The 62,854-nt window shown below is 33.7% G+C and overlaps 2 protein-coding genes across 7 annotated transcripts; both read right to left on the minus strand.

Annotated features, from left to right (window-relative positions):
• Positions 1-15,011: 15,011 nt before the first annotated feature.
• Positions 15,012-35,763, minus strand: LOC115006196 (lysophosphatidic acid receptor 2-like). 6 transcript variants are annotated; one of them, XM_029428308.1, is made up of 6 exons: positions 35,624-35,763; positions 28,226-28,665; positions 25,870-26,364; positions 20,476-20,735; positions 18,104-18,256; positions 15,012-15,234 (listed from the first exon to the last, which is right to left on the minus strand). In XM_029428308.1, the coding sequence occupies exons 2-5, from the start codon at positions 28,479-28,481 to the stop codon at positions 18,158-18,160; spliced, it is 1,110 nt and encodes a 369-aa protein (XP_029284168.1). In that variant the 5' UTR covers positions 28,482-28,665; positions 35,624-35,763; the 3' UTR covers positions 15,012-15,234; positions 18,104-18,157. The 6 variants fall into 6 exon arrangements, with proteins under 6 accessions (XP_029284168.1, XP_029284166.1, XP_029284167.1 ...); XM_029428306.1 differs by having other exon boundaries at positions 15,012-15,237; XM_029428307.1 differs by having other exon boundaries at positions 15,012-15,237; positions 18,088-18,256.
• Positions 35,764-37,065: 1,302 nt separating this feature from the next.
• On the minus strand, positions 37,066-53,247 carry LOC115006173 (lysophosphatidic acid receptor 2-like). Its single transcript, XM_029428253.1, has 5 exons — positions 52,846-53,247; positions 45,427-45,866; positions 43,071-43,565; positions 40,100-40,184; positions 37,066-37,309 (listed from the first exon to the last, which is right to left on the minus strand). The coding sequence occupies exons 2-5, from the start codon at positions 45,680-45,682 to the stop codon at positions 37,066-37,068; spliced, it is 1,080 nt and encodes a 359-aa protein (XP_029284113.1). The 5' UTR covers positions 45,683-45,866; positions 52,846-53,247.
• Between the last annotated feature and the right edge of the window lie 9,607 nt (positions 53,248-62,854).

Raw genomic sequence — 62,854 nt, forward strand, 5'->3', positions numbered from 1 at the left:
ACAGCTGTTGCAATCTGTGAAATCAGCTGGTCGACTTTTACATTGTGTGATCATAAACAGTCATAACTTAATATCTCGTGCACTCATCACGGTACAGACACTTTCTGGTTGTAGCGCGGGCTCTCAGCGTTAGATTGACACTTCATTTGAGCCAATCGGAGCTTCGATGGGTCTTTTACAACTTTCATGATCCAATGAGTGTCAACTTGATAAGAAAGTGCCCACCCACTTCTTTTGTTACAAACTGACCCTGGAACAGCTCAGCGTCCTGGTGGCGCGCGCATCGTAAAGGAAATGTGCGTCTCTTTCGTTAGATACGTCACTTCCTATGGTTTGCTTTTTCAAAATAAAATTTATTTCAAAAATAATATTTATTATTTATTGTACAAAAAAAATACAAAAAAACATACAAATATTAGAAAAAAATGTCTTTATACTTCACTTACTCTGTGTGATTACCACTAACAGGTAATATGGGTATATAATAGTTATTTATAAATAAAAAGAATAAAAAAAAATAAAAAATATTATGTATTATTATTATTATATATATTATGTACATGTACATATTGCACAGTTGGTGTACGCCTGGTGTTACTCTTGGACTCTTTATCCCTTTTTATCTGAAATTGGGTGGTGAACATGATAACACTTGGTTCTATGTTTCTATTGTGTATTTCAGCTCTGGACTACCACCTACCCATCTTCAGACATCTTTTTCAACAACAAACTTCAGACGGAGTGTATTTTCTTCAAATTCAGTATATTCAGACAACTATTACTCAGTGCCAGAAGCACTTGGAGTGATTCTTCACTGTTTTGCAAGAACAATAAGAGAGTTATCTTTTGAATGAGACCAAAATCATGCAGCTGGTGCAAAAGGTTGAAGAGCAGCTTTCAATTTACTTTGGGTGTCGTTTGTAAGTATTTTCGAAAAAAATTGCCCACTTCCTAACTCTAAATGTCTTTATACGACTCTAAATGTCTCTAAAAGTCTTTAGGGTCTTTAAATGTCTTTAAACGTCTTTAAACGTCTTTAAACATATTTAAAAGTCTTTAAATGTCTTTAAATGTCTTTAAACGTCTTTAAACGTCTTTAAATGTCTTTAAATGTCTTTAAACGTCTTTAAATGTCTTTAAACGTCTTTAAAAGAATTTAAACATATTTAAAAGTCTTTAAACGTCTTTAAACGTCTTTAAATGTCTTTAAATGTCTTTAAAAATCTCTAAATGTCTTTAAATGTCTTTAAACGTCTTTAAATGTTTTTAAATGTCTTTAAACGTCTTTAAAATTCTTTAAGGTCTTTAAATGTCTTTAAACGTCTTTAAATGTCTTTAAATGTTTTTAAATGTCTTTAAACGTCTTTAATATCTTTAAATGTCTTTAATATCTTTAAACGTCTTTAAACGTCTTTAAATGTCTTTAATATCTTTAAACGTCTTTAAACGTCTTTAAATGTCTTTAAATGTCTTTAAATGTCTTTAAACGTCTTTAATATCTTTAAACGTCTTTAAATGTCTTTAAATGTCTTTAAATGTCTTTAAACGTCTTTAATATCTTTAAACGTCTTTAAACGTCTTTAAACGTCTTTAAACGTCTTTAAATGTCTTTAAATGTCTTTAAACGTCTTTAAATGTCTTTAAACGTCTTTAAACGTCTTTAATATCTTTAAACGTCTTTAAAAGTCTTTAATATCTTTAAACGTCTTTAAACGTCTTTAATATCTTTAAACGTCTTTAAATGTCTTTAATATCTTTAAACGTCTTTAAACGTCTTTAATATCTTTAAACGTCTTTAAATGTCTTTAATATCTTTAAATGTCTTTAAACGTCTTTAAATGTCTTTAATATCTTTAAACGTCTTTAAACGTCTTTAAACGTCTTTAATATCTTTAAACATCTTTAAACGTCTTTAAATGTCTTTAAATGTCTTTTAAATGTCTTTAAACGTCTTTAAATGTCTTTAATATCTTTAAACGTCTTTAATATCTTTAAACGTCTTTAAATGTCTTTAATATCTTTAAACGTCTTTAAACGTCTTTAAATGTCTTTAATATCTTTAAACGTCTTTAAACGTCTTTAAACGTCTTTAAATGTCTTTAATATCTTTAAACGTCTTTAAACGTCTTTAATATCTTTAAACGTCTTTAAATGTCTTTAATATCTTTAAACGTCTTTAAACGTCTTTAAACGTCTTTAAATGTCTTTAATATCTTTAAACGTCTTTAAATGTCTTTAAACGTCTTTAAATGTCTTTGATATCTTTAAACGTCTTTAAATGTCTTTAAATGTCTTTAAATGTCTTTAAATGTTTTTAAACGTCTTTAAATGTCTTTAAATGTCTTTAATATCTTTAAACGTCTCTAAAGGTCTTTAAACGTCTTTAATATCTTTAAACGTCTTTAAATGTCTTTAATATCTTTAAATGTCTTTAAATGTCTTTAATATCTTTAAATGTCTTTAAATGTCTTTAATATCTTTAAATATCTTTAATATCTTTAAATGTCTTTAAATGTCTTTAATATCTTTAAATATCTTTAATATCTTTAAATGTCTTTAAACGTCTTTAAATGTCTTTAAATGTCTTTAAATGTCTTTAAACGTCTTTAAATGTCTTTAATATCTTTAAATGTCTTTAAATGTCTTTAAATGTCTTTAAACGTCTTTAATATCTTTAAACGTCTTTAAACGTCTTTAAATGTCTTTAAACGTCTTTAAACGTCTTTAAACGTCTTTAATATCTTTAAACGTCTTTAAACGTCTTTAAACTTCTTTAATATCTTTAAACGTCTTTAAATGTCTTTAATATCTTCAAATATCTTTAAACGTCTTTAAACGTCTTTAAACGTCTTTAATATCTTTAAACGTCTTTAAATGTCTTTAATATCTTTAAACGTCTTTAAACGTCTTTAAATGTCTTTAAATGTTTTTAAATGTCTTTAAACGTCTTTAAATGTTTTTAAATGTCTTTAAACGTCTTTAAAATTCTTTAAGGTCTTTAAACGTCTTTAAACGTCTTTAAATGTCTTTAAATGTCTTTAAATGTCTTTAAATGTCTTTAAACGTCTTTAAATGTCTTTAATATCTTTAAATATCTTTAAACGTCTTTAAACGTCTTTAAACGTCTTTAATATCTTTAAACGTCTTTAAACGTCTTTAAATGTCTTTAATATCTTTAAACGTCTTTAAACGTCTTTAATATCTTTAAACGTCTTTAAACGTCTTTAAATGTCTTTAAACGTCTTTAAATGTCTTTAATATCTTTAAACGTCTTTAAACGTCTTTAAATGTCTTTAAACGTCTTTAAACGTCTTTAAATGTCTTTAAATGTCTTTAAATGTCTTTAAACGTCTTTAAATGTTTTTAAATGTCTTTAAAAGTCTTTAAACGTCTTTAAATGTCTTTAATATCTTTAAACGTCTTTAAACGTCTTTAAACGTCTTTAATATCTTTAAACGTCTTTAAATGTCTTTAATATCTTTAAACGTCTTTAAACGTCTTTAAATGTCTTTAAACGTCTTTAAACGTCTTTAAATGTCTTTAATATCTTTAAACGTCTTTAAACGTCTTTAAACGTCTTTAAATGTCTTTAATATCTTTAAACGTCTTTAAACGTCTTTAATATCTTTAAACGTCTTTAAATGTCTTTAATATCTTTAAACGTCTTTAAACGTCTTTAAACGTCTTTAAACGTCTTTAAATGTCTTTAATATCTTTAAACGTCTTTAAATGTCTTTAAACGTCTTTAAATGTCTTTGATATCTTTAAACGTCTTTAAATGTCTTTAAATGTCTTTAAATGTCTTTAAATGTCTTTAAACGTCTTTAATATCTTTAAACGTCTTTAAACGTCTTTAAATGTCTTTAAACGTCTTTAAACGTCTTTAAATGTCTTTAATATCTTTAAACGTCTTTAAACGTCTTTAAACGTCTTTAAATGTCTTTAATATCTTTAAACGTCTTTAAACGTCTTTAATATCTTTAAACGTCTTTAAATGTCTTTAATATCTTTAAACGTCTTTAAACGTCTTTAAACGTCTTTAAATGTCTTTAAACGTCTTTAAATGTCTTTGATATCTTTAAACGTCTTTAAATGTCTTTAAATGTCTTTAAATGTCTTTAAATGTCTTTAAACGTCTTTAAATGTCTTTAATATCTTTAAATATCTTTAAACGTCTTTAAACGTCTTTAATATTTTTAAACGTCTTTAAACGTCTTTAAATGTCTTTAATATCTTTAAACGTCTTTAAACGTATTTAATATCTTTAAACGTCTTTAAACGTCTTTAAATGTCTTTAAATGTCTTTAAATGTCTTTAAACGTCTTTAAATGTTTTTAAATGTCTTTAAACGTCTTTAAACGTCTTTAAATGTCTTTAATATCTTTAAACGTCTTTAAACGTCTTTAAATGTCTTTAATATCTTTAAACGTCATTAAACGTCTTTAATATCTTTAAATGTCTTTAAATGTCTTTAATATCTTTAAACGTCTTTAAACGTCTTTAAACGTCTTTAATATCTTTAAACGTCTTTAAACGTCTTTAATATCTTTAAACGTCTTTAAACGTCTTTAAATGTCTTTAATATCTTTAAACGTCATTAAACGTCTTTAATATCTTTAAACGTCTTTAAATGTCTTTAAATGTCTTTAAATGTCTTTAATATCTTTAAACGTCTTTAAACGTCTTTAATATCTTTAAACGTCTTTAAACGTCTTTAATATCTTTAAACGTCTTTAAACGTCTTTAAACGTCTTTAATATCTTTAAACGTCTTTAAACGTCTTTAAACGTCTTTAATATCTTTAAACGTCTTTAAACGTCTTTAAATGTCTTTAAATGTCTTTAAATGTCTTTAAACGTCTTTAAATGTTTTTAAATGTCTTTAAACGTCTTTAAAATTCTTTAAGGTCTTTAAACGTCTTTAAACGTCTTTAAATGTCTTTAATATCTTTAAACGTCTTTAAACGTCTTTAAATGTCTTTAAATGTCTTTAAAAATCTCTAAATGTCTTTAAATGTCTTTAAACATCTTTAAATGTTTTTAAATGTCTTTAAACGTCTTTAAATGTCTTTAAATGTCTTTAAATGTCTTTAAATGTCTTTAAATGTCTTTAAACGTCTTTAAACGTCTTTAAATGTCTTTAAACGTCTTTAAACGTCTTTAAATGTCTTTACTATCTTTAAACGTCTTTAAACGTCTTTAAACGTCTTTAAATGTCTTTAATATCTTTAAACGTCTTTAAACGTCTTTAAACGTCTTTAATATCTTTAAACGTCTTTAAATGTCTTTAATATCTTTAAACGTCTTTAAACGTCTTTAAATGTCTTTAAACGTCTTTAAACGTCTTTAAATGTCTTTAATATCTTTAAACGTCTTTAAACGTCTTTAAACGTCTTTAAATGTCTTTAATATCTTTAAACGTCTTTAAACGTCTTTAATATCTTTAAACGTCTTTAAATGTCTTTAATATCTTTAAACGTCTTTAAACGTCTTTAAACCTCTTTAAATGTCTTTAATATCTTTAAACGTCTTTAAATGTCTTTAAACGTCTTTAAATGTCTTTGATATCTTTAAACGTCTTTAAATGTCTTTAAATGTCTTTAAATGTCTTTAAATGTCTTTAAACGTCTTTAAATGTCTTTAATATCTTTAAATATCTTTAAACGTCTTTAAACGTCTTTAAACGTCTTTAATATCTTTAAACGTCTTTAAACGTCTTTAAATGTCTTTAATATCTTTAAACGTCTTTAAACGTCTTTAATATCTTTAAACGTCTTTAAACGTCTTTAAACGTCTTTAAACGTCTTTAAATGTCTTTAATATCTTTAAACGTCTTTAAACGTCTTTAATATCTTTAAACGTCTTTAAACGTCTTTAAATGTCTTTAAACGTCTTTAAACGTCTTTAAATGTCTTTAATATCTTTAAACGTCTTTAAACGTCTTTAAACGTCTTTAAATGTCTTTAATATCTTTAAACGTCTTTAAACGTCTTTAAACGTCTTTAAACGTCTTTAAATGTCTTTAATATCTTTAAACGTCTTTAAACGTCTTTAATATCTTTAAACGTCTTTAAACGTCTTTAAATGTCTTTAAACGTCTTTAAACGTCTTTAAATGTCTTTAATATCTTTAAACGTCTTTAAACGTCTTTAAACGTCTTTAAATGTCTTTAATATCTTTAAACGTCTTTAAACGTCTTTAAACGTCTTTAATATCTTTAAACGTCTTTAAATGTCTTTAATATCTTTAAACGTCTTTAAACGTCTTTAAATGTCTTTAAACGTCTTTAAACGTCTTTAAATGTCTTTAAATGTCTTTAAACGTCTTTAAACGTCTTTAAATGTCTTTAATATCTTTAAACGTCTTTAAACGTCTTTAAATGTCTTTAAACGTCTTTAAACGTCTTTAAACGTCTTTAAATGTCTTTAATATCTTTAAACGTCTTTAAATGTCTTTAAACGTCTTTAAATGTCTTTAATATCTTAAATATCTTTAAACGTCTTTAAACGTCTTTAAACGTCTTTAATATCTTTAAACGTCTTTAAACGTCTTTAAATGTCTTTAATATCTTTAAACGTCTTTAAATGTCTTTAATATCTTTAAACGTCTTTAAATGTCTTTAAATGTCTTTAAATGTCTTTAATATCTTTAAACGTCTTTAAATGTCTTTAAATGTCTTTAAATGTCTTTAATATCTTTAAACGTCTTTAAACGTCTTTAATATCTTTAAACGTCTTTAAACGTCTTTAAACGTCTTTAATATCTTTAAACGTCTTTAAACGGCTTTAAACGTCTTTAATATCTTTAAACGTCTTTAAACGTCTTTAAATGTCTTTAAATGTCTTTAAACGTCTTTAAATGTTTTTAAATGTCTTTAAACGTCTTTAAAATTCTTTAAGGTCTTTAAACGTCTTTAAACGTCTTTAAATGTCTTTAATATCTTTAAACGTCTTTAAACGTCTTTAAATGTCTTTAAACGTCTTTAAATGTTTTTAAATGTCTTTAAACGTCTTTAAATGTCTTTAAATGTCTTTAAATGTCTTTAAATGTCTTTAATATCTTTAAACATCTTTAAACGTCTTTAAATGTCTTTAAACGTCTTTAAACGTCTTTAAATGTCTTTAAACGTCTTTAAAATTCTTTAAGGTCTTTAAATGTCTTTAATATCTTTAAACGTCTTTAAACGTCTTTAAATGTCTTTAATATCTTTAAACGTCTTTAAACGTCTTTAAACGTCTTTAATATCTTTAAACGTCTTTAAACGTCTTTAAACGTCTTTAAATGTCTTTAATATCTTTAAACGTCTTTAAACGTCTTTAAATGTCTTTAATATCTTTAAACGTCTTTAAATGTCTTTAAATGTCTTTAATAGTCTTTAATATCTTTAAACGTCTTTAAACGTCTTTAAACGTCTTTAATATCTTTAAACGTCTTTAAACGTCTTTAAACGTCTTTAATATCTTTAAACGTCTTTAAACGGCTTTAAACGTCTTTAATATCTTTAAACGTCTTTAAACGTCTTTAAATGTCTTTAAATGTCTTTAAACGTCTTTAAATGTCTTTAATATCTTTAAACGTCTTTAAACGTCTTTAAACGTCTTTAATATCTTTAAACGTCTTTAAACGTCTTTAAACGTCTTTAATATCTTTAAACGTCTTTAAACGGCTTTAAACGTCTTTAATATCTTTAAACGTCTTTAAACGTCTTTAAATGTTTTTAAATGTCTTTAAACGTCTTTAAAATTCTTTAAGGTCTTTAAACGTCTTTAAACGTCTTTAAATGTCTTTAAATGTCTTTAAACGTCTTTAAATGTTTTTAAATGTCTTTAAACGTCTTTAAAATTCTTTAAGGTCTTTAAACGTCTTTAAACGTCTTTAATATCTTTAAACGTCTTTAAACGTCTTTAAATGTCTTTAAACGTCTTTAAATGTCTTTAAATGTCTTTAAAAATCTCTAAATGTCTTTAAATGTCTTTAAACATCTTTAAATGTTTTTAAATGTCTTTAAACGTCTTTAAATGTCTTTAAATGTCTTTAAACGTCTTTAAATGTCTTTGATATCTTTAAACGTCTTTAAATGTCTTTAAATGTCTTTAAATGTCTTTAAATGTCTTTAAACGTCTTTAAATGTCTTTAATATCTTTAAATATCTTTAAACGTCTTTAAACGTCTTTAAACGTCTTTAATATCTTTAAACGTCTTTAAACGTCTTTAAATGTCTTTAATATCTTTAAACGTCTTTAAACGTCTTTAATATCTTTAAACGTCTTTAAACGTCTTTAAACGTCTTTAAACGTCTTTAAATGTCTTTAATATCTTTAAACGTCTTTAAACGTCTTTTAATGTCTTTAAACGTCTTTAAATGTCTTTAAATGTCTTTAAAAATCTCTAAATGTCTTTAAATGTCTTTAAACATCTTTAAATGTTTTTAAATGTCTTTAAACGTCTTTAAATGTCTTTAAATGTCTTTAAATGTCTTTAAATGTCTTTAATATCTTTAAACGTCTTTAAACGTCTTTAAATGTCTTTAAACGTCTTTAAACGTCTTTAAATGTCTTTAATATCTTTAAACGTCTTTAAACGTCTTTAAACGTCTTTAAATGTCTTTAATATCTTTAAACGTCTTTAAACGTCTTTAAACGTCTTTAATATCTTTAAACGTCTTTAAATGTCTTTAATATCTTTAAACGTCTTTAAACGTCTTTAAATGTCTTTAAACGTCTTTAAACGTCTTTAAATGTCTTTAAATGTCTTTAAACGTCTTTAAACGTCTTTAAATGTCTTTAATATCTTTAAACGTCTTTAAACGTCTTTAAATGTCTTTAAACGTCTTTAAACGTCTTTAAACGTCTTTAAATGTCTTTAATATCTTTAAACGTCTTTAAATGTCTTTAAACGTCTTTAAATGTCTTTGATATCTTTAAACGTCTTTAAATGTCTTTAAATGTCTTTAAATGTCTTTAAATGTCTTTAAACGTCTTTAAATGTCTTTAATATCTTTAAATATCTTTAAACGTCTTTAAACGTCTTTAAACGTCTTTAATATCTTTAAACGTCTTTAAACGTCTTTAAATGTCTTTAATATCTTTAAACGTCTTTAAACGTCTTTAATATCTTTAAACGTCTTTAAACGTCTTTAAATGTCTTTAAATGTCTTTAAATGTCTTTAAACGTCTTTAAATGTTTTTGAATGTCTTTAAACGTCTTTAAACGTCTTTAAATGTCTTTAATATCTTTAAACGTCTTTAAACGTCTTTAAACGTCTTTAATATCTTTAATATCTTTAAACGTCTTTAAACGTCTTTAAACGTCTTTAATATCTTTAAACGTCTTTAAATGTCTTTAATATCTTTAAACGTCTTTAAACGTCTTTAAACGTCTTTAAACGTCTTTAAATGTCTTTAATATCTTTAAACGTCATTAAACGTCTTTAATATCTTTAAACGTCTTTAAATGTCTTTAAATGTCTTTAAATGTCTTTAATATCTTTAAACGTCTTTAAATGTCTTTAATATCTTTAAACGTCTTTAAACGTCTTTAAACGTCTTTAATATCTTTAAACGTCTTTAAACGGCTTTAAACGTCTTTAATATCTTTAAACGTCTTTAAACGTCTTTAAATGTCTTTAAATGTCTTTAAACGTCTTTAAATGTTTTTAAATGTCTTTAAACGTCTTTAAAATTCTTTAAGGTCTTTAAACGTCTTTAAACGTCTTTAAATGTCTTTAATATCTTTAAACGTCTTTAAACGTCTTTAAATGTCTTTAAACGTCTTTAAATGTTTTTAAATGTCTTTAAACGTCTTTAAATGTCTTTAAATGTCTTTAAATGTCTTTAAATGTCTTTAATATCTTTAAACATCTTTAAACGTCTTTAAATGTCTTTAAACGTCTTTAAACGTCTTTAAATGTCTTTAAACGTCTTTAAAATTCTTTAAGGTCTTTAAATGTCTTTAATATCTTTAAACGTCTTTAAACGTCTTTAAATGTCTTTAATATCTTTAAACGTCTTTAAACGTCTTTAAACGTCTTTAATATCTTTAAACGTCTTTAAACGTCTTTAAATGTCTTTAATATCTTTAAACGTCTTTAAACGTCTTTAAATGTCTTTAATATCTTTAAACGTCTTTAAATGTCTTTAAATGTCTTTAATAGTCTTTAATATCTTTAAACGTCTTTAAACGTCTTTAAACGTCTTTAATATCTTTAAACGTCTTTAAACGTCTTTAAACGTCTTTAATATCTTTAAACGTCTTTAAACGGCTTTAAACGTCTTTAATATCTTTAAACGTCTTTAAACGTCTTTAAATGTCTTTAAATGTCTTTAAACGTCTTTAAATGTCTTTAATATCTTTAAACGTCTTTAAACGTCTTTAAACGTCTTTAATATCTTTAAACGTCTTTAAACGTCTTTAAACGTCTTTAATATCTTTAAACGTCTTTAAACGGCTTTAAACGTCTTTAATATCTTTAAACGTCTTTAAACGTCTTTAAATGTTTTTAAATGTCTTTAAACGTCTTTAAAATTCTTTAAGGTCTTTAAACGTCTTTAAACGTCTTTAAATGTCTTTAAATGTCTTTAAACGTCTTTAAATGTTTTTAAATGTCTTTAAACGTCTTTAAAATTCTTTAAGGTCTTTAAACGTCTTTAAACGTCTTTAATATCTTTAAACGTCTTTAAACGTCTTTAAATGTCTTTAAACGTCTTTAAATGTCTTTAAATGTCTTTAAAAATCTCTAAATGTCTTTAAATGTCTTTAAACATCTTTAAATGTTTTTAAATGTCTTTAAACGTCTTTAAATGTCTTTAAATGTCTTTAAATGTCTTTAAATGTCTTTAATATCTTTAAACGTCTTTAAACGTCTTTAAATGTCTTTAAACGTCTTTAAACGTCTTTAAATGTCTTTAAACGTCTTTAAAATTCTTTAAGGTCTTTAAATGTCTTTAATATCTTTAAACGTCTTTAAACGTCTTTAAATGTCTTTAATATCTTTAAACGTCTTTAAACGTCTTTAAACGTCTTTAATATCTTTAAACGTCTTTAAACGTCTTTAAACGTCTTTAAATGTCTTTAATATCTTTAAACGTCTTTAAACGTCTTTAAATGTCTTTAATATCTTTAAACGTCTTTAAATGTCTTTAAATGTCTTTAATATCTTTAAACGTCTTTAAACGTCTTTAAACGTCTTTAATATCTTTAAACGTCTTTAAACGTCTTTAAATGTCTTTAATATCTTTAATATCTTTAAACGTCTTTAAACGTATTTAAACGTCTTTAATATCTTTAAACGTCTTTAAATGTCTTTAAATGTCTTTAAATGTCTTTAATATCTTTAAACGTCTTTAAACGTCTTTAAACGTCTTTAAACGTCTTTAATATCTTTAAACGTCTTTAATATCTTTAAACGTCTTTAAATGTCTTTAAATGTTTTTAAATGTCTTTAAACGTCTTTAAAATTCTTTAAGGTCTTTAAATGTCTTTAATATCTTTAAACGTCTTTAAACGTCTTTAAATGTCTTTAATATCTTTAAACGTCTTTAAACGTCTTTAAATGTCTTTAATATCTTTAAACGTCTTTAAACGTCTTTAATATCTTTAAACGTCTTTAAACGTCTTTAAATGTCTTTAAATGTCTTTAAACGTCTTTAAATGTTTTTAAATGTCTTTAAACGTCTTTAAAATTCTTTAAGGTCTTTAAATGTCCTTAATATCTTTAAACGTCTTTAAACGTCTTTAAATGTCTGTAATATCTTTAAACGTCTTTAAACGTCTTTAAATGTCTTTAAACGTCTTTAATGTCTTTAAACGTCTTTAAACGTCTTTAAATGTCTTTAAATGTCTTTAAACGTCTTTAATATCTTTAAACGTCTTTAAATGTCTTTAATATCTTTAAACGTCTTTAAACGTCTTTAAATGTCTTTAAATGTCTTTAAACGTCTTTAATATCTTTAAACGTCTTTAAATGTCTTTAATATCTTTAAACGTCTTTAAATGTCTTTAATATCTTTAAACGTCTTTAAACGTCTTTAAATGTCTTTAATATCTTTAAACGTCTTTAAACGTCTTTAATATCTTTAAATGTCTTTAAATGTCTTTAAATGTCTTTAAACGTCTTTAAATGTCTTTAATATCTTTAAACGTCTTAAAACGTCTTTAAATGTCTTTAAACGTCTTTAATGTCTTTAAACGTCTTTAAACGTCTTTAAATGTCTTTAATATCTTTAAACGTCTTTAAACGTCTTTAATATCTTTAAACGTCTTTAATATCTTTAAATGTCTTTAAACGTCTTTAAACGTCTTTAATATCTTTAAACGTCTTTAAATGTCTTTAAACGTCTTTAAACGTCTTTAAACGTCTTTAAATGTCTTTAATATCTTTAAACGTCTTTAAACGTCTTTAAATGTCTTTAATATCTTTAAACGTCTTTAAATGTCTTTAATATCTTTAAACGTCTTTAAACGTCTTTAAACGTCTTTAATATCTTTAAACGTCTTTAAACGTCTTTAATATCTTTAAACGTCTTTAAACGTCTTTAATATCTTTAAACGTCTTTAAACGTCTTTAATATCTTTAAAACGTCTTTAAACGTCTTTAAATGTTTTTAAATGTCTTTAAACGTCTTTAATATCTTTAAACGTCTTTAAATGTCTTTAAATGTCTTTAAATGTCTTTAATATCTTTAAACGTCTTTAAACGTCTTTAAACGTCTTTAATATCTTTAAACGTCTTTAAACGTCTTTAATATCTTTAAACGTCTTTAAATGTCTTTAAATGTTTTTAAATGTCTTTAAACGTCTTTAAAATTCTTTAAGGTCTTTAAATGTCTTTAAACGTCTTTAAATGTTTTTAAATGTCTTTAAACGTCTTTAAAATTCTTTAAGGTCTTTAAATGTCTTTAATATCTTTAAACGTCTTTAAACGTCTTTAAATGTCTTTAAATGTCTTTAATATCTTTAAACGTCTTTAAAAGTCTTTAAATGTCTTTAATATCTTTAAACGTCTTTAAACGTCTTTAAACGTCTTTAAACGTCTTTAAACGTCTTTAATATCTTTAAACGTCTTTAAACGTCTTTAATATCTTTAAACGTCTTTAAATGTCTTTAATATCTTTAAACGTCTTTAAACGTCTTTAAATGTCTTTAATATCTTTAAACGTCTTTAAATGTCTTTAAATGTCTTTAATATCTTTAAACGTCCTTAAACGTCTTTAAACGTCTTTAATATCTTTAAACGTCTTTAAATGTCTTTAATATCTTTAAACGTCTTTAAACGTATTTAAACGTCTTTAATATCTTTAAAACGTCTTTAAACGTCTTTAAATGTTTTTAAATGTCTTTAAACGTCTTTAATATCTTTAAACGTCTTTAAATGTCTTTAAATGTCTTTAATATCTTTAAACGTCTTTAAACGTCTTTAAACGTCTTTAATATCTTTAAACGTCTTTAAACGTCTTTAATATCTTTAAACGTCTTTAAATGTCTTTAAAAGTCTTTAAATGTCTTTAAACGTCTTTAAACGTCTTTAATATCTTTAAACGTCTTTAAACGTCTTTAATATCTTTAAACGTCTTTAAATGTCTTTAAAAGTCTTTAAATGTCTTTAAACGTCTTTAAACGTCTTTAATATCTTTAAACGTCTTTAAATGTCTTTAAAAGTCTTTAAATGTCTTTAAACGTCTTTAAACGTCTTTAATGTCTTTAATATCTTTAAACGTCTTTAATATCTTTAAAACGTCTTTAAAAGTCTTTAAATGTCTTTAAATGTCTTTAAACGTCTTTAATATCTTTAAACGTCTTTAATATCTTTAATATCTTTAATATCTTTAAATGTCTTTAATATCTTTAAATGTCTTTAATATCTTTAATATCTTTAAACGTCTTTAATATCTTTAATATCTTTAATATCTTTAAATGTCTTCAATATCTTTAAATGTCTTTAATATCTTTAAATGTCTTTAATATCTTTAATATCTTTAAATGTCTTTAATATCTTTAAAGGTCTTTAATATCTTTAATATCTTTAAAGGTCTTTAATATCTTTAAACGTCTTTAATATCTTTAAACGTCTTTAATATCTTTAAACGTCTTTAAATGTCTTTAAAAGTCTTTAAATGTCTTTAAACGTCTTTAAACGTCTTTAATGTCTTTAATATCTTTAAACGTCTTTAAACGTCTTTAATATCTTTAAACGTCTTTAATATCTTTAAACGTCTTTAATATCTTTAATATCTTTAATATCTTTAAATGTCTTTAATATCTTTAAATGTCTTTAATATCTTTAATATCTTTAAACGTCTTTAATATCTTTAATATCTTTAAATGTCTTCAATATCTTTAAATGTCTTTAATATCTTTAAATGTCTTTAATATCTTTAATATCTTTAAATGTCTTTAATATCTTTAAAGGTCTTTAATATCTTTAATATCTTTAAAGGTCTTTAATATCTTTAAGATGCTTTACTTCCCTTTCTGTGGTTTTATTGTTAAAAAGCACTAAATACTGTACAAAATATCCACAATGTGATCATAAATAAAGTTTTATATCAATTTCAATTTACAAAAATAATGTTACAATAAAATACGCTGAGAACTGCTCATAAACATCGTGTCCTTTAAAGCTCGAAGAATAAAAAGGAAACGAGAATATATTAAAAATATTCAGCTAAAAACTAAATGACCACTTTTAAAATGTTATGTAAGCAGAAGCATCAATCCACTTCCACTTCAACACAAGTGATAAATCTTCACGAAAATGTTTCATGATAATTAACACATGAAGAAGAACTCGGGTTGCCAGGTTGCTGTTTATCCTCTTTCAGCATTATCAGCTGTTTCTGTCACCAGTTTAGAATTTAAAGGAAAACTTTTATTTCCTGTCCTGCAGAAAAGTCTTGGAGGAAAAACATCTGTTTAATAAAGTTTTATTTAAAAGTTCTGAGTTTTAGTAAATAGATGTTTTCAGTTTACTCTCAGATTGTTGCTTCTGCGTGCAGGAAGTGAAACCATCACGTGTGAAATGTTCCATTGACGTCGTCCGTCAGGTTTTAATCGTTTATTATAAACATTCATGTTGATGCTGTGTCACATTCTGCACAACCCGAAGCTTTCTGCTCTCGATTTATTCACATCCATGAGACTCGGGCACGATGGTGCATTATTTGGCAGGATGCAGTTGCTGTGTTTGTTTTGTCGTCCTCGTAGATATGAATGGGGTGGACAAAATAATAGACACCTCCTGCTGAAGGATCACAGTCAAATAAACGACATATTTACACAACGAGATTTCAGATGTATAATCACTGAGCACAGAACACGACACGAAATTACAAAATCTGATATCACAATATAAATATATACATTTCTCCAAAACCTTCATGAAGGATTCACTGAAGATAAAATTAAAATAATAAACTCAGATTATTCTCGACATTAAACATGTTCCTCCAGCTCCTCAGTCCTGAAGTCTTTAATATTATTAATGACACTATAATATTATTAATGTCACTATAATATTATTAATGTCACTATAATATTATTAATGTCACTATAATATTATTAATGTCACTTAATATTATTAATGTCACTATAATATTATTAATGTCACTATAATATTATTAATGTCACTTTAATATTATTAATGTCACTATAATATTATTAATGTCACTTTAATATTATTAATGTCACTTTAATATTATTAATGACACTTTAATATTATTAATGTCACTATAATATTATTAATGTCACTATAATATTATTAATGTCACTATAATATTATTAATGTCACTTTAATATTATTAATGTCACTTTATTATTATTAATGTCACTATAATATTATTAATGTCACTATAATATTATTAATGTCACTTTATTATTATTAATGTCACTTTATTATTATTAATGTCACTATAATATTATTAATGTCACTATAATATTATTAATGTCACTATAATATTATTAATGTCACTTTAATATTATTAATGTCACTTTATTATTATTAATGTCACTATAATATTATTAATGTCACTATAATATTATTAATGTCACTTTAATATTATTAATGTCACTATAATATTATTAATGTCACTATAATATTATTAATGTCACTATAATATTATTAATGTCACTTTAATATTATTAATGTCACTATAATATTATTAATGTCACTTTAATATTATTAATGTCACTATAATATTATTAATGTCACTTTAATATTATTAATGTCACTTTAATATTATTAAATGTCACTTTAATATTATTAATGTCACTATAATATTATTAATGTCACTATAATATTATTAATGTCACTTTAATATTATTAATGTCACTTTATTATTATTAATGTCACTATAATATTATTAATGTCACTTTAATATTATTAATGTCACTTTAATATTATTAATGTCACTTTAATATTATTAATGTCACTTTATTATTATTAATGTCACTTTATTATTATTAATGTCACTATAATATTATTAATGTCACTATAATATTATTAATGTCACTTTAATATTATTAATGTCACTTTATTATTATTAATGTCACTTTAATATTATTAATGTCACTTTAATATTATTAATGTCACTATAATATTATTAATGTCACTATAATATTATTAATGTCACTTTAATATTATTAATGTCACTTTATTATTATTAATGTCACTTTAATATTATTAATGTCACTATAATATTATTAATGTCACTTTATTATTATTAATGTCACTTTATTATTATTAATGTCACTATAATATTATTAATGTCACTATAATATTATTAATGTCACTATAATATTATTAATGTCACTTTAATATTATTAATGTCACTATAATATTATTAATGTCACTTTAATATTATTAATGTCACTTTAATATTATTAATGTCACTTTATTATTATTAATGTCACTATAATATTATTAATGTCACTATAATATTATTAATGTCACTATAATATTATTAATGTCACTTTAATATTATTAATGTCACTATAATATTATTAATGTCACTTTAATATTATTAATGTCACTTTAATATTATTAATGTCACTATAATATTATTAATGTCACTTTAATATTATTAATGTCACTTTAATATTATTAATGTCACTTTAATATTATTAATGTCACTATAATATTATTAATGTCACTTTAATATTATTAATGTCACTATAATATTATTAATGTCACTTTAATATTATTAATGTCACTTTAATATTATTAATGTCACTATAATATTATTAATGTCACTATAATATTATTAATGTCACTTTAATATTATTAATGTCACTATAATATTATTAATGTCACTTTAATATTATTAATGTCACTTTATTATTATTAATGTCACTTTATTATTATTAATGTCACTTTAATATTATTAATGTCACTTTAATATTATTAATGTCACTTTAATATTATTAATGTCACTTTATTATTATTAATGTCACTTTAATATTATTAATGTCACTTTAATATTATTAATGTCACTTTATTATTATTAATGTCACTTTAATATTATTAATGTCACTTTAATATTATTAATGTCACTATAATATTATTAATGTCACTTTAATATTATTAATGTCACTTTAATATTATTAATGTCACTTTAATATTATTAATGTCACTTTATTATTATTAATGTCACTTTAATATTATTAATGTCACTTTAATATTATTAATGTCACTTTATTATTATTAATGTCACTTTATTATTATTAATGTCACTTTAATATTATTAATGTCACTTTAATATTATTAATGTCACTTTAAAGACTTGATTAATGATTAAATCATCTAATTTGCAGTTATTACTGTAAATTATCAGGACTAAATAAATTTGTACAAATCAGCTGCAATATTTCTGTAAATCGCTAAAAAACGTTCAATTAAAATGTTTAAAAACATTTGTTTCAGTAAATCTGCAGATTTGCAGCTGAAAACAAACTTTAAAGACTTTTGTGCAGGAAACTTTACTTTAAAAGTTAATTAAATTAAAATAGTTGCTGATTTTATTATCGATTAATCTGAAATTAAATGTTCTATAAACTAAAGTATTTACATTTCTGCTTTAAGGAACAATGAGAATACTTCTTCTCCTGCACACCGTCAGCAGGAAGTCGTGCAGCTGCTTCCTCCTCCAGGTTGAAGTTTATCGACTTCAGGTTTCAGAGGAGGGGGGGGCGCCTTCGGCGTCGCTGCGGACGAGAGGCGTCCCGTTGTTTCCGTCGGCCGGCTCGGCTGAGTGAGACTTATAGTTCTACGGACAGGAGAGGAGAAGAACATGAGGCCCGAGTGGGGGGGGGCAGACAGGAAGAGGAAGTGAAAGAACTCCAAACAAGCAGGAAGAATAAAAACACGGAGCGACGGATTCAAACATTTATTCAGTTTAACAATGTTTGTACACGAATAACCCCAAAACAAACCCAAAGCTGGCGAATAATCTGAACATATGTGAATATAATTATAATATAATTATAATGTGAATATAACGAGAATATAAAGTTAATAACCCTTTAAGACTCGAGGATCAGAACTTCAGCAGCTCACAGCGTGATGTCAGCCAGAAACAATATGCAAAACAAAGTTTCAGTGAATCAACACACACACACACTTCCTGTTGGAGCAGGCTGTGTGTGTGTGTGTGTGTGTGTGTGTGTGTGTGTGTGTGTGTGTGTGTGTGTGTGCGTGACAGAGCACATGTCTCCAACATACACACACACCAGAGAAACAAGTCAGAGGAAATGTGGCGACGAGCCTGACGCAGTGAAACCACCAGCACACATCTGGACCCCTTTAAGACTGCACACACGCACACGCACACTTCCAAACACAGAAACTGTTTACAGAGTTTGTATTTGAAGTTTTGAAAGTTTGCCTCTTGGAAACTGATTCGTGTCTAAAATCAGAGTGCATCATGGGACGTGTTGAGATTATTTGCACGCTCACAGATTACAGAAAGTGTCAAAGGCAACAGACGAAACAGCCAATCAGAAACGAGCTGTGACGCCGTCACAAGTCTTTCTGTCAGAAAGCCCCGTAACAAGCATTATTTAATAACTCAACGAAACGTAAAACATGTTCACCTGCAGTTTGTTACTAACAGCTTCGCGTGTTTCCACTGAACAACTCAACCGCAGCAGAGCTAGCTAATGTTAGCAGTTAGCTGTTAGCAGCCGGTGAATGGAGGTCCCATAGCGTTACATTATGGTGTGTTCAAGCGTCATTCAGTAAAAATGAGTACTGGTTGAAGGTAAATTATAACGTTATCATGATGTGTTCAAAGTAATCTTGTAAAATGTAGTTTTTGGTGAGAAACTTGAATAAATCCAGATGTTTGAAGACGTTTTCAATATAAAACAGATGTTAGATGAACTCTGAAACTTCCTGACAGAAACCAGTTGAAAATTATTTATATTATTAATGTATTATATTGCATATTATTAATTTAATGTCTTTTTATTGCTCACATTGCTGCAACGTCGAGGAGCCAAAACCAAATAGTTGTACTCTCTTATAATAAATAATAATAATAAAGTAACTTTATACTTTGAGGAAGAAATACGGAGTTTTATCCAATAAAATATGAATACAACAATATTATAAGTATAACATATTGCTGTGGTAATAAGTGCAGTATGTTGTGTTACATCATGAGCTCTTTGTTCATTAAGTCCTGTGCAGTGCGTGGCTTCTTCTAACGTGCTTATAGAAACATGTTACATGTGGCTGCAGCGTTTATATTCAACAGTTACTCGTGAACACAGCAGCAGATGATTAAAGCAGCACAAACAGCTTCAAGTGAACTTCACAGTTCAGCTGCGTGAGACTTTCATACACAAAACACGTTGCTGATGAATCTGTGGATCAGCTGCAGTTTAAAGAGGATCGTGGAGGCAGCGACGGAGCGACGCTATCGAGCTTCTGGCCACGTGGTGAAAGTGAAGCTGTTCAAGAAGAAGAGCGACGACAGGTCTTAACGTCGACATTTTGAGCCGAACTAAAAGCTTTATTTAGGTTTAATGTGAGAAAGTTACAATTTAGATTCAGTTCATCCAGTTCACTCATTTGCCGAATCTTCTTGGGTCTTAAGACCACGATGGATTTGCCTTTCAGTTCCTTGGAAAGTAGTTCCTGAGACTAAAAGTCCCGGGTCGTGGGGCGGACAGATAAACAAAGAGCAGAGACGTTAAAGACTCTGTCAGCAACACGTCGCTTTTATTGTGAAAATATCCATTAAAGCTGCTTTAAGGAAAGCAAAACGTTAAAAAGTGTTTTTATAGTTTAATCCGATTTGATTTATTTTCAAATATTATAACGAAATGAACGAGCCGCACTGAAACGCAATTTTTAGGATGTTTGTGGTAGAAACAGCGTGGGGGGGGCAGGTAAACAGAGTCATCTGTCTACGGTCGCGGTGCGTTCAGGCGCGTGCTTGTTCTGAACGCTGCCGTCGGCCCCGTTGCTCTCGGACAGTACCTCGTGCTCCAGCGTGTTAAAGTGAACTCCAGAGACGCTCGTGTGGTTGCTGCCTCGCCGGCACAGGAAGCACAGGATCTCCTTGAAGGTCCTCCTCATGTCTTTGTCCCTGAAGGAGTAGATGATGGGGTTGACGAGGGAGTTGCACTCGGCCAGCACCAGGGAGTACTTCTCGTAGCGCAGCACCTTACACTTGTCGCAGCCCAGCCCGTCCAGCAGCAGCACCACCAGGCCGGGCGTCCAGCAGATCACGAAGCAGCCTGTAGGGGGCACACGCTCGTCAGAACTGTGGTCACACGTGGGAACACAAAACAACAGGCATGCTATATACTGGTACTGACGATAGCCCTGTAACAAGCATTATTTAATACGTTACGAGACACGTCAGCTGGAGACTCACGATGGAAGAGCACCTGAACAATAATCTGTAGCAGAGCTAGCTAACGTTAGCTGTTAGCAGTTAGCAGTTGTTCAAATGTCATCTTGTAAAATGTAGTTTTTGGTGAGAAACTGGAATAAATCCAGATGTTTGCAGATGTTCCCACAGAAATATAAAATGATGAGCTGTTTAACTTCCTGACATTGTGAGCAGCTGATAACACGTCAGTAAAACTGCTGATGCCAGAACAAATATTGAAATAAAAACATGTACGACTCGTAATGTAACCGACAGATAACAATGAATGAATGAAAGATAAACAGGACGTCTGACAGTTACTTATTGTTACAGACGCTCCTCATCAGTAAATCATTCACTAAAGAGAAGAATGTGAAGAAACGGGAGGGGGGGGGGGGGGGGGGGGGGAGAGGACACACAGACACACACACACACACACACACACACACACACACACACACACACACACACACACACACACACACGATCAGATTTCATTATCATAACACTCGATTAGGCTGCTCAGGAATTCATTATGTGCACATTCTCAGCACTAATATATGCACACGTCCAGGCTGCGGACGGAAACGTGAAGACGAAGTCGTAACACACACTCGCACGATGTGTCACACATTCCATCACAACTACATGCTGAAGGGAGTCACTGCAGGGAACAGGAGAAATGTAACTCACAGATATCATGAAGCTTCCCCACTTCATGACTCACATCAACACAGTTTATATTACAAGTGTTTAATATGTACATGAGGCGTTATGTAATGTAGCTGTGGAGAGTTTACATCTACACACACAGTTACACACACACACTCTCATGTTCTCATGCTTCCTCTCGTCTGAAGAAGACGAGTTGTCTGAACTCTGCAGCATTCTGTGGAGGAAAATCTAAATGTCAACCTCAAGGTGAAGAGCTGAATACACACACACACACACACACACAGTTACTCAGTTCCCTGTCAGGACACGCTCAGTGTTTTCTCATCACATGCCGGAGCTGCTGAGCTGCCGAGCGACGGCGGTAAGAAGTGAAACTTTTTTAAAACTTTGAGGAATTTAATCGAAAGTTCAAAATGTAAGAGCAGGGGAGGCTGGGACAGAGAGCCGGGCAGCAGGAAACAAGAGGCGTGTGTGTGTGTGTGTGTGTGTGTGTGTGTGTGTGTGTGTGTGTGTGTGTGTGTGTGTGTATGTGTGTGTGTGGGGGGGGGGGGGTGAAGAGAAAAGCCTGTCCCTGGAAACTGATCTCTGAAACAATGAGAAACATGTCGGAACATTAGGAGTTTGTTCAGCGTCTCCTCACACGTCCTCCACCACAATAAGAGCGGTGATTATATATACGAGTTTAGTTATATATATTATCATGTTAACATGTTATTCAGAAAAGGAGGACACGCTGCGAGGACGCGGATCAGTTGTTCTTCAGTAACTAAAGAACTGAGACACTCAGATACAGAATAATGAGAGAATAAAGACGGACAATTTAATCCAGTTAACAAAATAAAATGTCAAAATACACTTTTTATACACTTTAACAATATTTAACACATTCACTGTTAAAGAATCGTAAAGATAAAATGACAGTTTCTCCTTCGTGCTGTGAGATCGATAATATATAATCTATAATATATAAATATAATCTATAAATATAATTTATAATCTATAAATATGATATATAATATATAAATATAATATATATATATAATCTATAATCTATAGAGATAGAAGAGAAGAGAGAGAGAGAAGCAGAGAAGAGAGAAGAGAGAAGAGAGAAGGAAGCGAGAAAGAGAAGAGATAGAGAGAGAAAGAGAAGCGAGAATAGAGAAAGAGAAGAGAGAAGAGAGAAAGAGAAGGAGAAAAAGAGAAGCGAGAAGAGAGAGAAGAGAGAAAGAGAAGAGAGAGAGAGAGAGAGAAGAGAGAAAGAGAAGAGCGAAAGAGAAGGGAGAAGCGAGAAAGAGGAGAGAGAATAGAGAAGAGAGAAAGAGAAGCTACAAAGAGAAGAGAAGAGAGAGAGAGAGCGAGAAGCGAGAAAGAGAAGCGAGAAGCGAGAAAGCGAGAAAGAGAAAGAGAAGAGAGAAGAGAGAAATAGAAGAGAGAAAGAGAAGAGAAAAGAGAAGCGAGAAGAGAGAGAAGCGAGAAAAGAGAAGAGAGAAGAGATAGAGAGAAGAGAGAAAGAGAAGGGAGAAGAGAGAAAGAGAAGGGAGAAGAGAGAAAGAGAAGAGAGAGGAGGGAAAGAGAAGCGAGAAGAGAGAGAGAGAAGAGAGAAGGGAGAAAGAGAAGCGAGAAGAGAGAGAGAGAGCAGAGAGAAGCGAGAAAGAGAAGAGAGAAGAGAGAGAGAGAGCAGAGAGAAGCGAGAAGAGAAGCGAGAAGAGATGAAAGAGAAGCGAGAAGAGAGAGAGAAGAGAGAAGCGAGAAAGAGAAGCGAGAAGCGAGAAAGAGAAGAAGAAGAGAGAGAGAGAAGAGAGAAGAGAGAAAGAGAAGAAAGAGAGAAGAGAGAAGAGAGAAAGAGAAGAGAGAAAGAGAAGAGAGAAGAGAAGAGAGGAAGAGAAGCGAGAAGGAGAGAAGCGAGAAGAGAGAGAAGAGAGAGAAGCGAGAAGAGAAGCGAGAAGAGAGAAAGGGAAGAGAGAACAGAGAAAGAGAAGCGAGAAGAGAGAAAGGTAAGAGAGAAGAGAGAAAGAAGCGAGAAGAGAGAGAGAGAAGAGAGAAGAGAGAAAGAAGCGGGAAGAGGAGAAGAGAAGCGAGAAGAGAAGAGAGAAGAGAGAAAGGGAAGAGAGAAAAGAGAAAGAGAAGAGAGGAGCGAGAAAGAGAATATATAAATATAATCTATAATATATAAATATAATCTATAATATATACATATAATGTATAAATATAATATAATATAATATAATATATAAATATAATATATAAATATAATCTATAATATATATATATATCATATATAATATATAAATATAATCTATAATATATAAATATAATATATAATATATATATATAATATATAATCTATAAATATAATCTATAATATATATAATATATAATATATAAATATAATATATAATATATAAATATAATATATATATATAATATATAATCTATAAATATAATATATAATATATAATCTATAAATATAATCTATAAATATAATATAATATATAAATATAATCTATAATCTATAAATATAATCTATAATATATTTATATAATATATAATCTATAAATATAATATATAATATATAATATAATACGAGAAAAGCGAAGAGAACCAGAGATAAGAGAGCGAGAAGAGAGAAAGAGAAGAGAGAAGGAGGGAGAAGAGAGAAGCGAGAAAGAGAAGCGGGAAGAGAGAAGAGAGAAAGGGAAGAGAGAAGAGAGAAAGATAAGAGAGGAGCGAGAAAGAGAAGAGAGAAAGAGAAGGGAGAAAGAGGAAGCGAGAAGCGAGAGAGAAGATGAAAAGAGAAGAGAGAAAGAGAAGAGAGAAGAGAGAAAGAGAGCGAGAAAGAGAAGAGAGAAGCGAGAAGAGAGAGAGAGAAGCGAGAAAGAGAAGAGAGAAGAGAGAAGAGAAGCGAGAAGAGAAAGAAGAGAGAAGAGAAGCGAGAACGAGAAAGAGAAGCGAGAAGGAGAGAGAAGCGAGAAAGAAGAAGAGGAACAGCGAAAGAGAAGAGAGACAGGAGAAAGGTAAGAGAGAAGCGAGAAGAGAAGGGAGAAGAGAGACAGAGAAGAGAGAAGCGAGAAAGAGAAGCGGGAGGGGAGAAGAGAAGCGAGAAAGAGAAGAGAGAAGAGAGAAAGGGAAGCGAGGAGAGAGAAAGAGAAGCGAGAAAGAGAAGCGAGAAGAGAGAGAGCAGAGAGAAGCAAGAAAGAGAAGCGAGAAGAGAGAAAGAGAAGAGAGAAGAGAGAAGCGAGAAAGAGAAGAGAGAAAGAGAAGAGAAGAGAGAAAGATGAAGAGAGAAGCGAGAAAGAGAAGCGAGAAGAGATAAAGAGAAGAGAGGGGCGAGAAGCGAGAATGAGAGAGAGAGAAGCGAGAAAGAGAAGCGAGAAAGAGAAGAGAACAGTAGAAAGAGAAGAGAGAAGAGAGAAGCGAGAAAGAGAAGCGGGAAGAGAGAAAGAGAAGCGAGAAAGAGAAGAGAGAAGAGAGAAAGGGAAGAGAGAAGAGAGAAAGAGAGAGAGCGAGAAGAGAAGAGAGAAGAAGCGAGAAGAGAGAAAGAAGCGAGAAGAGAGAGAGAGAAAGAGAAGGGAGAAGTAGAGAAGAAGAGAAGAGAGAAAGAAGAGAGAAGAGAAGCGAGAAAGAGAAGCGAGAAAGAGAGAAGAGACAAGAGGAAAGAGAAGAGAGAAAGAGAAGAGAGAAAGAGAAGAGAGAAAGAGAAGAGAAGAGAGCAGGGAGAAGAGATAGAGAGAGAAGAAGAAGATATTAAATTAAAATATAAAGAGAATCTATAATATATAAATATAATCTATAAAATATTAATATAATATATAATTATAATATATAATATAATCTATAATATATAAATATAATCTATAATATAATATAAGTAATATATAAATATAATATATATATATATATATAATCTATAATATAATCTATAATATGTTCTTTTAGTTACTTTGATTTTAACTTTTCTAATGCAGAATAATTAAACTCTGAATAATTAATAACACGTGTATCTTAAATAATCTTTGATTCTTCTTTTAGTCATTATTCCACATGTGTATATATTACTACAATATTTAACTGTTCAGTAGTTTAAATGTTCTTCTCTGTATTTATTTTATTATTTACTTACTTATTTACTTATTTACTTCATTCATTCTTTATTTAAAATGTATTTTTATTTAGCGTAAACCGCTTCGAATTCAAGCAAATTAAGAAATCTAAATCGTCACGCCACTAAATCCAATTCGCATGAACGATACGACGACGTGGTTACAATAATATCATGTTTGCGACAGCGACAGAACGCGCGTGTCTTCGTGTAGCTTCCTCACCCAGGATCATGGAGACGGTCTTCATCAGGTTGAACACTGTCTCGCGGTGTCTCATCTGCGTGGTGTGCTGAGACATCTGCTTGCTCTTGTGCCGCACGTACACGAAGATCCGGGTGTAGACGGCCACCATGATGGAGAAGGTGAGCAGGTTGAGGACGGCCCAGAACACCAGGTAGCTGCGGCTGTACATCGGCGCCATGGTGGAGCAGTTGTCCAGGTTGCATAGGCAGTGCCAGCCCATGGTGGGAACCAGACCCATGATTATGGCCACGAGCCAGATGAAGACGATGATGACGAAGACTCGCCGGGTGCTCATCTTACTGTGCAGCTGCATGTTGAAGATGGTCTGGTGGCGCTCCACCGCCACAGCCAGGAGGTTGAGGACCGAGGCGGTGAGGCTGGTGTCGATCAGTCCCTGTCGCACAAACCAGCGGTACTTCGTGAGTTTTATGGTCCAAGGCCCGGTGTGAAACATCAGGTGGAGGTAGGACACACCTGGAGGAGGAGAGTGGAGCTTCAACAACACAGAAGTAAATACAAGATAACTCAAGTCTACAGCAGAGATCAAACTTCTACAACGGGACGGCATTCTTTTTTCCTCAGATCCACTGCAGGGGTACACTGCAGGTACGCTGCAGGGGTACACTGCAGGTACACTGCGTACACTGCAGGTACACTGCGTACACTGCAGGTACACTACGTACACTGCAGGTACACTGCAGTTACACAGCAGGTACACTGCGTACACTGCAGGTACACTGCAAGAATACTGCTTACAGTGCGTACACTGCAGTTACACTGCAGTTACACTGCAGTTACACTGCGTACACTGCACGTGTACTGCGTACACTGCAGTTACACTGCATACACTGCAGGTACACTGCAGTTACACTGCGTACACTGCAGGTACACTGCAGTTACACTGCAGGTACACTGCGTACACTGCATATACTGCGTACACTGCGTACACTGCAGGTACACTGCAGGTACACTGCAGGTACACTGCGTACACTGCGTACACTGCATATACTGCGTACACTGCATAAACTGCGGGTACAGTGCGTACACTGCAGGTACACTGCGTACACTGCACGTACACTGCAGGTACACTGCAGGTACACTGCGGGTACACTGCAGGTACACTGCGGGTACACTGCAGGTACACTGCGTACACTGCAGGTACACTGCGGGTACACTGCAGTTACACTGCAGGTACACTGCAGTTACACTGCAGGTACACTGCAGGTACACTGCGTACACTGCAGGTACACTGCGTACACTACAGGTACACTGCAGGTACACTGCAGTTACACAGCAGGTACACTGCGTACACTGCAGGTACACTGCAAGAATACTGCTTACAGTGCGTACACTGCAGGTACACTGCAGGTACACTGCAGTTACACCGCGTACACTGCAGGTACACTGCAAGAATACTGCTTACAGTGCGTACACTGCAGGTACACTGCAGGTACACTGCGTATACTGCAGGTACACTGCACGTACAGTGCGTACACTGCAGTTACACTGCAGGTACACTGCAGGTACACTGCGTACACTGCAGGTACAGTGCAGGTACAGTGCGTACACTGCAGGTACACTGCAGGTACACTGCAGGTACACTGCGTACACTGCAGGTATACTACGTACACTGCAGGTATACTGCGTACACTGCAGGTATACTGTGTACACTACAGGTACACTGCAAGAATACTACTTACACTGCAGGTATACTGTGTACACTGCAGGTACACTGCAGGTACACTGCAGGTACACTGTGTACACTGCAGGTATACTGTGTACACTACAGGTACACTGCAAGAATACTACTTACACTGCAGGTATACTATGTACACTGCAGGTACACTGCAAGAATACTACTTACACTGCAGGTATACTATGTACACTGCAGGTATAGTACGTACACTGCAGGTACACTGCATCACTGCCTCCGGCCAGCACGGAACAGCATTTTAGATTTAGAAGACTTTTTTTTTTTATTATAGGAATTCAATGCTCGTTGAGCCTGATGGACTCTGCAGCAGGTCCAGTGACGGGGGGAAAGATAATGCGTTCATAATCCATAAACCGACTGTATGTCGTCCAAACTATGTCTTATTACAAACTATTTTAATAAGTCGTACAAATATACCTAGTTGTATTGTGAGAATCTTCACGTCAGTCCACCTGAAGGCACCTCAACCTCAGACACAGCAAACGCTGTTAACACGCAAACAAACGGCAGAAATTATGAATATGAATTCATAATGAATATTAATATTAAATTAGGCTGCGTTCGCTGCATAGTCAGATAGTCTGTAGTTTGTCGTTGTGACAGCAAGAAGTAAAACTGCACCTGAGAAGAGGTCTGCCACAGCCAGGTTACCCAGCAGGTAGTAGATGGGGTAGTGAAAGCGTCGGTTCTTTATAATGGCGCCCATGACCAACAGGTTGGAAAAGATGACGATGAAGCAGACCGTCATGCCCAGAGTGACGATCACGTAGTCGCGGCTGCGCCAGTACATGCTGATGTTCTTGCCGCTCTTCTCATAGAAGAATTTGACGGTGCGGTTGTAGTAGCATCCCTCCGTGTCGTCCGTCAGGGTGTCCATGTTGAGAAGCGTCGGCTGGATGTGGGATCAGAGAAGAGCTCTTGGCGGGAAGCAGAGGCGACGGTCCGGCGCGTCACTCAGACTCGCCCTCTCCGCCGGGCTGGAGATCGGCATGCCATTGGCCGGACAGGTGAAGAGTCTCTGAGGCCTTCGCTGCACGGCTGGTGGGTCCCTGCTCTCCTCTCTGAGGGGAAAAAGAGTTTTAGTTTGACAACAACCACAAAGCCCGACTCGGACGTTATGAGTCCACGAACATTTATTTTGTTAAATAATCATTTACATGCTGAATGAAAGTGGAGCTTTCACAGCTGTTCCACAGATCCGTCCATTTAATCCATTAGATTATGTCTTTAGTCAGGACACAACGTCCACGCTGGTGTTAATGTTCTGTCACTTTAACATGAAACAGACAACTTGAGGCATTCTCTGACATTTTAATATATTATTATGGAAACAGCGATGATCGCAGCTTAATGTCTAAATTATTGAATTACAAACATTATGAATATCTTACAACCTACATTTATGCATATTCCAATTTTAAATAAATATATTGTGTGAATCAAGTATTTGTAAATGTAGTAAATAATAAATAATAAATAATAATAACTAGGGACGTCAACATACCAGACATCAGTCGATACAAACACCAGTGAAATTCCACGATTCTTGGCACCAATTCGATACCATGATAAAAAACGAAACAACTCCATCGTCCTTTACTACTTCTGACTTCTGTCAGGAAGTGAAGCAGCTCAGAATTCATCGAATATCTATTTTATATTGAAAACATCTTCAAACATCTGGATTTATTCAGGTTTCTCACCAAAATGTTTTACCTTACTCCACCGCCAGCAGCTAATGTAAGCAGCTAATTTCAACACATATTTGTTGTTCACAATGTAGCTTTATCAGGAAAATAGCGGCACTAATAATTGACCTGCGGTACCGTAGAAAAGGTACAGAATGTTTGCTTCGACTTGGTACCGACGTATCGGTTCTCGAGACATCTCTAATAACAGTCAACAATATGTAACCAGATAAACAAGCAGCCAATCAGCACCCAGTGGAGCTCAGAGGTCACACGGCTTCAACAAACAGTGCACGTCACGTGGACGCTTCTGAAACGACCCACGACACAAACGTTCGGCCTCGCGTCTCGACTCAGTGAAGAGGAGCGTTGGTTAAATTATAACGTTATCATGACGTGTTCAAATGGAATCTTGTCAAATGTGGTTTTTGGTGAGAAACTTGAATAAATCTACAAAATAAAATTACAAATGCCAAATAAGTATTTAAATAGAAACACAATAATTTATTCTAATAATTAATAAAATAAATGAAATGTACTATTATTTATATTGACTGAGGTCTCAGGGGGCTTTAGACGCTTGCAGAAGGAGAAACCTTCAGGTTCATCTCATCTCTAAGCCGTAACAAAAGGAAGAAACGCCAAATATTTATCAGGAATACATAAAAATATTAGATTAATCTTTCCTGTTAAAACTTTGAAAGTGCAGTTTGGAAGCAGTGACGCGTTATAGACACAAATTATTATTCATGTTTATACGTCTTAAAACTTATTTTACATATCAGGAAATACAATTTAGATTAAATTCTCCGCCAGTAAAAGTGAGAAAGATCTCTTCTGACTAAGACGTGTTATTAAATATTAAAAAGGTTTCAATGCAGCTGACGTGTTGAAGGATTCTGATCTCAACAGACCAGAAAATCTTGATTATCATCCTCATCATATAACTCTAAACTCTGAAGAGCAGCAGGAGGACCCAACAAGAGGACACGTCCCAATAGAGGACATGTCCCAACAAGAGGTCACATCCCAACAGAGGACACGTCCCAACAGAGGACACGTCCCAATAGAGGACACGTCTCAACAGAGGACAAGTCTAAACAGAGGACACGTCCCAACAGAGGACACGTCCCAACAGAGGACACGTCTCAACAGAGGACACGTCCAAACAGAGGACACGTCCCAACAGAGGACACGTCTCAACAGAGGACACGTCCAAACAGAGGACACGTCCCAACAGAGGACACGTCTCAACAGATGACACGTCTCAACAGATGATGACACGTCTCAACAGAGGACACGTCTCAACAGATGACACGTCTTCAACAGAGGACACGTCTCAACAGAGGACACGTCTCAACAGAGGACAAGTCTAAACAGAGGACACGTCCCAACAGAGGACACGTCCCAACAGAGGACACGTCTCAACAGATGACACGTCTCAACAGATGACACGTCCCAACAGATGACACGTCTCAACAGAGGACACGTCTCAACAGAGGACACGTCTCAACAGAGGACACGTCCCAACAGGAACACCCAACAGCTCCGGGCACAACTCAGCATTCACTTCAACGTGTGCTTCAGTCTCACATTTACACTGAACACACACATTCTCCTTCTTCCTGTGAAAACTCAACAATGGAAACAGCAGAGACACACCTCACAATTACACAATCCAGCTATGTAACTCAATCCAAAACACACACACATACACACACACACACACACACACACACACACACACACAGGGAGGGAGCCTCAGTGAACCACTCAACTACTGAGGGTGTGTGAAGAGAGATGCCAAATCAAAAACAGAAAAATGTGAGAGGCTCGAGAAGCAAATGACGGAGGAGACAATGTTGAAGAAGGTTCGAGTGTATATTAACAGTGTGTGTGTGCGTCTCCTGTGTGTGTGTGTGCAGAGAGGAAGTGAGAAACTGCTTAGAAATGTTCTTCCATTTCCTTTAAAGGCCTCCGTCTGTGTCTGAGGCACGAGCCATCAATCAACACGTAGTTGTACTACAGTTGATCTTTGCCCCCACACACACACACACACACACACACACACACACACACACACACACACACACACACACACACACACACACACAGGAGAGAGCAGCTTTTAGGAGACATTGAGAGAAACATCCTGACGGATCTGTTTACATCTGAACCATCGTGTTACAGCGAAGGGGTTACGTACAGTCGCTCACACAGGACTGTCTCTCACATTCAGGTAACAAACACACACTTTGTGAGCGTTATCGTTCAGCCTGAAGATCATCATCACAGGTGAACCTGCAGCTTCATGTCTTCTGATAAACATCCTGTGTTCTTGGCTGTCGGAGCCTCAAACAACAGATAGTTCTGCTCAGACACATGAAACCAGACAGATACAGGTCTCGCATGCAGCTGCACTGGGGAAACACCACATCCAGATCCTCGCATCACGCTCTCACAGCGGCTTTCAGCAGAAGACCAACAGACCACGAGCAACAGAACCCTAAACCAGTGGTTTTCAACCTTTCTGTGGCCAAGGCACACCTGTGATGCACCGCTGCTGCACCACCACACTAAACTCCCATGATGCACCGCTGCTGCACCACCACACTCAATTCCCATGATGCACCGCTGCTGCACCACCACACTCAACTCCCATGATGCACCGCTGCTGCAGCACTTATTGACTTTCTTGTAGAGTTAGAGGCTGTACAGTGAAGCTACCGTCAGAAGCCTGTTGGCTTAGCTTAGTTTAGCACAAACACTGAAACAGCCTGGCTCTGTCTACAACGATAATTAATCTGCAGATTATTTTCTACATTAATGGCTTGGTGTATAAAATAACAATAATCGAGCTCCTCACAGTCCTGAAGTCTTTAAATGTTATTAAATGTTTTGTTCTGTCACCTTAATATAAAACACATTTGAGGCTGAAAACAGACTTTAGCATAAAATAAGATTTAACGTTAATCGAGAGTATTGTCCAGTCGTCCGCTAGCATCTCGACCTACAACACTGACGCACTTTAGTTTTTAACAAACCAAAAGAAGACGAGTGGTGTCTGTCTCTTCACTACTTTCTTATTGTTGTTATTTGTTATGATGCATTTACAGAAGAAGACATTTAAAGAGATCTGCCAACATCACAGTTTATAAGTGTCTAATTATAGCCGAGTGAAACTGAAGGTACGTCCTTAAACTTGACCTCATCGTGTCGGGTTTCCCCTCGCAGAGAAACTGAGTCTGGACACAAAGTTTGCGCCGGTGTTTCGTCGCCGCGGGAGGACGTGTGTTCATGCATCAGATATGTGTGTGTGTGTGTGTGTGTGTGTGTGTGTGTGTGTGTGTGTGTGAAAGGACCCGGCTGAATCAGTAAACACCAGTCTGAATGCAAACCGGTCATTACCAGAGCAGCCACACCCGAGGCTCCACACACACACACACAGAGACACACAGAGACACACACACATAAAAAAAACACACGCACACAAAAACAGCAGTAGAGGTGGTAAACACTGAATTTCCCCCCGACGAGGTGTCATCTGCATAATGAGGAACTTTATCTGTTTAATCTCACAGACACACACACACACACATGCACACGCACGCACACACACAACCGACCCATCAGGCTGCACCTCCTGGTATCGGGTCCTATTGGGCAATCTGAGAGAACAGTTTCATGTGGGGGGGGGGGGGGGGGGGGGGGTTAGGTGATCAGGTGGTCATACACTAATGAAAGCACAACACTGAATATTATCTCCATGTCTGCCTCTACATCCCTGTCCATCCTCCACACTGCTGCGCTCAGTCTTCTTAACAAGTAGCGTTCATTCCTTCTGCACGCCCTCTCTCTATCGCGGACACATGCTAACGTTAGCTTTCCGAGTCACTGAGCGTCGTCTGCGTGCAGAACAAGTTGTAGTGCGTGTGTGGAACGCGTCCTCCAGAACTACTCCGTATCCGTCTGGGAGTATAACCTGCGTACATGAGATACCGCCGGGCTGACGGAGGACACTGTGCGGGTGGTTCAACATAAACATGTGGCTTTAAAGCGTGTGAAACACAAAGTGTCTCGTCAGGTAAACGTTCTGTCACTTTGATATCATCTCTGGTTTCAGACCTCTGGTGTACAAAACAAGAGATTTAAAAGTCACCTTGACTCAAGTCTGCAGTTTCCTTTGAGATTCAACTTTTACTTTACTTTTTCTACAAACAACATATTTAATTAACAAAAGGTTCAATCACATTATAAAGCTAAATGTTTCTCATTTACAAGCAGCTGTATCCAGAACTTCACCTGCTTTATTTGTTTAAATCAGAAACTCTGAGCCGACATGTAATGACAACGTTTGATCATTTAAAAAAGAAATTGAGAAAGGAAGTTGCTAATTCTTTGAATAATTTGAGAGTGTGATGAATCTAAACTCTTCACTTGTTAAAGCGTGAAGAGAAGACGTTCAGGGGTCTTGCCTTAAATATCATCAGTGAAACAAAAGTGAATATTCAGCTCCTGAATATTCTTCAGTACAAAGACTTTACTGTTCAGTTAATCATTAATTACAACAATACTTCCGTCAAGGTTTCATAGCGTTATGATGCGTTCAAGCGTTATTCAGTAAAAATTAGTACCGGTTGAAGGTCAATGATAACGTTATCATGATGTGTTCAAATGTCATCTTGTAAAACGTAGTTTTTGATGAGAAACTGGAATAAATCCAGATGTTTGGAGATGTTTTCACAGCAATATAAAATAGATATTAATGAATACACATTGTGGTAGTTATTAATGTTACCAAATGTTACTAAACGTTACTAAACGTTAATAAATGTCACTAAACGTTACTAAATGTTACTAAACGATAATAAATGTCACTAAACGTTACTAAACGTTACTAAACGTTAATACATTTTACTAAACGTTACTAAACGTTAATAAACGTTACGAAGCGTTACTAAACGTAACTAAACGTAATAAATGTTACTAAACATTACTAAACGTTACTAAACATTACTAAACGTTAAGAAGCGTGAATAAATGTTACTAAACGTTAATAAACGTTAATAAATGTTACTAAACGTAACTAAACGTTAATAAACGTTACTAAGCATTAATAAATGTTACTAAACATTACTAAACGTTAATAAATGTTACTAAACGTTAATACACGTTACTAAATGTTAATAATGTTACTAAACGTTACTAAACGTTAATAAATGTTACTAAACGTTACTAAACGTTAATAAATGTTACTAAACGGTAATAAACGTTACTAAGCGTTAATAAATGTTACTAAACGTTAATAAATGTTACTAAACATTAATAAATGTTACTAAACGTTACTAAATGTTACTAAACGTTACTAAACTTACTAAATGTTACTAATGTACTAAACGTTACTAAACATTACTAAATGTTAATAAATGTTACTAAACATTAATAAATGTTACTAAACGTTACTAAACGTTAATAAATGTTACTAAACGTTACTAAATGTTAATAAATGTTACTAAACATTACTAAATGTTAATAAATGTTACTAAACGTTACTAAACGTTAATAAATGTTACTAAATGTTACTAAACGTTACTAAACATTACTAAATGTTAATAAATGTTACTAAACATTAATAAATGTTACTAAACATTACTAAATGTTACTAAACATTACTAAATGTTAATAAATGTTACTAAACATTAATAAATGTTATTAAACATTAATAAACGTTACTAAACATTAATAAACGTTACTAAACGTTAATAAAGGTTATAAAAGAAAACCAAAAGGCTGCTTTCAGATACTCAGATGTTGAGAAGTGCAGATATTCTGTTTCATATGCCAGGAAACTGAATATATTTGTATCTGACAGGAAAACTTAATTCAAAGACTTAACTTGGACTTGCAGTCCGACAGAAACTGACGGGACAGAACCCGACGGGTCAGATGACCTCCAGGTGGTTTCTTCAGGTGTAACACCTGAATAAACCACAACTTTATTATTATAAAGAATGTAGGACATGTGCATCATTCACCATCAGATGAGGTCCATGACAGGCTCACGAGGTGTATACAGGGGAAGTTAGCAGAACACATATTATTCTTGTTATTACAGTAAAATAAAAGTTATTTTCACTTTAAGCAGAATGTCCTTCCTTTGTTGTAACAAGTGTTGGACTTGTTTTTACTGCACACACAGGTGAAAGTGTATATCTCCACAGAGACAGAGACACAGGGTGAAGAAGACAAAGTGTTTCTTTATGATGAGCTGCAGAACAACAAACCCGGAGACATTATCACGAGACAGAAGAAACACAGACTCTGAACTCACCTTCTAGTTGAAGTCACTCGTTGATAGTAAATCCAGATGCGCGTCGAGTTGAGAAACAATGTGCTGCTGTACCTGAAGGCGTCTCCGGCTGCGCGCGCCCTCACCTCCGGAGCTCAAGGTGCGGACGGAAGCACGCGACACAATACAACTGTTCTTATTCTCTCCTGTTTCTCTCGAGCCTCCATTCCACGTTTATTCTTTTCTTCTCGTGTCCACAGACTTGCTGGATAGTGTCGGTCACCTGCGCGCAGACTTGCTTCCGGCTGTCACCTGTGCGGAGTGATCCGCGCTGTGAGTCCCAGGAGGAGCAGAAAGGGCGCGGCACGATCCTCCGCTGCTGCCCGCGGATCTATCACAAAGGAGCTGCTGCCAACCTGAGAGCCCCCCCGCCTGCACCCCGCTGGCTGAGCAGCAGCCAATGAGAGGGCAGCTGAGGAGCGAAGTGGGGTACCTGCAGTACACACTGCGTAAACCTGTCAGTACAGTGCGGTACAGTGCGTACACTGCAGTACACTGCAGGTACACTGCAGGTACACTGCGTCACACCTGCAGGATATAACTACTGTACACTGCAGGTATACTGCGTACACTGCAGGTATACTGTGTACACTAGGTCACTGCAAGAATACTACTTACAACGCAGGTATACTGTGTACACTGCAGGTACACTGCAGGTACACTGCAGGTACACTGTGTACACTGCAGGTATACTGTTGTACACTACAGGGTACACTGCAAGAATACTACTTACACTGCAGGTATACTATGTACACTGCAGGTACACTGCAAGAATACTACTTAACTGCGGTATACTATGTACACTGCAGGTTATAGTACGTACACTGCAGGTACACTGCATCACTGCCTCCGGCCAGCAACGGAACAGCATTTTAGATTAGAAGACTTTTTTTATTATAGGAATTCATGCTCGTTGAGCCTGATGGACTCTGCAGCAGGTCCGTGACGGGGGAAAGATAATGCGTTCATAATCCATAAACCGACTGTATGTCGTCCAACTATGTCTTATTACAAACTATTTTAATAAGTCGTACAATATACCTAGTTGTATTGTGAGAATCTTCACGTCAGTCCACCTGAAGGCACCCCAACCTCAGACCAGCAAACGCTGTTAACACGCAAACAAACGGCAGAAATTATGAATATGAATTCATAATGAATATTAATATTAAATTAGCTGCGTTCGCTGCATAGTCAGATAGTCTGTAGTTTTGTCGTTGTGACAGCAAGAAGTAAAACTGCACCTGAGAAGAGGTCTCCACAAGCCAGGTACCCAGCAGGTAGTAGATGGGGTATGTGAAAGCGTCGTTCTTATAATGGCCCCGTAGACCAACAGTTGGAAAAGATGACGATGAAGCAGACCGTCATGCCCAGAGTGACGATCACGAGTCGGTGCGCAGTACATGCTGATGTTCTTGCCGCTCTCATCTAGAAGAATTGACGGTGCGTTGTAGTAGCATCCCTCCGTGTCGTCCGTCAGGTGTCCATGTTGAGAAGCGTCGGCTGGATGTGGGATCAGAGAAGAGTCTTGGCGGGAAGCAGAGGCGACGGTCCGGCGCGTCACTCAGACTCGCCCTCTCCGCCGGGCTGGGATCGGCATGCCATTGGCCGGACAGGTGAAGAGTCTCTGAGGCCTTCGCTGCACGTTGGTGGGTCCTGCTCTCCTCTCTGAGGGGAAAAAGAGTTTTAGTTTGACAACAACCACAAAGCCCGACTCGGACGTTATGAGTCCACGAACATTTATTTTGGTTAAATAATCATTTACATGCTGAATGAAAGTGGAGCTTTCACAGGCTGTTCCACAGATCCGTCCATTTAATCCATTAGATTATGTCTTTAGTCAGGACACAACGTCCACGCTGGTGTTAATGTTCTGTCACTTTAACATGAAACAGACAACTTAGGCATTCTCTTGACTTTTAATATATTATTATGGAAACACGATGATCGCAGCTTAATGTCTAAATTATTGAATTACAAACATTATGATATCTTACAACCTACATTTATGCATATTCCAATTTTAAATAATATATTGTGTGAATCAAGTATTTGTAAATGTAGTAAATAATAAATAATAAATAATAATAACTAGGGACGTCACATACCAACATCAGTCGTACAAACACCATGAAATTCCACGATTCTTGGCACCAATCTATACCAGATAAAAAACGAAACAAACTCCATCGTCCTTTACTACTTCTGACTTCTGTCAGAAGTGAAGCAGCTCAGAATTCATCGAATATCTATTTTATATTGAAAACATCTTCAACATCTGGATTTATTCAGGTTTCTCACCAAAATGTTTTACCTGACTCCACCGCCACAGCTAATGTAAGCAGCTATTTTCAACACATATTTGTTGTTCACAATGTAGCTTTATCAGGAAAATACGGCACTAATATTGACCTGCGGTACCGTAGAAAGGTACAGAATGGTTTGTTCGACTTGGTACCGACGTATCGGTTCTCGAACATCTCTAATAACAGTCAACAATATGTAACCAGATAACACGCAGCCAATCAGCACCCAGTGGAGCTCGGGGGTCACACGGCTTCAACAAACAGTGCACGTCACGTGGACGCTTCTGAAACGACCCACACACACGTTCGCCTCGCGTCTCGACTCAGTGAAGAGGAGCGTTGGTTAAATTATAACGTTATCATGACGTGTTCAAATGGAATCTTGTCAAATGTGGTTTTTGGTGAGAAAACTTGAATAAATCTACAAATAAAATTACAATGCCAAATAGTATTTAAATAGAAACACAATAATATTCTAATAATTAATAAATAATGAAATGTACTATTATTTATATTGACTGAGGTCTCAGGGGCTTTAGACGCTTGCAGAAGGAGAAACCTTCAGGTTCATCCATCTCTAAGCCGTAACAAAGGAAGAAACGCCAAATATTTATCAGGAATACATAAAAATATAGATTAATCTTTCCTGTTAAAACTTTGAAAGTGCAGTTGGAAGCAGTGACGCGTTATAGACACAAATTATTATTCATGTTTATACGTCTTAAAACTTATTTTACATATCAGGAAATACAATTTAGATTAATTCTCCGCCAGTAAAGTGAGAAAGATCTCTTCTGACTAAGACGTGTTTTAAATATTAAAAAGGTTTCAATGCAGCTGACGTGTTGAAGGATTCTGATCTCAACGACCAGAAAATCTTGATTATCATCCTCATCATATAACTCTAAACTCTGAAGAGCAGCAGGAGGACCCAACAAGAGGACACGTCCCAATAGAGGACATGTCCAACAAGAGGTCACATCCCAACGAGGACACGTCCAACAGAGGACACGTCCAATAGAGGACACTCTCCAACAGAGGACAGTCTAAACAGAGGAAACGTCCCAACAGAGGACACGTCCCAACGAGGACACTCTCAACAGAGGACACGTCCAAACAGAGGACACGTCCCAACAGAGGACACGTCTCAGACAGAGGACACGTCCAAACAGAGCTGGACACGTCCAACAGACCATGGGGGGACTCTCAAAACAGAACACTCTCAACAGATGACACGTCTCAACAGTACCGCAACAGAACACGTCTCAACAGATGACACGTCTCAACAGAGGACACTTCACAGAGGACAGTCTACCAGAGACATCCCAAGAGGACACGTCCAACAAGGACACTCCAACGATGACACGTCTCAACAGAGACACGTCCCAACAGAGACACGTCTCAACAGAGGACACTTCACAGGACACGTCTCAAAGGGACACGTCCACGGAACCCCACAGCTCCGGGCACAACTCAGCATTCACTTCAACGTGTCTTCAGTCTCACATTTACACTGAACACACACATTCTCCTTCTCCTGTGAAACTCAACAATGGAAACAGCAGAGACACACCTCACAATTACACAATCCAGCTATGTAACTCAATCCATAACACACACACTACCACACACACACTAACACACACACACACACACACACACAGGAGGGAGCCTCAGTGAACCCTCTCAACTACTGAGGTGTGTGAAGAGAGATTGCAAATCAAAAACAAAAAATGTGAGAGGCTCGAGAAGCATAACGGAGGAGACAATGTGGAAGAAGGTTCGAGTGTATATTAACAGTGTGTGTGTGCGGCTCTGGTGTGTGTGTGCAGAGAGGAAGTGAGAAACTGCTAGAAATGTTCTTCCATTTCCTTAAAGGCCTCCGTCTGTGTCTGAGGCACGAGCCATCATCAACACGTCGTTGTACTACAGTTGATCTTTGCCCCACACACACACACACACCCACACACACACACACACACACGCCACACACACACACACCCCACACACACACACGGAGAGAGCAGCTTTTTAGGAGACATTGAGAGAAACTCCTGACGGATCTGTTTACATCGGACCATCGTGTTACACGAAGGGGTACGTCAGTCGCTCACACAGGACTGTCTCTCACATTCAGGTAACAAACACACACTTGTGAGCGTTATCGTTCAGCCTGAAGATCATCATCACAGGTGACCCTGCAGCTTCATGTCTTCTGATAACATCCGTGTTCTTGGCTGTCGAGCCTCAAACAACAGATAGTTCTGCTCAACACAAGAACCAGACAGATACAGGTCTCGCATGCAGCTGCACTGGGGAAACACCACATCCAGATCCTCGCATCACGCTCTCACAGCGGCTTTCAGCAGAAGACCACAGACCGAGCAACAGAACCCTAAACCAGTGGTTTTTCACCCTTCTGTGGCCAAGGCACACCTGTGATTGCACCGCTGCTGCACCACACACAAACTCCCATGATGCACCGCTGCTGCACACCACACTCAATTCCTGATGCCCGCTGCTGCACCACCACACTCAACTCCCATTAGCACCGCTGCTGCGCACTATTGACTTTCTTGTAGAGTTAGAGGCTGTACAGTGAAGCTACCGTCAGAAGCCTGTTGGCTTAGCTTAGTTTAGCACAAACACTGAAACGCCTGGCTCCTGTCTACAACGATAATAATCTGCAGATTTTCTACATTAATGGCTTGGTGTATAAATAACAATAATCGAGCTCCTCACAGTCCTAAGTCTTTAATGTTATTAAATGTTTTGTTCTGTCACCTTATATAAAACACATTTGAGGCTGAAAACAGACTTTAGCATAAAAAAATTTAACGTTAATCGGAGTATGTCGCGTCGTCCGCTAGCATCTCGACCTACAACACTGACGCACTTTAGTTTTTAACAAACCAAAGAAGACTAGTGGTGTCTGTCTTTCACTACTTTCTTATTGTTGTTATTTGTTATGATGCATTTACAGAGAAGACATTTAAAGAGACTGCCACAATCACAGTTTATAAGTGTCTAATTATAGCCGAGTGAAACTGAAGGTACGTCCTTAAACTTGACCTCATCGTGTCGGGTTTCCCCTCCGAGAGAAACTGAGTGCCCTGGACACAAAGTTTGCGCCGTGTTTCGTCGCCGCGGAGGACGTGTGTTTCATGCATCAGATATGTGTGTGTGTGTGTGTGTGTGTGTGTGTGTGTGTGTGTGTGGTGTGAAAGGACCCGGCTGAATCAGTAAACACCAGTCTGAATGCAAACAGGTCATACCAGAGCAGCCACACCCGAGGCTCCACACACACACACACAGAGACACACAGAGACACACCACTAAAAAAAAACACACGCACACAAAAACAGCAGTAGAGGTGGAACACCTGAATTTCCCCCCGACGAGTGTCATCTGCATAATGAGGAACTTTATCTGTTTAATCTCACAGACACACACACCACATGCACACTCACGCACACACACAACCGACCCATCAGGCTGCACCTCCTGGTAATCGGGTCCTATTGGGCAATCTGAGGAACAGTTTTTCAGTGGGGGGGGGGGGGGGGGGGGGGTTATGGTGATCAGTGCCATACCTCTAATGAAGCACAACACTGAATATTATCTCCATCTGCTCTACATCCCTGTCCATCCTCCACCCTGCTGCGCTCATCTTTCTTAACAAGTAGCGTTCATTCCTTCTGCACGCCTCTCTCTATCGCGGACACATGCTAACGTTAGCTTTCCGAGTCACTGAGCGTCGCTGCGTGCAGAACAATTGTAGTGCGTGTGTGGAACCGCTTCCTCCAAACTACCTGTATCCGTCTGGGAGTATAACCTGCGTACATAGATACCGCCGGGCTGACGGAGGACACTGTGCGGGTGGTTTCAACATAAACATGTGGCTTTAAAGCGTGTGAAACACAAATGGTCTCGTCAGGTAAACGTCTGGTCCCTTGATCATCATCTCTGGTTTCAGACCTCTGGTGTACAAACAAGGATTTTAAAAGTCACCCTTGACTCAAGTCTGCAGTTTCCTTTGAGATTCCAACTTTTACTTTACTTTTTCTACAAACACACATATTTAATTAACAAAAGGTTCAATCACATTTAAAGCTAAATGTTTCTCATTACAAGCAGATAAATATAATATAATATATATATATAATCTATAAATATAATCTATAAATATAATATAATATATAAATATAATATATAATATATAATATATAAATATAATCTATATTGTATAAATATAATCTATAAATATAATATATAATATATAAATGTAATCTATAATATATAAATATAATATATAATATATAAATATAATATATAAATATAATCTATAATATATAAATATAATATATAATATATAATATATAAATATAATATATAAATATAATATATAATATAATATATAAATATATCTATAAATATAATCTATAAATATAATATACAATATATAAATATAATATATAAATATAATATATAAATATAATATATAAATATAATATAATATATCATTTATAATATATATATATATAATATATATATATATAAATATAATATATAAATATAATCTATAATATATAAATATAATCTATAAAATATAAATATAATAATATAATATATAAATATAATCTATAATATAAATATATCTATAATATAATATATAATATAATATAATATATATATATATATAATCTATAATATAATCTATAATATGTTCTTTTAGTTACTTTGATTTTAACTTTTCTAATGCAGAATAATTAAACTCTGAATAATTAAATAACACGTGTATCTTAAATAATCTTTGATTCTTTCTTTTAGTCATTATTCCACATGTGTATATATTACTACAATATTTAACTGTTCAGTAGTTTAAATGTTCTTCTCTGTATTTATTTTATTATTTACTTACTTATTTACTTATTTACTTCATTCATTCTTTATTTAAAATGTATTTTTATTTAGCGTAAACCGCTTCGAATTCAAGCAAATTAAGAAATCTAAATCGTCACGCCACTAAATCCAATTCGCATGAACGATACGACGACGTGGTTACAATAATATCATGTTTGCGACAGCGACAGAACGCGCGTGTCTTCGTGTAGCTTCCTCACCCAGGATCATGGAGACGGTCTTCATCAGGTTGAACACTGTCTCGCGGTGTCTCATCTGCGTGGTGTGCTGAGACATCTGCTTGCTCTTGTGCCGCACGTACACGAAGATCCGGGTGTAGACGGCCACCATGATGGAGAAGGTGAGCAGGTTGAGGACGGCCCAGAACACCAGGTAGCTGCGGCTGTACATCGGCGCCATGGTGGAGCAGTTGTCCAGGTTGCATAGGCAGTGCCAGCCCATGGTGGGAACCAGACCCATGATTATGGCCACGAGCCAGATGAAGACGATGATGACGAAGACTCGCCGGGTGCTCATCTTACTGTGCAGCTGCATGTTGAAGATGGTCTGGTGGCGCTCCACCGCCACAGCCAGGAGGTTGAGGACCGAGGCGGTGAGGCTGGTGTCGATCAGTCCCTGTCGCACAAACCAGCGGTACTTCGTGAGTTTTATGGTCCAAGGCCCGGTGTGAAACATCAGGTGGAGGTAGGACACACCTGGAGGAGGAGAGTGGAGCTTCAACAACACAGAAGTAAATACAAGATAACTCAAGTCTACAGCAGAGATCAAACTTCTACAACGGGACGGCATTCTTTTTTCCTCAGATCCACTGCAGGGGTACACTGCAGGTACGCTGCAGGGGTACACTGCAGGTACACTGCGTACACTGCAGGTACACTGCGTACACTGCAGGTACACTACGTACACTGCAGGTACACTGCAGTTACACAGCAGGTACACTGCGTACACTGCAGGTACACTGCAAGAATACTGCTTACAGTGCGTACACTGCAGTTACACTGCAGTTACACTGCAGTTACACTGCGTACACTGCACGTGTACTGCGTACACTGCAGTTACACTGCATACACTGCAGGTACACTGCAGTTACACTGCGTACACTGCAGGTACACTGCAGTTACACTGCAGGTACACTGCGTACACTGCATATACTGCGTACACTGCGTACACTGCAGGTACACTGCAGGTACACTGCAGGTACACTGCGTACACTGCGTACACTGCATATACTGCGTACACTGCATAAACTGCGGGTACAGTGCGTACACTGCAGGTACACTGCGTACACTGCACGTACACTGCAGGTACACTGCAGGTACACTGCGGGTACACTGCAGGTACACTGCGGGTACACTGCAGGTACACTGCGTACACTGCAGGTACACTGCGGGTACACTGCAGTTACACTGCAGGTACACTGCAGTTACACTGCAGGTACACTGCAGGTACACTGCGTACACTGCAGGTACACTGCGTACACTACAGGTACACTGCAGGTACACTGCAGTTACACAGCAGGTACACTGCGTACACTGCAGGTACACTGCAAGAATACTGCTTACAGTGCGTACACTGCAGGTACACTGCAGGTACACTGCAGTTACACCGCGTACACTGCAGGTACACTGCAAGAATACTGCTTACAGTGCGTACACTGCAGGTACACTGCAGGTACACTGCGTATACTGCAGGTACACTGCACGTACAGTGCGTACACTGCAGTTACACTGCAGGTACACTGCAGGTACACTGCGTACACTGCAGGTACAGTGCAGGTACAGTGCGTACACTGCAGGTACACTGCAGGTACACTGCAGGTACACTGCGTACACTGCAGGTATACTACGTACACTGCAGGTATACTGCGTACACTGCAGGTATACTGTGTACACTACAGGTACACTGCAAGAATACTACTTACACTGCAGGTATACTGTGTACACTGCAGGTACACTGCAGGTACACTGCAGGTACACTGTGTACACTGCAGGTATACTGTGTACACTACAGGTACACTGCAAGAATACTACTTACACTGCAGGTATACTATGTACACTGCAGGTACACTGCAAGAATACTACTTACACTGCAGGTATACTATGTACACTGCAGGTATAGTACGTACACTGCAGGTACACTGCATCACTGCCTCCGGCCAGCACGGAACAGCATTTTAGATTTAGAAGACTTTTTTTTTTTATTATAGGAATTCAATGCTCGTTGAGCCTGATGGACTCTGCAGCAGGTCCAGTGACGGGGGGAAAGATAATGCGTTCATAATCCATAAACCGACTGTATGTCGTCCAAACTATGTCTTATTACAAACTATTTTAATAAGTCGTACAAATATACCTAGTTGTATTGTGAGAATCTTCACGTCAGTCCACCTGAAGGCACCTCAACCTCAGACACAGCAAACGCTGTTAACACGCAAACAAACGGCAGAAATTATGAATATGAATTCATAATGAATATTAATATTAAATTAGGCTGCGTTCGCTGCATAGTCAGATAGTCTGTAGTTTGTCGTTGTGACAGCAAGAAGTAAAACTGCACCTGAGAAGAGGTCTGCCACAGCCAGGTTACCCAGCAGGTAGTAGATGGGGTAGTGAAAGCGTCGGTTCTTTATAATGGCGCCCATGACCAACAGGTTGGAAAAGATGACGATGAAGCAGACCGTCATGCCCAGAGTGACGATCACGTAGTCGCGGCTGCGCCAGTACATGCTGATGTTCTTGCCGCTCTTCTCATAGAAGAATTTGACGGTGCGGTTGTAGTAGCATCCCTCCGTGTCGTCCGTCAGGGTGTCCATGTTGAGAAGCGTCGGCTGGATGTGGGATCAGAGAAGAGCTCTTGGCGGGAAGCAGAGGCGACGGTCCGGCGCGTCACTCAGACTCGCCCTCTCCGCCGGGCTGGAGATCGGCATGCCATTGGCCGGACAGGTGAAGAGTCTCTGAGGCCTTCGCTGCACGGCTGGTGGGTCCCTGCTCTCCTCTCTGAGGGGAAAAAGAGTTTTAGTTTGACAACAACCACAAAGCCCGACTCGGACGTTATGAGTCCACGAACATTTATTTTGTTAAATAATCATTTACATGCTGAATGAAAGTGGAGCTTTCACAGCTGTTCCACAGATCCGTCCATTTAATCCATTAGATTATGTCTTTAGTCAGGACACAACGTCCACGCTGGTGTTAATGTTCTGTCACTTTAACATGAAACAGACAACTTGAGGCATTCTCTGACATTTTAATATATTATTATGGAAACAGCGATGATCGCAGCTTAATGTCTAAATTATTGAATTACAAACATTATGAATATCTTACAACCTACATTTATGCATATTCCAATTTTAAATAAATATATTGTGTGAATCAAGTATTTGTAAATGTAGTAAATAATAAATAATAAATAATAATAACTAGGGACGTCAACATACCAGACATCAGTCGATACAAACACCAGTGAAATTCCACGATTCTTGGCACCAATTCGATACCATGATAAAAAACGAAACAACTCCATCGTCCTTTACTACTTCTGACTTCTGTCAGGAAGTGAAGCAGCTCAGAATTCATCGAATATCTATTTTATATTGAAAACATCTTCAAACATCTGGATTTATTCAGGTTTCTCACCAAAATGTTTTACCTTACTCCACCGCCAGCAGCTAATGTAAGCAGCTAATTTCAACACATATTTGTTGTTCACAATGTAGCTTTATCAGGAAAATAGCGGCACTAATAATTGACCTGCGGTACCGTAGAAAAGGTACAGAATGTTTGCTTCGACTTGGTACCGACGTATCGGTTCTCGAGACATCTCTAATAACAGTCAACAATATGTAACCAGATAAACAAGCAGCCAATCAGCACCCAGTGGAGCTCAGAGGTCACACGGCTTCAACAAACAGTGCACGTCACGTGGACGCTTCTGAAACGACCCACGACACAAACGTTCGGCCTCGCGTCTCGACTCAGTGAAGAGGAGCGTTGGTTAAATTATAACGTTATCATGACGTGTTCAAATGGAATCTTGTCAAATGTGGTTTTTGGTGAGAAACTTGAATAAATCTACAAAATAAAATTACAAATGCCAAATAAGTATTTAAATAGAAACACAATAATTTATTCTAATAATTAATAAAATAAATGAAATGTACTATTATTTATATTGACTGAGGTCTCAGGGGGCTTTAGACGCTTGCAGAAGGAGAAACCTTCAGGTTCATCTCATCTCTAAGCCGTAACAAAAGGAAGAAACGCCAAATATTTATCAGGAATACATAAAAATATTAGATTAATCTTTCCTGTTAAAACTTTGAAAGTGCAGTTTGGAAGCAGTGACGCGTTATAGACACAAATTATTATTCATGTTTATACGTCTTAAAACTTATTTTACATATCAGGAAATACAATTTAGATTAAATTCTCCGCCAGTAAAAGTGAGAAAGATCTCTTCTGACTAAGACGTGTTATTAAATATTAAAAAGGTTTCAATGCAGCTGACGTGTTGAAGGATTCTGATCTCAACAGACCAGAAAATCTTGATTATCATCCTCATCATATAACTCTAAACTCTGAAGAGCAGCAGGAGGACCCAACAAGAGGACACGTCCCAATAGAGGACATGTCCCAACAAGAGGTCACATCCCAACAGAGGACACGTCCCAACAGAGGACACGTCCCAATAGAGGACACGTCTCAACAGAGGACAAGTCTAAACAGAGGACACGTCCCAACAGAGGACACGTCCCAACAGAGGACACGTCTCAACAGAGGACACGTCCAAACAGAGGACACGTCCCAACAGAGGACACGTCTCAACAGAGGACACGTCCAAACAGAGGACACGTCCCAACAGAGGACACGTCTCAACAGATGACACGTCTCAACAGATGACACGTCCCAACAGAGGACACGTCTCAACAGAGGACACGTCTCAACAGATGACACGTCTCAACAGAGGACACGTCTCAACAGAGGACACGTCTCAACAGAGGACAAGTCTAAACAGAGGACACGTCCCAACAGAGGACACGTCCCAACAGAGGACACGTCTCAACAGATGACACGTCTCAACAGATGACACGTCCCAACAGATGACACGTCTCAACAGAGGACACGTCTCAACAGAGGACACGTCTCAACAGAGGACACGTCCCAACAGGAACACCCAACAGCTCCGGGCACAACTCAGCATTCACTTCAACGTGTGCTTCAGTCTCACATTTACACTGAACACACACATTCTCCTTCTTCCTGTGAAAACTCAACAATGGAAACAGCAGAGACACACCTCACAATTACACAATCCAGCTATGTAACTCAATCCAAAACACACACACATACACACACACACACACACACACACACACACACACACAGGGAGGGAGCCTCAGTGAACCACTCAACTACTGAGGGTGTGTGAAGAGAGATGCCAAATCAAAAACAGAAAAATGTGAGAGGCTCGAGAAGCAAATGACGGAGGAGACAATGTTGAAGAAGGTTCGAGTGTATATTAACAGTGTGTGTGTGCGTCTCCTGTGTGTGTGTGTGCAGAGAGGAAGTGAGAAACTGCTTAGAAATGTTCTTCCATTTCCTTTAAAGGCCTCCGTCTGTGTCTGAGGCACGAGCCATCAATCAACACGTAGTTGTACTACAGTTGATCTTTGCCCCCACACACACACACACACACACACACACACACACACACACACACACACACACACACACACACACACACACACACAGGAGAGAGCAGCTTTTAGGAGACATTGAGAGAAACATCCTGACGGATCTGTTTACATCTGAACCATCGTGTTACAGCGAAGGGGTTACGTACAGTCGCTCACACAGGACTGTCTCTCACATTCAGGTAACAAACACACACTTTGTGAGCGTTATCGTTCAGCCTGAAGATCATCATCACAGGTGAACCTGCAGCTTCATGTCTTCTGATAAACATCCTGTGTTCTTGGCTGTCGGAGCCTCAAACAACAGATAGTTCTGCTCAGACACATGAAACCAGACAGATACAGGTCTCGCATGCAGCTGCACTGGGGAAACACCACATCCAGATCCTCGCATCACGCTCTCACAGCGGCTTTCAGCAGAAGACCAACAGACCACGAGCAACAGAACCCTAAACCAGTGGTTTTCAACCTTTCTGTGGCCAAGGCACACCTGTGATGCACCGCTGCTGCACCACCACACTAAACTCCCATGATGCACCGCTGCTGCACCACCACACTCAATTCCCATGATGCACCGCTGCTGCACCACCACACTCAACTCCCATGATGCACCGCTGCTGCAGCACTTATTGACTTTCTTGTAGAGTTAGAGGCTGTACAGTGAAGCTACCGTCAGAAGCCTGTTGGCTTAGCTTAGTTTAGCACAAACACTGAAACAGCCTGGCTCTGTCTACAACGATAATTAATCTGCAGATTATTTTCTACATTAATGGCTTGGTGTATAAAATAACAATAATCGAGCTCCTCACAGTCCTGAAGTCTTTAAATGTTATTAAATGTTTTGTTCTGTCACCTTAATATAAAACACATTTGAGGCTGAAAACAGACTTTAGCATAAAATAAGATTTAACGTTAATCGAGAGTATTGTCCAGTCGTCCGCTAGCATCTCGACCTACAACACTGACGCACTTTAGTTTTTAACAAACCAAAAGAAGACGAGTGGTGTCTGTCTCTTCACTACTTTCTTATTGTTGTTATTTGTTATGATGCATTTACAGAAGAAGACATTTAAAGAGATCTGCCAACATCACAGTTTATAAGTGTCTAATTATAGCCGAGTGAAACTGAAGGTACGTCCTTAAACTTGACCTCATCGTGTCGGGTTTCCCCTCGCAGAGAAACTGAGTCTGGACACAAAGTTTGCGCCGGTGTTTCGTCGCCGCGGGAGGACGTGTGTTCATGCATCAGATATGTGTGTGTGTGTGTGTGTGTGTGTGTGTGTGTGTGTGTGTGAAAGGACCCGGCTGAATCAGTAAACACCAGTCTGAATGCAAACCGGTCATTACCAGAGCAGCCACACCCGAGGCTCCACACACACACACACAGAGACACACAGAGACACACACACATAAAAAAAACACACGCACACAAAAACAGCAGTAGAGGTGGTAAACACTGAATTTCCCCCCGACGAGGTGTCATCTGCATAATGAGGAACTTTATCTGTTTAATCTCACAGACACACACACACACACATGCACACGCACGCACACACACAACCGACCCATCAGGCTGCACCTCCTGGTATCGGGTCCTATTGGGCAATCTGAGAGAACAGTTTCATGTGGGGGGGGGGGGGGGGGGGGGGGGGGGGGTTAGGTGATCAGGTGGTCATACACTAATGAAAGCACAACACTGAATATTATCTCCATGTCTGCCTCTACATCCCTGTCCATCCTCCACACTGCTGCGCTCAGTCTTCTTAACAAGTAGCGTTCATTCCTTCTGCACGCCCTCTCTCTATCGCGGACACATGCTAACGTTAGCTTTCCGAGTCACTGAGCGTCGTCTGCGTGCAGAACAAGTTGTAGTGCGTGTGTGGAACGCGTCCTCCAGAACTACTCCGTATCCGTCTGGGAGTATAACCTGCGTACATGAGATACCGCCGGGCTGACGGAGGACACTGTGCGGGTGGTTCAACATAAACATGTGGCTTTAAAGCGTGTGAAACACAAAGTGTCTCGTCAGGTAAACGTTCTGTCACTTTGATATCATCTCTGGTTTCAGACCTCTGGTGTACAAAACAAGAGATTTAAAAGTCACCTTGACTCAAGTCTGCAGTTTCCTTTGAGATTCAACTTTTACTTTACTTTTTCTACAAACAACATATTTAATTAACAAAAGGTTCAATCACATTATAAAGCTAAATGTTTCTCATTACAAGCAGCTGTATCCAGAACTTCACCTGCTTTATTTGTTTAAATCAGAAACTCTGAGCCGACATGTAATGACAACGTTTGATCATTTAAAAAAGAAATTGAGAAAGGAAGTTGCTAATTCTTTGAATAATTTGAGAGTGTGATGAATCTAAACTCTTCACTTGTTAAAGCGTGAAGAGAAGACGTTCAGGGGTCTTGCCTTAAATATCATCAGTGAAACAAAAGTGAATATTCAGCTCCTGAATATTCTTCAGTACAAAGACTTTACTGTTCAGTTAATCATTAATTACAACAATACTTCCGTCAAGGTTTCATAGCGTTATGATGCGTTCAAGCGTTATTCAGTAAAAATTAGTACCGGTTGAAGGTCAATGATAACGTTATCATGATGTGTTCAAATGTCATCTTGTAAAACGTAGTTTTTGATGAGAAACTGGAATAAATCCAGATGTTTGGAGATGTTTTCACAGCAATATAAAATAGATATTAATGAATACACATTGTGGTAGTTATTAATGTTACCAAATGTTACTAAACGTTACTAAACGTTAATAAATGTCACTAAACGTTACTAAATGTTACTAAACGATAATAAATGTCACTAAACGTTACTAAACGTTACTAAACGTTAATACATTTTACTAAACGTTACTAAACGTTAATAAACGTTACGAAGCGTTACTAAACGTAACTAAACGTTAATAAATGTTACTAAACATTACTAAACGTTACTAAACATTACTAAACGTTAAGAAGCGTGAATAAATGTTACTAAACGTTAATAAACGTTAATAAATGTTACTAAACGTAACTAAACGTTAATAAACGTTACTAAGCATTAATAAATGTTACTAAACATTACTAAACGTTAATAAATGTTACTAAACGTTAATACACGTTACTAAATGTTAATAAATGTTACTAAACGTTACTAAACGTTAATAAATGTTACTAAACGTTACTAAACGTTAATAAATGTTACTAAACGGTAATAAACGTTACTAAGCGTTAATAAATGTTACTAAACGTTAATAAATGTTACTAAACATTAATAAATGTTACTAAACGTTACTAAATGTTACTAAACGTTACTAAACATTACTAAATGTTACTAAATGTTACTAAACGTTACTAAACATTACTAAATGTTAATAAATGTTACTAAACATTAATAAATGTTACTAAACGTTACTAAACGTTAATAAATGTTACTAAACGTTACTAAATGTTAATAAATGTTACTAAACATTACTAAATGTTAATAAATGTTACTAAACGTTACTAAACGTTAATAAATGTTACTAAATGTTACTAAACGTTACTAAACATTACTAAATGTTAATAAATGTTACTAAACATTAATAAATGTTACTAAACATTACTAAATGTTACTAAACATTACTAAATGTTAATAAATGTTACTAAACATTAATAAATGTTATTAAACATTAATAAACGTTACTAAACATTAATAAACGTTACTAAACGTTAATAAAGGTTATAAAAGAAAACCAAAAGGCTGCTTTCAGATACTCAGATGTTGAGAAGTGCAGATATTCTGTTTCATATGCCAGGAAACTGAATATATTTGTATCTGACAGGAAAACTTAATTCAAAGACTTAACTTGGACTTGCAGTCCGACAGAAACTGACGGGACAGAACCCGACGGGTCAGATGACCTCCAGGTGGTTTCTTCAGGTGTAACACCTGATAAACCACAACTTTATTATTATAAAGAATGTAGGACATGTGCATCATTCACCATCAGATGAGGTCCATGACAGGCTCACGAGGTGTATACAGGGGAAGTTAGCAGAACACATATTATTCTTGTTATTACAGTAAAATAAAAGTTATTTTCACTTTAAGCAGAATGTCCTTCCTTTGTTGTAACAAGTGTTGGACTTGTTTTTACTGCACACACAGGTGAAAGTGTATATCTCCACAGAGACAGAGACACAGGGTGAAGAAGACAAAGTGTTTCTTTATGATGAAGCTGCAGAACAACAAACTCCGGAGACATTTCACGAGACAGAAGAAACACAGACTCTGAACTCACCTTCTAGTTGAAGTCACTCGTTGATAGTAAATCCAGATGCGCGTCGAGTTGAGAAACAATGTGCTGCTGTACCTGAAGGCGTCTCCGGCTGCGCGCGCCCTCACCTCCGGAGCTCAAGGTGCGGACGGAAGCACGCGACACAATACAAACTGTTCTTATTCTCTCTGTTTCTCTCGAGCCTCCATTCCACGTTTATTCTTTTCTTCTCGTGTCCACAGACTTGCTGGATAGTGTCGGTCACCTGCGCGCAGACTTGCTTCCGGCTGTCACCTGTGCGGAGTGATCCGCGCTGTGAGTCCCAGGAGGAGCAGAAAGGGCGCGGCACGATCCTCCGCTGCTGCCGCGGATCTATCACAAAGGAGCTGCTGCCAACCTGAGAGCCCCCCCGCTGCACCCCGCTGGCTGAGCAGCAGCCAATGAGAGGGCAGCTGAGGAGCGAAGTGGGCGGGATTATAAATGTGAGAGTGGAGGGATACATGATGGGTTAGGGTAGTAACTCGTGTTCTGTGAGACGAGAGGAAGCATGAGAACATGAGAGTGTGTGTGTGTGTGTGTAACTGTGTGTGTAGATGTAAACTCTCCACAGCTACATTACATAACGCCTCATGTACATATTAAACACTAATATAAACTTGTGTTGATGTGAGTCATGAAGTGGGGAAGCTTCATGCAGACTTCACTTTATATCTGGACATGTAGCACATCAGCACATCTTTAATAACATAATGACTCATTTTCATATTTAAACCTTTATGGGATGTTTTGCAGTTAAAGTTGCAGGAAGCTTCTCTCCACCTGCTGCTGGTTCCTCTGCTTCACCTTTGACTTTCAAATGAGCTCCTTCTGTGGTTTTGCATTCAGCTTCAGGTGAAGATGAGAGAACATGTAGAAGTGAAAATGTGCCGAGACACAAATAAAACGTGACGAGAGACGAATACAATACAGAAAAAGATCGAGACATCCATGACTGAAACAGAAACCCGAGCGCGTCATGTGACCTTCAGAGACGTGAGAGCAGGAACATGTGAACACACACATCATGAAACTCCACTTCATCACTCACATTAACACAGTTATACTTTATATCACAAGTTCACTGACATGTTTAAATATGTAAATGAGACGTTCTCTTATTATTTTAGTGCTGATGTGCTCCATGTCCAGATATAAAGTGAAGTCTGGATGAAGCAGGTTCAGAGTGTTTCATGTTGTTCACATGTTAGAGTCAAAGGTTTTGTATGACTCCATAAAGAAACTAACAAACACATTACTGCACATGTCGCAGAAACATTCAGACGGACATGTATCAACTTTTACTTTATTATTGATTTGTCTATATTATATATTATATATTATATTTTATACATTATATATAATATATAATATATTATATATTATAATTTATATATTATATTTTATATATGATATATTATATTTTATATATTATATTTTATATATTATATATTTGATATATTATACATTATATATTGTATTTTATATATTATATATTATACATTATATTTTACAAATTATATATTATATATTATATATTATATTTTATATATTATATTTTATATTTTATATTTTATATATTTTATATATTTTATATATTATACATTACATATTATGTATTTTATATTATATTTATATATTATATATTATACATTATATATTGTATTTATATATTATATATTATTTATACATTATACATTATATATATTATACATTATATATTATATATTATATATTATACATTATACATTATATATTATATATTATATATTATACATTATATATTATACATTATATATTAAATATTATATATTATACATTACATATTTATATTATATATTATATATTATATATATTATACATTATATATTATACATTATACATTATATATATTATACATTATACATTATATATTATATATTACATATTATATATTACATATTATATATTATATATTATATATTATATATATTATACATTATACATTATATATTATACATTACATATTATATATTATATATTATATATTATATATTATATATATTATACATTATACATTATATATTATATATTATACATTATATATATTATACATTATACATTATATATTATATATTATACATTATACATTATACATTATATATATTATACATTATACATTATATTATTATTATACATTATACATTATACATTATATATTATATATTATACATTATATATTATACATTACATATTATATATTATATATTAAATTTATATATTATATATTATGTTTTATGTATTGTATATTATATATTATACATTATATATTATACATTATATATTAAATATTATATATTATATATTATATATATTATACATTATATATTAAATATTATACATTATATATATTATACATTATACATTATACATTATATATTATACATTATACATTATACATTATACATTATATATATTATACATTATACATTATATATTATATATTATACATTATATATTATATATTATACATTATATATTATACATTACATATTATATATTATATATTAAATTTTATATATTGTATATTATATTTTATGTATTGTATATTATATATTATACATTATATATTATACATTATATATTAAATATTATATATTATATATTATATATTATATATATTATACATTATATATTAAATATTATATATTATATATTATATATTATATATATTATACATTATATATTAAATATTATATATTATATATTATATATTATATATATTATACATTATACATTATATATTATACATTATATATATTATACATTATATATTATATATTATATATTATATTTTATACATTATATATAATATATAATATATTATATATTATAATTTATATATTATATTTATATATGATATATTATATTTATATATTATATTTATATATATATATTTGATATATTATACATTATATATTGTATTTTATATATTATATATTATACATTATATTTTACAAATTATATATTATATATTATATATTATATTTTATATATTATATTTTATATTTATATTTTATATATTTTATATATTTTATATATTATACATTACATATTATGTATTTATATTATATTTTATATATTATATATTATACATTATATATTGTATTTTATATATTATATATTATATATTATACATTATACATTATATATATTATACATTATATATTATATATTATATATTATACATTATACATTATATATTATATATTATATATTATACATTATATATTATACATTATATATTAAATATTATATATTATACATTACATATTATATATTATATATTATATATTATATATATTATACATTATATATTATACATTATACATTATATATATTATACATTATACATTATATATTATATATTACATATTATATATTACATATTATATATTATATATTATATATTATATATATTATACATTATACATTATATATTATACATTACATATTATATATTATATATTATATATTATATATTATATATATTATACATTATACATTATATATTATATATTATACATTATATATATTATACATTATACATTATATATTATATATTATACATTATACATTATACATTATATATTATACATTATACATTATATATTATATATTATACATATATTATACATTATATATTATATATTATACATTATATATTATACATTACATATTATATATTATATATTAAATTTTATATATTATATATTATGTTTTATGTATTGTATATTATATATTATACATTATATATTATACATTATATATTAAATATTATATATTATATATTATATATATTATACATTATATATTAAATATTATACATATATATATTATACATTATACATTATACATTATATATTATACATTATACATTATACATTATACATTATATATATTATACATTATACATTATATATTATATATTATACATTATATATTATATATTATACATTATATATTATACATTACATATTATATATTATATATTAAATTTTATATATTGTATATTATATTTATGTATTGTATATTATATATTATACATTATATATTATAGACATTATATATTAAATATTATATATTATATATTATATATTATATATATTATATATATTATATATTAATATTATATATTATATATTAAACATTATTTATTATATATTAAATAGTATATATTATATTATTAAATATTATATATATTATACATTATACATTATATATTATACATTATACTATTAGACATTATATATATATAGTATATATTAAATTTATATATGATATATTATATTTATGTATTAGTATATTATATATTATACATTATATATTATACATTATATATTAAACATAATTTATTATATATTAAATATTATTTATTATATATTAAACATAAATTATATATTAAATATTATATATTATATATTTATATATTATACATTATACATTATATATTATACATTATATACATTATATATTATATATTATACATTATACATTAATATATTATACATTATATACATTATATATTATATATTATACATTATACATTATACATTATACATTATACATTATATATTATACATTATACATTATATACATTATATATTATATATTATACATTATACATTATACATTATACATTATACATTATATATTATATATTATACATTATATATTATATATTATATATTATACATTATATTATTATATATTATACTTATACATTATATATTATCATATATATACATTATACATTTATATTTATATATTATACATTATACATTATATATTATATATTATACATTATATATTATATATTATACATTATACATTATATATTATATATTATATATATTATACATTATACATTATATATTATACATTATATACATTATATATTATATATTATACATTATACATTATACATTATACATTATACATTATATATTATATATTATACATTATATATTATATATTATACATTATACATGATACATGATACATTATACATTATACATTATACATTATATATTATACATTATACATTATACATTATACATTATATATTATACATTATACATTATATATTATACATTATATATTATATATTATACATTATACATTATACATTATACATTATATATTATACATTATTATACTATTATACATTATACATTATATATTATACATTATACATTATATATTATACATTATACATTATACAGTATACATATATATTATACATTATACATTATATATTATACATTATATATTATATATTATACATTATATATTATACATTATACATTATATATTATCATTATATTTATATATTATACATTATACTTATACATTATACATTATATATTATATATTATATTTATGTATTGTATATTATATATTATACATTATATATTATACATTATATATTATATATTATACATTATATATTATACATTATACATTATATATATACATTAATATATTATATATTATACATTATATATTATACATTATATATTAAATATTATATATTATATATTATATATTATATATTATACATTATATATTAAATATTATATACTATTATATATTATATATATTATACATTATACATTATATATTATATATTATATACATTATATAGTTATACATTATACATTATACATTATATATTATATATTATACATTATACATTATATTATACATTATACATTATATATTATACATGATACATGATACATTATACATTATACATTATACATGATACATTATATATTATACATTATACATTATACATTATACATTATATATTATATATTATACATTATATATTATATATTATACATTATACATGATACATGATACATTATACATTATACATTATATATTATACATTATACATTATACATTATATATTATACATTATACATTATATATTATACATTATATATTATACATTATACATTATACATTATACATTATACATTATATATTATATATTATACATTATATATTATACATTATACATTATATATTATACATTATATATTATATATTATACATTATACATTATACATTATACATTATATATTATATATATATATTATACATTATATATTATATATTATACATTATACATTATATATTATACATTATATATTATATATTATATATTATACATTATATATTATATATTATACATTATACATTATACATTATACATTATATATTATGTATTATGTAACGTGTCAAAAGCGTTGGAGATAAATCAACATTTAAACGAGTTACAAAGTCTGGAAAACTAATTAAATGTTATAAACGCGTTAAAAGAGGAAACAACAGGCGGAGATGGTCAACTTCCTGTTGACACAAAGTGTGTGTTCCTCCATTTCCTCATTTCCTCTGGGAAATAGCCTGGAGGGCTGCGTTTCACCGTCGCTGTGGCAACGGGGATGCTGATGGCCCCTCCGCACCATCACACACCTGCGTCTGAGGACATTAACCCCCCCCCCCCCGACCCTGAGGAGCCAGCAGGACACAAACACCATTAAATCGGAACACCGGGAGTTTCATCTGCAGAACATGTGAAGGTCAAAGGTCAACTCCAGGGCTTTGAACTGATGATATTAAAAGTGTAATATGTAACATTTCCTCAACACTCATCTGTGTTGTATATGTAGTGAGACAGAGAGATGTGTAATGTCCCTGAAGGTAACGTTTCCTCTCTCTCCTGTCATGGTGTCATCAGTCCTGTGTTGTATATGTAGTGAGACAGAGACATGTGTAATGTCCCTGAAGGTAACGTTTCCTCTCTCCTGTCATGGTGTCATCAGTCCTGTGTTGTATATGTAGTGAGACAGAGACATGTGTAATGTCCCTGAAGGTAACGTTTCCTCTCTCCTGTCATGGTGTCATCAGTCCTGTGTTGTATATGTAGTGAGACAGAGACATGTGTCATGTTCCTGAAGGTAACGTTTCCTTTCTCTCCTGTCATGGTGTCATCAGTCCTGTGTTGTATATGTAGTGAGACAGAGACATGTGTAATGTTCCTGAAGGTAACGTTTCCTCTCTCTCCTGTCATGGTGTCATCAGTCCTGTGTTGTATATGTAGTGAGACAGAGACATGTGTAATGTTCCTGAAGGTAACGTTTCCTCTCTCTCCTGTCATGGTGTCATCAGTCATGTGTTGTATATGTAGTGAGACAGAGACATGTGTAATGTTCCTGAAGGTAACGTTTCCTCTCTCCTGTCATGGTGTCATCAGTCCTGTGTTGTATATGTAGTGACACAGAGACATGTGTCATGTTCCTGAAGGTAACGTTTCCTCTCTCCTGTCATGGTGTCATCAGTCCTGTGTTGTATATGTAGTGAGACAGAGACATGTGTAATGTTCCTGAAGGTAACGTTTCCTCTCTCTCCTGTCATGGTGTCATCAGTCCTGTGTTGTATATGTAGTGAGACAGAGACATGTGTCATGTTCCTGAAGGTAACGTTTCCTCTCTCCTGTCATGGTGTCATCAGTCCTGTGTTGTATATGTAGTGAGACAGAGACATGTGTAATGTTCCTGAAGGTAACGTTTCCTCTCTCTCCTGTCATGGTGTCATCAGTCCTGTGTTGTACATGTAGTGAGACAGAGACATGTGTAATGTTCCTGAAGGTAACGTTTCCTCTCTCTCACCTGTCATGGTGTCATCAGTCCTGTGTTGTATATGTAGTGAGACAGAGACATGTGTAATGTTCCTGAAGGTAACGTTTCCTCTCTCTCCTGTCATGGTGTCATCAGTCCTGTGTTGTATATGTAGTGAGACAGAGACATGTGTAATGTTCCTGAAGGTAACGTTTCCTCTCTCTCCTGTCATGGTGTCATCAGTCCTGTGTTGTATATGTAGTGAGACATAGACATGTGTAATGTTCCTGAAGGTAACGTTTCCTCTCTCTCCTGTCATGGTGTCATCAGTCCTGTGTTGTATATGTAGTGAGACATAGACATGTGTAATGTTCCTGAAGGTAACGTTTCCTCTCTCTCCTGTCATGGTGTCATCAGTCCTGTGTTGTATATGTAGTGAGACAGAGACATGTGTAATGTCCCTGAAGGTAACGTTTCCTTTCTCTCCTGTCATGGCGTCGTCTCCCCTTTGAGCAGCGTCAGCGTTGTGTTTGTAGCCAGAAGCTTCATAAACTGACTGTTTATCCAGTTTTAAGACACTTTACACATCTTGGAGGAACTCTGATGTTTAACCTTTTAATCAGAGGAGAGAAGAACTCCCATGATGCACCTGTGCTGCACCAGGAACACTGGAGACTGATGAACAGAGAACAAAACGTGATCTTCAAGATTGTAACTTGAAGTTCTTCTTCATGTTACTTGTTCTAGAAACGTCTTCGTGTTTAAAGTCGTGGATGTTATTTGTCTTCAGTGTGAACAACACCTCCAGCTGTTTGTGTCTTCAGGTCTCTGCTGCAGACATAAAGAGTGTGCGTGTGTGTGTGTCTTCCCGTTAATGGCATTAAGGTGGTGTGTGTGTGTCTGTGTGTGGGGGGAGGGGGGCAGTCATTGGGACATCACGGCTCTCCCTAAAAATGGATGCCAGATGACAATAAACAACTCCACATGTTGTTTGTGCAAATACACACACACACCTCCATAAATCACTTGTGCTACATTTCCTCTTCCTACTTCCTGTCCTGAAGTCCATTTAAATAATTGTTTTTGTCATAATTTTAGACAGAAAGACAGGCAGACAGACAGACATGCAGACAGACATACAGACAGGCAGGAAGACAGACATGCAGACAGGCAGGAAGACAGGCAGGAAGACAGACATGCAGACAGACATGCAGACAGGCAGGAAGACAGACATGCAGACAGACAGGAAGACAGACATGCAGACAGACAGGCAGACAGACATGAAGACAGACAGGCAGACAGACATGCAGACAGACATGCAGACAGACATGCAGGCAGACAGACATGCAGACAGACATACAGACAGGCAGGAAGACAGACATGCAGACAGACAGGAAGACAGACATGCAGACAGACAGGCAGACAGACATGCAGACAGGCAGGAAGACAGACATGCAGACAGACAGACAGGCAGGAAGACAGACATGCAGACAGACAGACATGCAGACAGACAGGCAGACAGACAGTTAGACAGACATGCAGACAGACAGGCAGGAAGACAGACATGCAGACAGACAGGCAGACAGACAGAAGAAATACACAGTAAATATACATAAACACCAGAAAGATAATATATATTTTACATCTATAGATGTATAATATAAAGAAATAAGTTAGAATAAATCAAACTACTACAACTAAATTATAAGTTGAGTATAAACTTTACAAAAGGGTGAAACATTTAAATGTATTTCATTTCAAAGTAAAGCTATTTTATTATCATTATTATTAATCATTATCAGGTTTTACAGCTCAAGTGAAATTTAAGACTTTTTAAATTAAATTTAAAACCAAGAAAAATTACTTACAAATGTTTATTTATAACATAAAATATTGTTTTAAAGTAAATTTTATTAAAAAAGAAGTTACCAATGAATATCTATTTTATATTATTTTACTTATCTCCCCTTATATTTCTATATTATCTTCTGTTTGTTTTTGGGATTGAGTTACGTTTGTTATATTTATAATTTATGAAAAATGAGTTTGTATTTTGAACAAAGCAAGAAAATTGACAAAATGACAATGACAATAAAATAAAAAAATAAATTAAATGTTACCAATTATTTGGTATTATTTTAAATTGCAACGTCGAAAACATTTAATAAAAAATCCTATAAATTCCTTCCCATGTCACGTCTAAGACTTTTGAACATTTTTAATACCAGTTCATTTTCATTATTGAATTCAATGCCTTTTAGGTTTTTAGGCCATTCAATAATTAAATTATATATAAATAAAATGATATAACATTTTAATTACATATA

Source organism: Cottoperca gobio, unplaced genomic scaffold, assembly GCF_900634415.1.
Source record: "Cottoperca gobio unplaced genomic scaffold, fCotGob3.1 fCotGob3_64arrow_ctg1, whole genome shotgun sequence".
Classification (NCBI taxonomy): domain Eukaryota; kingdom Metazoa; phylum Chordata; class Actinopteri; order Perciformes; family Bovichtidae; genus Cottoperca; species Cottoperca gobio.

What these genes read in the sequence shown, in the direction of transcription:
- LOC115006196 (XM_029428308.1), bottom strand. Translation starts at nt 28,481, where the DNA reads ATGGACACCCTGACGGACGACACGGAGGGATGCTACTACAACCGCACC. An exon ending in GACCGTCTCCATGATCCTGG is followed by an intron (nt 20,736 to 25,869) that starts GTGAGGAAGCTA and finishes TGCCCCCTACAG; the next exon opens with GCTGCTTCGTGATCTGCTGG. An exon ending in TTAACACGCTGGAGCACGAG is followed by an intron (nt 18,257 to 20,475) that starts GTACTGTCCGAG and finishes TCCTGTCCGTAG; the next exon opens with AACTATAAGTCTCACTCAGC.
- LOC115006173 (XM_029428253.1), bottom strand. Translation starts at nt 45,682, where the DNA reads ATGGACACCCTGACGGACGACACGGAGGGATGCTACTACAACCGCACC. An exon ending in TGTGGCAGACCTCTTCTCAG is followed by an intron (nt 43,566 to 45,426) that starts GTGCAGTTTTAC and finishes CTCCTCCTCCAG; the next exon opens with GTGTGTCCTACCTCCACCTG. An exon ending in GACCGTCTCCATGATCCTGG is followed by an intron (nt 40,185 to 43,070) that starts GTGAGGAAGCTA and finishes GAGGCTCGACAG; the next exon opens with CCAAGAACACGGATGTTATC.